Source organism: Magnolia sinica, chromosome 13 (assembly GCF_029962835.1).
Source record: "Magnolia sinica isolate HGM2019 chromosome 13, MsV1, whole genome shotgun sequence".
Lineage (NCBI taxonomy): Eukaryota > Viridiplantae > Streptophyta > Magnoliopsida > Magnoliales > Magnoliaceae > Magnolia > Magnolia sinica.
The window spans coordinates 14,367,170-14,439,258 of NC_080585.1; the positions used below are offsets into that span (position 1 = coordinate 14,367,170).

The following is a 72,089-nucleotide window of genomic DNA, read 5'->3' on the forward strand; positions in this document are numbered from 1 at the left end:
AATTAACCGTACACGTCAAATTTCAGCCATTAGATCCTTGTGGAAGTGGCCCAACGGAGGAGATCAGAGGACAATAACCATTAAGAAAGCATCTTGGACATCCTTGGGAGATCTGGACCCAAACTAATTGATGGAAAGAGCACGAAAAACGGTGGATATTTGTCAAATTTCACTTCTTTTGGATGGTGCAGTAGGGAGAAACTGACGGCAGAAGATATAACAAAAGAGAATGGCAAATCAGTAAATAGATGTGCCATGCATGCATACGTGAATCAAATTCTATTTCTAACTGTGAATGTTGTCCATACATTGGTTAAGCTTGTGGCACACCCTGAAGTCAAATCTGCTTTAAACTAGAGGCCATGGTCCAACACTAAGTACAAGAGATGATGGAGGGAGTGGATTTCTAGACAGGCATCACAGTGGACCCCACCAGTTTTTTGCACAAAATGTCCAAAATGAGACTTTCGCACGTCACTGGAGGGACGTGCTCTCACCGGCTAATCACAGTGGGCCACATCCATCGCCCAAACGGACGATCTGAATCATCTATTTTTTCCATAGGGTGGCCACGACCATGTCCAATGTCTTCTTCTGTTCCCATGCGCGCACACACACGTAACTCATGATCAAATGCAAGACGAACAACTAGAAGATCTGGTACCATGGGCCGCATCAAACTCGAGACAAATCAGCCTGCCCCGAACGGTTTTTCGAGGAGAATGCAATGGACGTGGTGGATTTCTCGTCTGACACTGATTCTGGACCTCACCAACGTCACAGCACGAGTCGCACAGGCTCTGTTTCGCAACAGAGCCTGCGGTCGAATGTTGTGGGCCACACTCTGCATTGATCAGTCCGATCTGGACCGTCCAGTGGACTCCAAAGGGCCCTGTAACCATCGCCTAGGTGGTAGAATCCCAGAAGGCATTGAGAAGACGATTTCCAACCGTCTAAACGCAGGTTGAACGGCGGAGTGAAAAAGTCTATGGACCACACTGTGATCAGTCAAGAACCGTCCTTTCCCGACCAATATTTCGCCACGCTTCCAATGAACGGAGTAGATTTCTCCGTTAAGTTCAATAATAGGCCCCACCAATCAATCAGCGTAAACACCGTAAAGAATTACGCCTGCGTAAGAAAACTTACGCATGAAGTTTTCTTCAGCCGGCCCTCACAACTACAAAAGGAAGGGAGAGTGAGGGAGAGGGGCATTCAACTCGAGGAGGAAGATTGAAGATCGAAGCTTGGCGTGGGCAGCCGTGGAGGCCAGGAGAGCGGAACGTGTGCTCGGTCTTGGGTTTTGAACGTGAGGAAGAAAAGGAAGAAAGGAAGAAAAAGTGAAAGAAGGAGAGCGCTGGAGCAGGGTTGCTGAGCCGTGGGGAGAGTGCAGCCGTGGAAAGAAAAGGGAAAAAGAGAAGTTGGCTGCTGGCAGCGTCACTCGAGCTGGACCTGGACCTGGTTTTTCTTGGCCTTCTTCTTCTCTTCCTTGATATTTCTTTTATTTTATAAGACTTAGCCCAGTCATGTGTGGCTAAACCTCTTAGCTAGGGCTAAGAGGTGAAGCCTGTAGTGAGATGGGAGATTCTACTTTGTGCCTTTAAATTTCATAAACTGAATTTGATTTAGTGATTATTATAAAGAATATTTTTCTTAGTCTTTAATGGTCTGTTGTGACTGAAATTACAATGGGTTTGCAATGGCTTTGAATATTTCTTTCCCCTTTTTATGTTTATGAAGTCAGGAAGCCCTGTTGTTCATCATTGCCCATGGGCATGGTAGGATGACAGTACCCTTCCTGATCCTCATACATTGTTGATTGGTTGGTAATTAGTTTAATCCTGTTGTTTGCTTTGTCTCTTGGGCATGGTTAGATGATGGAATCCATTCTAATTCATACACCTTTCACCTCTTGAAAACTATATCAAAGGAAGTCTAGTTAAATTCCATGATTTCTGAAGCAGGCATAATTTCTCCCTGATCTCTACAAGTGGATCCTCTGAATCCCTAGTTTCTTTCCTTTGAATTCCTTAAAAGTTTTACATTAATCTCTCACTATTATTCATCAAATTCTATTTGGGTTAGATCACATCTTAGTCTAGTTCTATTTCTACCTAGTTTCAGGAAACGTACAGGTATCGGTCCCTGTGGATTCGACCTCGGTCTTACCGAGTTTATTACTACATCACAACCCTATACTTGGGAGTGAACACCTCACACTGGCGTTCAGACAAAAAGACAACTTCATCAATGGACTTCGTGCTTGGTCTCCCACGAACAGAACGCGGCATGGATTCGGTGTTCGTGGTGGTAGATCGTTTCTCCAAGATAGCGCACTTTACCCTATGCAAGAAGACCCTCGATGCAACACACGTGGCGAATCTATTTTTTAAGGAGGTTGTACGCTACACGGGGTCCCCAAGACCATTACTTTCGATCGTGACACGAAGTTTATTAGCCACTTTTGGCAGACTTTATGGAATCGATTCGATACACGACTTCAATTCAGCAGTGCTTACCACCCACAGACTGATGGACAGACCGAAGTTGTGAATCGTACGTTGGGAAACTTCCTTCGCTGTATTTCAGGAGAAAAATTGAAGCAGTGGGATTTGGCCTTGTCTCAAGCAGGGTTTGCATTCAATAATATGGTGAACCGCTCGACAGGGAGATCACCATTCCAGATTATCTACAAACGAGTGCCTCGCCACACACTTGACTTGGTCCCTCTGCCCAAGCACCCAGGCACAAGCATTGCAGCAGAACATATGGCAGACAAGATCATGAGCATCTATGCAGAAGTGCAGACCAAGCTACATGCCTCGAACGAGAAGTACAGGAACAAGCAGACAAGCATCGGCGACAAAAAGTGTTCGAGGTGGGCGACCGCGTTATGGTCCATCTGCGCAAAGAGAGATTTCCGACCGGGACGTACAACAAATTAAAAAATAAGAGGATTGGACCCATCCCAATCATTCGAAAGATCAATGACAACGCTTATGTTGTTGATCTTCCAGATGACATGGCGATCTCACGAACTTTCAACGTCGCGGACCTGACCGAGTATCATGAACCAGAGCAGGATGAGAACTCGAGGACGAGTTCTTTTGAAGTGGAGGGGACTGATGTAGAGCGGGTTGCTGACAGTTTCATGGCCAAGATGGATCAGAAAAGGCCCAGTCAACGACAGAAGTGATCCAGACCGTCGGACCTTAGATCGGGCGTATCTCGCAATTCGAAATGAGTTATCTGACGTAAAATATATGATTTTGGGGTAGAACGAGCTACTTTAGCCAACCAACCTGCCGGGTTGTGCAGCCCGGAATTGTGAAAAACCCTTATATCGACGGTCGTTTCCCTGTTTTAATTTCGTTTTTACTATAAATAGTAAGTTTTAGTTTGATTATAACTCTTTATCCGTCGAGCTTTAGGAGTTGTGCCCAACGTGAAAAGAGCTTAGAATAATTGGGAGAACGGTTTGGTGATGCCAAATAAGACACTTACTATTTTTGGCCGAAAACCTTATGCACTAGTAGACATCACGACCGTCTATAAATAGTAAGCTCACTATTTATAGTAAGTCGCGGATTCTAGGAGTTTGAGTTGTAGTTTGATTCTGATTTCTTTCCCATTGCTTGGTACCCCTATTTAAAGGGTTGTGAACTTATTTTTATTCATCAATTAATCAATTTCGAATTTATTAGAATTTATTTCTATTTTCTGCTTTCTTTCATCGTGGATTCGAGAAGTCTCTATGAGGAGTCCAGAGAAGCTCCATGGATTCGGAGTAGTTATCCTCATCACGTTCATCCCTGTGTCATACTTATACCTGACTGTCGAATGGTATGAGTCAGTTAATCTCGTCACGATTCACTCAATCAGGAGGATTTTTAGATCGTGGGGATATCGCACGTAATTCAAGGATCATGTAGGATATTATGCACATCATGTGTATCGGCGAGCGAAATAACCGGTCACGTCCACTTATGGTAGTTTCTAAGCTTAGCTCATGGAACGTCCACATCAGGTTCTGGCCTTGGCTTGATCCTTCTGACAGATAAGGTCTCAATTAGAGCGATTACAAGCCTTTATCGAACAGTGGCCGCATTTATAGTCCGAGCCGAGCTGATGGCCTTGGCCCCTTGCCAGTCGGATGTTCTAAATGGCTTTTTCATGAGGTCCGAAGTGAAGTGTCGGGCCTATTCTATCAAGTTGAGTTTCCTCTTATTTTGGTCTTACATCGTCTCGAGCCAAATAGGTCATTAGTCTCAGAGCCGAAGCGACTTTGAGACTCATCGGTGAATCCTTCAATTGTGGGCATCACATAGGGTAGGCGTCTGTCCAATCGGGTCAGCATGACGTTGGCCCTTGGAATTGTAAGGGGCTCATATCTTCCCATGACATAAACCACAGCCTGGACCCAGCTCGGTCCATTGATAGCATGTTGATGGACATGATTGCCAATTGAATCCCATTGGTTCAATGTAAGAGCACTTTTCTGCTGTTAAAAATCACTCAGGTGGCTCATTTCCTCTAATAACATTGCTGCTTAGAGATTGAATGAAAACTCAAAATCTTCAATCCGAGCCATAGAAACAGGGTGTTAATAGGCTGGGTTGGCCCAATGAACTTTAGGGCCTTGTTCCTCCTGTACTCAGCTTGGGCCTAATGCTTAGTAAATGGATGATGCTTTGGTTGGTTCCTAATAAACCCGACCCACCCATAGAGGTTATCAATGGACTCAAATGACGCAACCCGACCAACCCATTCCATGACTTGAAACAAAAGAATAGAGAATACAAGTACATGCATACATTTACTAAATAAAGGCATACCTTAGGTCCCATATTTCAGTCTCCTACCTGAGTTGGGTCGGCTGTGCCTGACCCAATTATAGACTTTTTATTTTTTATTTTTTTTACACAGGTGTACGTTGGATCAGGCCACACTAATGTGTTATGGGTAGAGCTGGGCATAAAGTTGAGTAGTACTGAGTTAGGCCTGACCCGACTAGACCTGGTTTTCAAATAGACCTGACCTGAACTTGACCTGACTCAGTACCGAATCCAGCATGCCTAACCCGATCCGAGTCCGGGTCTGGCCTAGACTAACCAGGACTGAGGTCAAGTAAGCACAAAGTCGGCTCGGGTGCAGTAGGTATCCGGGGGCTGAAATCACAGCCCAAAACCGATATGCTCTTGCCAAAATTGCAGCCTCTCCATCAGCTACACTACGTCTCAAATCTGAAACATCAAATCTTTTTTTTTTTTTTTTTATGTATGACTGAGTCACTACCAAGTCCAATTTTGGGTCACGTCGAGTCTAGTTATTGAGTGACCTGAACTAACTCAGTTTGAGTTCAGATTGGACAAAGTCTACTCAGTTCACATCGACTCCCACTAGGCTCGAGTCAAGTCAGGTCTGAACAAGCTGGACAAGTTAAATCATCCCGTGCCCAGCTATAGTTATGGGTCGGTTTAGATGAGAATTCTTGGCCTGTAAATGGGTTGTGCTTGGCCAAACTCCAACTTGACCCATTGCTTTTTATGCCCAACATTTAGACAGGCTTAGATCTGACCTGGGCCTGGGCTTAGAGTCACCTTGTTGGGGCTAAATCTTGACATGCTCTGTTTTTTTTTTTTTTCTTTTCTTTTTTCTATTGCCATCGGCATCACCTATCTAGACAGTCCATTGAGGCTGGTGCAACCTTCACATGCTGCCTAAAGAAAATCACTGCAATCGAATGGTCGCTAGAGCTATCTTATAAAAACTGTACTATTCATCCATTTTTGTGTGCCACTGATTTGACGGTTCTGATCATCTGATCAGAATGATATTTTCAAGCCAGCATATGAAATAGATTGGACAACTGATTAACAAATTAGGAAGCCAATGCCAACAAGTCCAAATACAACTGGGTGGATGGAAAGGGTTCCATACACTTAGTCCAAACCGTTCATAGGGCTATTACCACTCAGATAAACTTTAGGAACAAGTATCATCCTGATACAAAACTTCTGTCACCCCATTCCCCACTGTTTTGGGTAGTATGGCCCACGGAATGGATTTGTCACGAAACATCTCTGTGGGCCCCACACAGCCCCGGCCACAGGAATATCTCTGTGCCCAGGGTCACAGGCAATCCACATCCTTTCCTAACTATTTCTTGTGGTGTGGCCCACCTGACTTTTGGATTGGCCAGATTATTCAGCTCCATAATGAACGTGAAACTGTGCATCTGATGGACACAAAGGATCTGATCCGTGTCCCATCCTTCTAATAAACTAATAACCATTTCTATGCCAATAGCGATATAGCATGGATGTGTAAAAGTAAAAAATAATGAACGATCCGAATTTGAAGGAAAAATAAGATGGTTAGAAGTATATTCTTAATGCATTTTTTGGGTTTTGCCCCATCCACGGTTCGATCAGCAACTTCGACGGTTCTGATTGGTACAAAACCATGCCATGGGTAAGGTTTTAAGAGTCACCACCATATATTAACATGTGACTCAGCTTCTTTTGTATAATGCAAGTCAATTTGAGGCTTGAATTCAATATAATTCCCTGCGGGGTGTAAAAGGATTGGTAATGTATAGAATGGTATCCACACATTTAATAATCGGTTGACGTGAGAAGATACGGTAGAGTCGGAATTACCGGAATATGGTGCAACCATCTCTCCAAAGTACACGTGACAGATTGATATTTTGATCTGGTCCACTCGTATACTGACACCATATGGATGAATCACTTTAGATAATCTTATCGATTACTTCTTCTAGAATTTATACACTAAATCTCTGGCTGTTAATTGTTTTTGGTTTCCACCGGTGCTTTAATGGCCGTAGATCGATGGATAGGATAGCCTTAATAGAGTGAATTTTGGGACATAAGACATCCATGCTAGGGCTCTGGATATGGGCGGACCCGATTCGTAATTTACTCTGCCAATTGTACGGCAGAGGGATATGTACGAGTTCCGGTTCTTCCGACTGCACCGCAGCATCTCCTTCGACTGATTTAGATCGAGAAATTTTCTACTGTACGACCCATTTATGGCCCACCAGCCATTTGAAGCCCACCTCTTTTTAAGCTTCCACGAATACTTCCCTGTGTACGGCCGACTTTTCAAGGGACCAAAATACTTGGCTGGTGTGCGAAGACGAGCGCTGACGCTCCTCGACATGGCCCCACGATGATGTATTTATTATATCCACACCGTTCATCTATATTTCGAGATCATTTCAGAGCATTATTGGAAAAAAAGAATCATATCCAAAGATCAACTGGACCACACCACAAATAGCAGCGGGAAACTTAATTTTCACTGTTAAAAATTTCATAGGGCCCACCATAACACATATTTTCCATACAATCTATTAAGGTCAAAACGACCTGGATGAAGAGGAAAAACAAATTTCATATTGATCTAAAACTTCTGTAACCTGAAAGGATTTCGATGATAGACGTTCAATCCTCCACTGCCTTTTACGGTGTGGTCCACTTGATAGCTAGATCTATCTTATTTTTCGTCTCAAACCTTCATACGAGTTCGGCAAATAGATGGACGGTTTGGATATAACACATACATCATAATGGCACCCATAAAAAATGATAGGATTACAAGTGGGAAAAAAAAAAACCAGCCTGACCCGACTGACCCCGACTTGCTGTCCCACCTGTGTGCTTGTTTTTAATTTTATTTTTTTTTATTTGACATGGAGAACTTTTTCTCTCCAACATTTTTCTCTAAAACATATTTATATAAATATGTATGTATTAGCATATAAAAAAACATTTCTCCCTTTGTATTCATTTCTTTCTTTATTCATTAATAAACATATCTCTTAAACCAGAATGAGTTACTTGACGCACCATAAAGGATTTTGGGGTAGGAGATGACACTTTAGCAAACCAACTTACTTATTTTTCAAGATTCCATCAAGTCGATGGTCAAAAATCCATTTCATTCACTTCACAGTCAATTTCAATTAGTTCGCGATCAATTTCATTTACTTCATTCACTTCAAGGTCAATTTCAATCGGCTAGCAGTGAATTTCATTCATTTCATTTCACGGTCAATTCCATGCATTTCATGGTCAATTCGCTTCACTTCACAGTCAATTCGCTTCACTTCACGGTCAATTTCGACAATTCCCCTTCACTTCACGATCAATTTCATACGTTTCACAGTCAATTTCGGCAATTCCCCTTCACTTCACGATCAATTCCATGCGTTTCATGGTCAATTTCCTTTGCTTCACGGTCAATTCAATGCATTTCACAGTCAATTCCCTTCACTTCACGGTCAATTCCATGCATTTTACGGTTAATTCCCTTCACTTCATGATCATTTCCATTCTTTTCATGGTCAATTCCGGCGATTCCCCTTCACTTCACAGTCAATTCTATGCATTTCACGGCCAATTCCTTTACTTCACAATCAATTCAATGCATTTCACGGTCAATTCCCTTCACTTCAAGGTCATTTCCATTTATTTTACGGTTAATTCCGGCGATTCCCCTCACTTCACGATCAATTCTATGCATTTCACAGTCAATTCTCTTTACTTCACGGCCAATTCAATGCATTTCACGGTCAATTCCCTTTATTTCACGGTCAATTCCATGCATTTCATGGTCAATTCCCTTCACTTCACAGTCATTTTCATTCATTTCATGGTCAATTCCAGCGATTCCCCTTCACTTCACAGTCAATTCTATGCATTTAACGGTGAATTCCCTTTACTTCACGATCAATTCAATGCATTTCATGGTCAATTTTCTTTACTTCACGGTCAATTCAATGCATTTCATGGTCAATTCACTTTTCTTCACGATCAATTCAATGCATTTCATGGTCAATTGCCTTTACTTCACGGTCAATTCTATGCATTTCATGGTCAATTCCCTTCACTACATGGTCATTTCCATTCATTTCATGGTCAATTCCCTTCACTACATGGTCATTTCCATTCAGTTCACGGTCAATTCCATTCAACTTGAACCTTGCATCTTCTTTAGTTTCGGATTGACATTCTAAAATAATACGAAAAATTGGATGGACGGTGTGGATAAGTCCCATACATCACGTTAGCCACTCAAAGCTCCCGCCCGTTCCTAGCTGGAGATGGCGGCGGTAGGTCGCAATCTGCCTCCGTTTTAGGTTCACTTACACCGATGTGTAAGGTATTTCGTCGGATCCTCCCTCGTCGTTTAGGGCCCGTTTGGCCTGGCGGATTGGAAGGGATTGGATGGTATTGGAAGGGATTGGACGTTAAATCCTGAGATTTGCCGGGTGTGCCAAACAGACTGGGTGACCTGATCCCTGGATATAACAATTCCATGAATCTTAATACAGTCCACTGACAACACCATCATTACCTTTAAATCCTATCCAATCCACCCTAATTCGTTCAAATTTGCCTGGGACATGTTTGGTTCGAGGGATTGGAAGGGATGGGAAGGTTTAATCCCAGGATTGGCCGGGCGTGCCAAACAGACTCGATATAGCAATCCCATGGATCTTAAGACAATCCACTAACAACACCATCATTACCTTGAAATCCATGCCATCCACCCTAATACCATTCAACCCTTCCAATCCACCTGGCCAAATGGGGTACGATTTGGATTAGACGGCCGCCCGCTACCACCGCTGTAAATTGGTAGGGAACGGATTAGGAACAGCCCCGGCCCTGGCCCCACCCAAGACGGTGCGGCCCATTTTGATTAATGTATTTTATATCCGCGCTATCCATAGGATCATTTTAGAGCATGAGCCCAAAAATGAACCAAATCCAATTATCAGGTTGACCATACCATAGTAAAGAGTACTAATTGGTTGTTAATGAGCTGCAAAGGTATTAGATCAAGTGATATTTGCTTTTTCTTTTCATTAAGATTTATGTGACCTTCTGACAGATTTGACTGCAAATAAAAAAATAGGGAAATGTTAATGCATTCAAATACTAGAATACATACATTATTGCTGGCTCCACTATAAGGGCCACACGAAAAGGCCTAAGGAGTGCTTCCATAGGTGATGCCAAACTCGATGAGAGATATTGAGACGGAATATTATCCAATGCAGTTGGTTAAGAGTTTTGTACCCCTTAGGGTACTCAGGTGGTACAAGTGAGGTATATGGTTTTGTGATTTAAGTTATCAATTATGATGGTTGTATTGTTGATGTTTTAAATTTGTAAATAACAGGGTATGATGCTATCAAAAAAATATGAAAAATTTAAATTTTATTACTAAAACATTTTTGTTTTTTACTTGATGACGTACTTGATGTCATCAAAGGTGTTCGATGACATCGACAAATCATCAATGCCATCAAAGTCCCATCGAAGGTGTTATTGAGCGTGCGTGCATAATTGTATAAGTACAAGATTTGTTTCCTATTCCAATTATGATACTATATTATACTATGGGCCTGTTTGGTTTTCTGGCTCAAGTGTAATTACGTTGTAAATGAGTAATCATTATTTACGTTGTAAATATAATCATTATTTATATTATACTATGGAATACCTTCATCTACCTTCATCTTCCCCGATGCTGACTTGGTTGTTTACTTTTTAACCACTTAAATCGAGGAATTTGTAAAATAAATATGGGGCCCATCATAATGTGTGTGGCTTATCCACACCGCCCATTCATTATGCCAAATGAAATTAAGGCATGAGTCCAAAAATTAGGAAAATCCAAAGGTCAAGTGGACCACACCACACGAAATTATGAGAATTAAATGCCTACCATTAAAAACTTGTTGAGGCCCTTAGAAATTTTAGATCAGGCTTATATTTATATTTTTCACTTATCTATGTCCATGTGACCCTATGAACGAGTTAGATGGTAAATAAACCTCAACGTGGGCCCAGTAAAAGAATCAACTTTCAACGATGGACAGATTAAGTCCATTGTTTCCTTTCATGTGGGCTAATTGAACATTAGATCTTCCTAATTTTTTCGGATAAAGCCTCAAAATATTCTAATAAAACAGATGGACGACATAGATATATTATATACATTATGGTGGGGCCTACGAACTCAAGTTAACATTTTAAACCGATTTCCCAGGTGAAATTACTCACTCGTTTCCAAACAGGTGAAAGAATGTAATAATTACTTTTTTACAGTGATTTACAGCAATTTACCTATATTATGGAAAACCAAACAGGCCCTATATGTAGTAGGTGTAATCAGGATTTGGAAAGAAGAAGAGTTCTAGGCTTTCTAATTCGTTCATAAAGGTTTAAAATGCATAACTTGGGCTTATGAGTAGGGGTGCACATCGAATTGGTAGAACTGTGGAACCGGACTGGAGTCGACCAAACCTTCCGGTCCAGTTTGGTCCGGTTCTAGAGTGCACCGGTTCCGGTTCCAAAAATTAAAGAACCGTTTAGTTCGGTTCGGTTTTGATTTTTAGGTATGTAGAACCGAATTGAACCGTGATCCGAACCGTTGATCCGAACCGTGCATTCGAACCGTAGAACCGAACCTGGGACTGTGAGTTTACAATATATTTTAGTTGCATATTTGACTCATGATTTATGGTTCACAATAGACCCTTCGCTTGTTTTCATAAATGCATTTTTTCACACCATATACAATATCTAAATTATTCATCAAGTGGATCACAACACGAATGGACATGGTTTAAATTATAAAATAGAACATGCAATTGGGCCGGATTATAAAAAGCTCAGAACCGTGGAACCGATCCGGAACCAAACTGGTTTTCACAGTCCGGTTCCTATTCGATTCTAGGGTGCTAACGGTCCGGCTCCGGTTCCGAAAATCCTGGAACTGTAAGGAACATTTCAGTTCCGGTTTCACCCCAGAACCGGACCGAACCGAACCATATGCACCCCTACTTGTGAGGAGGATTCTAGACTTGTTTGAATCGGCAACTCTTTATCTCTTATCATTTCTATTTTTATAGTGCATTACTTATCACTTTATGACCATGATTTTTTATAGATCGTGTTTGAGACTTAGTTGTACAATTTGCAGTATTTTGCTTGATTTAACTTTGTGTGCTTCTACACTCCCGATTGCATCATACATGATCCATGCACAAGAAAAGGTCGAAAGATAGTTGTTGCTGCCATAGGCGTGACCGACGGCCCTAAATTTGTTGTTCGTGTGGCCCAAAGGAAAACAAGTGATATGTGGCTAGGCAAAGATAATACGAGTGTACGTTTTAAAAGCACAAAGCTGCAAAAGTCTCCTACGGCTACCAATAATACTTCATTAAAACACCCAGTTTGGTGAGGTTGCCTGCCTCAATATATTATTGTATATCCACACTGTCCATCCATTTTGTCCCCTCATTTTATGGTATGAGCCCAAAACTGAAGGATATCCAAATATCACGTGGATCACACTACAAATAATGGTGATTGAACACCCATCATTAAAAGCTTTTTAGGGCTTACCGTAATGTTTATTTTCCAGTCAACCTAGTGGTAAGGCCACAAAGACCTAGATGAAGGGAAAACATAAACATCAACTGGATACAAAATTATTGTGGCCCACAAGAAATTGATAGTGATCAATCATTACTGTTTCTAATAAAGATTTGGGGGTTTATATGGTTCTTTTTCTTTACACATGCACTCACATCCCAGGTACCCACCCACTCACACCACAATGAGATTGAATGGGTACTTGAATCCATGAACTGGTGTTTAGAACTCTGTGAGTATACCACTGAGGCATGAGTAAAACGAAGGCCTAGTGAACCCTACACAAATATGATTTTACACATGTTTTATAGAAGAAACAAGTTTCTAGTTGTCTTGATGAACATCTATTGGACCCCATAAATGTTCTACAGGCAATCCTGCGGCAAATTGAAAAGAAGTTTAGTAAAAGAAGAGGTGAGAGATTTAATAATCTGCAAAGTATACCGCTTGATCCACACCACTTGAAATGTGTAAACACGGAATATATAAAAAATTGTAACTAAATTGACAAAATTGTGAAACATAAGGACAAAAGGTCATCTGATTAGTTGAACAATTCTAACCTTTGATTGAGGGCACTCGTTTGATCAATTAGGACCACAGGATAATTTTCATTTTTAATTGTCTAATATATATCCAGTATGATAATAATAAAAAAATGCCTCATTTATAGTTCATGGTATCTAAATTGAGATCCATCAGAAGTATCAAAGCTTTTTCTAGCAAAGAAGATAAGTTATTGGACTCTGGCAGAGCATGAAGCTCGATACTCTGGCACTTATAAATTGCACACATGGCCCACAATAACTCAAAAGAAACCAACTAAATTGTAAAACTCACTATATTTTAGTCCAAGTCCTTAAGTGATCATAATCTTTGAATCATGGACAGTTGTTAGTCAAAATTAGACCATTCTATCTTTTTAGTTTTAACTAGAGGTGTACACGAGTTGAGCTGAGCCGAGCTTTGCCCAGCTCGTGCTCGACTCGAACTACTCGAGTCTCAGCTCGTGCTCGGCTCGGCTCGGCCTTCAAGCTCGGAACAATAACTTGTGCTCGGCTCGGCCGAGTTCGAGCAGAATTTCAAGTCGTGTTCGTCGTCGCTGGCGAGCTACAATGGCGGGGGTAGCCGTGCAGCGGTGCAGATAAGGGAGGATGAAGGAAAGAGACGAGTAGAGAGGGTCGTGCAGGTAAGGGAGGAGGGAGAGACTAGGGAGATCGGACGGCCGTGGGTTGGTGCGGCCGTGTGGGTAAGGGAGGATGAGGGAGAGAATAAAGAGAGAGAGGGAGGAGCTTTGCCGGACTGAAAGAGAGGGATGAAGAGAGGGTTAGGGTCTAGGGTTCGTGCGGGTGCCGGCGGGATGCTTTTTGAAAACGGGCAGGGTAGGGGTTTTTTTTTTTTTTTGAATGGTATATATACCCTGTACCGAGTTAAACCGAGTCGAGCTGAGTTTGAGCAGTATTCAAGTTGAGTCGAGTCGAGCTGGAGCAAGATCGAACTCTGCTCGAACTCATTTCGAGCTCCAAAAATCAGCTTGACTCGGTTCGAACTCAGTTTTAATCCGAGTAGAGTCGAGTCAAGCGAGTTACCGAGCTAACTCTGCTCGTGTACATCTCTAGTTTTAACTGTCCATAAATGTGCATTAATCCAATGGTAAGAGGAGTAAACAAATATTATTTATAGTCCAAGATGCATCTAATATGTGATCATGGTTTGGACGTTCAGTTTGAAGACTTGTTTACCATGATCACAATTCCTAAGTAATTTCTAAATGCTTTTCTATAATCCATTATACTCTGTCAGAGTATCATGTTTTTCTCTTACATATGAAGGTGAAGAGGGATTGCCTGGATATCCATGATTACCAAAGTATTGGGCCCACTGTGGTGTGTGTATTTTCATCCACACGGTCCATCCATTATGCCATCATATTTTAGCCATGAATCCGAAAATGAAGCAAATGTAAATCTTAAGTAGACCACACCAAATGAAACAATGGGGATTGAACGACCGCCATTAAAAACTTATATTCAGGACCACAAGAGTTTTCAATCAATCTAATATTTATGTTTCCCTTCGTCCAGCTCTTTGGGACCTTATGAACAGATTGGATGACAAATAGACATCACAGTGGGGCTTAGGAAGGTTCAATGGTAGGCATCATTATCCCCGTTGTTTCCTTTGGTGTAGTTCACTAGGATCTATTTCCTTTGTGGGCTCATAAACTAAAGTGAGCTGACAAAATAGATGGACGGTCCGCATGGATGAAACACATACATCACAGTAGGCCCCACAGAGTTAGGTAACAAGGAAATCTGCTTCCATATGAACGGGCTGGATCTCTTTGGTTAGTTTTGCACCATTATGGTGGTGGCCCATTCTACCGACATATTCAGGCAACGCAAATTGTGGATCCCATTATTAATGGAGCATATCTCCGAAATAATCCAGATCAAGCAACCATCCAAATGTGGGTTATCTATTGGATGGTTCAAATAAAATAGCAAGTGGTCCAAATCTGGATTGTTAACAATACCTTTTCTTTGCAATTATTTGGTAATGCTCCACACACCGACAGATGACGGGTGAGTGATTTAGATGGTCCATCCAATTATGGCATGTGTACTTTGAAGTGTCACCTCCATTTTTAAATGCACAATTAATACATGAGTGTGGTCAATAAAATGAGTAGCTTTTACTGTAATTCAAATAGGATGCTAACGGACTTTTTTAGTAATGCACACCGCCATCACCGTGGATGAGAAGCAGCATGAGGTGACAATGTGGTACATTCATGGGACGAACATCATCATGTCGGCACTCTATGTGTGTGTGCGCGTGTTCGCGTGTGTGTGTGGAGGGCCATATATATGTGTGTGTGCGGCGTGTTCGAATTTTTTGAATTTTTCGAGTCCATCTCTATAGTACTTGAATGTTTCCATCTCTAATTTTTTGGTGTTTTTATTTTTTTAGGGCTGAATTTTAATTATATTTTTCAATATGTTTGGGTTGAAAATTGGTCATGTATATGTGTGCATGGTGTCGAGTGTACCCAATCCTTTTACAACACAATCTAAACCCGATGCCTTTGACCTTAAGAGCCAAGATAGACATGGGGATCACCTATTATCGTGAACTGAAGCAATTTAGCACTTTATTCAACCACTTTTAAGTGCAATCAAGCAATTTGCAAATGGGATGATTCATCCTTCTAGTAAGGGTTTTTTTTTTTTTTTTTTTTTAATTTGAATCTTTTGGACAAAAAAGCTTTTTTCTTATAAAAAATATTCCTTTATGTTTCGGTGATGCCTTGGATCTAAATATTCATTGGCCTAACAAACAAAGCTGAAAAGTGAAAAGTAAAGGCCTTCTTTGTAATCTAGTACTAAATGTAGAGGGAAGAAAATTACACTATCCCTGTTCTACATCAATTCAAGGTAGTAGCATAAATAGATGAGATTACACTGCTCTTATTTTAGGTCAACTCAAGGTAGTCTAAAACCGGTCTATCTTAACAGTGTAGACTAATTGTTTTATATTAAGATAAGAAAAAAGATAAAATTGATAGGCAATGTTACATTACACATTTAATTTGATATATATTGAGTTTATGAAGGCTCAAAGTTCTTCAATCTTCCTCATATTTATAGAACCTTGAGAGTGGTTGCGAGGAGAGATATCCGTAGCTGCTTCTCCTATCTGCCGTTGTAAAAATAATTATCTGGACTTGCAGACAGTTATGGCCCATCGAAGGATGTCATATATGTTAGTTGCTTGTCATGAGTTAATCATTGAATGTGCACATGTTTTACTCCCGTTATGTGGATAGGAGTTTTTCTTAAGTTGCCACATGTGGTAATAGCTATCTACTTCTCTACACAAACGTGAATGATGCACCATCATATTAAGTCAACTTAGCGCAATCACTGCTCCATGCTTTAGTTATCTTTAGTCATGGAAGCCACGTAGCACACCATGGTGGATTGTCCAAACCTATTACTAGTTGTGACCATGTTTCGGTCAAAACCTATTTTTGGTTATGAGGCCTTTGTAATGAACAACTAAATTTATCATGTATACTTAATTCAGGGTATGTGTATCGTTATTGTAGTTAATTAGACTTATCATTTTTTTACGTTACTCGTAATTTTTTGAATTCTGATCACACTCTGCCATTGAAGCAATCAAAGAAATATTTGTTCTTTTGTCAAGATCTACCTACCACGTATATCACCTACTCTTTGGATCTAATATGATTGAATCTAGCGTAAACACAATAATTCAACAATTAATACCGAAGCATTTATGGTATGATGTTTTTATCACATACTAAAATACTAACTATGAGCCGAACAGAGTAAAAGATCAAGTGCATTGGATGCTATGACAGCAGATGCATGAAAAAAAAGCACTAGCTATTCTAATTATGCACCTTGGATTGCAGGGTGTGACTTGGCTGGTTTGACTTGGGTTAAGGGACAACCAAGGCTCGACCCAACCTCCAGAGAACCCAACTAGCAATCCGACCATCCCACATTCTAATCAAAACCTATCCCAAATACACGTGATTGCTCTTGATCGAACCTGATCTGAATTTGCTAAACCTGAACCTGAAATCAGGTTGGAGTTTCCCAATTGTAACCCAAGCTGACTACCCTAACAATATTAGTCAGACCTAATTACAGGTGGCAACTGCTCGTTAGGCTGGCTACCCTCGTCTAGCTTTGGACCAAGTTAGAACCATTAGCTTGGCCTGCAGGCTAGACTAGGCCGGTTTGTATGGTTTGATCAGGCTGAACTTGGGCTTAAGTCATTGTAACCGAACCCGGATGGCTCAGCTTCGGGCTTAACTTAGTCTGTGGAGACCATGTAATGGAAGGATCAATTTTTAATGGGAGATGGAAAATTTTTCAATTTCACAACAATGCGAATCCCAATTTTTTTAGGTTCGGTCCGTGCCGGGCAAACCGGTTCCATTGCCACCCCTAAGTCTCGTGAAATATGGGAGCGGATTGCCTGTCAGCCCGGGCACAGATATGTACACATGTGCCAGGGGCTATGTGGGGTCACGGAGATGTTGGTGACAAATCCACTTCTTCCATCTGTTTTGAAAGACCACAATAGCGCAGGATTATAAAAATCAGTTAGATCGAAAATTCAGGTGGATCACATCAATGAAACAGTGGGAACAAAAACGTCAACTGTTGAAACCTTCCTGTATCTGACCATGATATTTACATTACATCCAAACCGTTCATAAGGTTATTACCAATCAGATAAACTATAGGAACAAATATCATCCTGATACAAAACTTTTGTCACCCCTAAGCATTCAATCCCTACTGTTTCGTGTGATATGGCCCACATGAGTTTTGGATCTTCCTGATTTTCATAATCCTTAACTATAGTTGTCTTTCAAAACAGAGGGACGGAGTGGATTTGTTAATGAAATCTATGTGGGCCCCACACAGCCATTTCTGTGCCCCGGGTTACAGGCAATCGGCTCCTGTGAAATATGTAAGATATGTCTTGTCTCGCAAAACAGGCCACATGGTATACGGTTAGATGAGATGAGAATGGTGGAATCCACGTTTCGGTGATCCCACCGCAGATAAATCATTGTCCAAAGCTCTATCCAGATTCCGATGAGACAATCGTACGTCGACCTCAGCGCAGTGGCTAACGAACCTTTCCATTTTTGTTACCCACATGTGGCCCACTCCATGGGCCTGCACGTACCTAACAAATGGCCGGGCCTCGCGCCTGCGTGCCATGGGTCGTCTCCTCAAAATCTTTCGTCGTACGGATCGCTCTCCTTCCTCTTTTTAAGAAGAAGAAGATCAGATCACCAAAAGCAATTTCAAGAAAGAAAGGAAAATCAAAATTTTTTCTTTTTTCTTTTTTTGTAAAGGGACTCTCTACCTCTCGAGGCGTTCTAGGGTTACAGAGATCATTGAAAACACGGTAACGAATCAAAGAAGGAGAAGCTGCAGGATCAGGATCTTGGAGGATCCGTACAAGTTCAGGCATTCTTCTTGTTTTCAGGATGGGGAAGGTGACGGTAGGAGTGGCCGTGGTATGCGCTGCGACCGTGGTGGCAGTGGGCACGCTCGTCGTGCGGCGCAGGATGCAGAGCACCAGGCGGTGGGCCCGGGTGATGGAGATAGTGAGGGAACTCGAGGAGGAGTGTGCTGCCCCGATCGGGAAGCTGCGGGAGGTGGCGGATGCAATGACGGTCGAGATGCATGCTGGCCTCGCATCTGAAGACGGGAGCAAGATCAAGATGCTCATCAGCTATGTCGACAATCTACCGACTGGGTATGCTGAAATTGTTCCTGCCCTTGTTTGCTCTTTTCTTCTTCTCCCCCTTCTTCTTCTTCTTCTTCTTCTTCTTTTTTAAAAATCGAGAATAATTTTAGGTCTTGATTTGTAACTCTGTATCTTTTCTTTTCTCTTCTTTTTAAATATAAGAAAATGGTAATATTGATAATCTTAATTTATTTTATCAATCAAAAGATTAGTAATTGCTATTGATTTTATTATTGAAAATGATATGTGCACCCTAATTTTTATACATTCGCCCAATTTATTTCCTTTTGGCATTAGGATGGTACCCATGTATATTCTAATACCAAACATAGGAAGAAAGAATTTATTTGTCAAAAAAAAAAAAAAAGAACAAAAAAAAAGAAAGAAAGAAAGAAAAAAAAGGGAGGGTGTAGATATCAGTGGCCTCTATTTACCTAAATCAGAACAATTTCCTTCTTGGAGTATAGAATTTCCGGTTCTTTCTATCTTGAATTGAGTTGCTGGTGCTTTCTGGGTTCAACCAGAGGAGAAACTTTGATACTTGAGATATCAGTGGCCTCTATTTACCTAAATCAGAACAATTCAAATATAGGAAGAAAGAATGTATTGTCAAAAAAGAAAAAGAAAAAAGGGAGGGTGTAGATATCAGCGGCCTCTATTTACCTAAATCAGAACAATTTCCTTCTTGGAGTATAGAATTTCCAGTTCTTTCTATCCTGAATTGAGTTGCTGGTGCTTTCTGGGTGCAAACTAAGGAGGAACTTTGATTCTTGAGTGTGATGATCCATATGCATGCATGCTGCCTTGTACATGTGGTGTATGCGTAGCCCAAGTTAGTCCGTTCCAATTGTGGGCCCCACTATAGATGGGCCATCTGTCCCAAAATCACACTTGATGTATGATCCTAATTGTCTGATGGACGGGACATCTAATGGATGGTTACAACGCAAGGTAGTCAATGGACCACACTCAACAAGCAAATGTCCATTAATTTCTCTCTCTCTCTCTCTCTCTCTCTCTCTCTCTCTCTCTGTTTTGATTGTTTCTTTTTTTCTTTGTGGGTTAAAGTACATCATTCCTTTCTTGGGTTCTGTTTCCTTCTTTCGTCTATTATTTTCTCACTTTAAAAAGCTTTCTCTTCTTCTTTTTTACTTTCTTTCTTTGCTTTTATTTTCCTTGGTGGGTTTAGTTTTACATGTCCTCTTTGGATTTTCTTTAATCCTTTATTATTTCCTCCCTTTAAAAGCCTGTTTCCTTCTTTGTTGTGTTTCTTTCTATCTTCTCTTTACTATTTAAAAGATCATCATTTCTATTTTAAAAAATAATTACGTATTATTGTTTTACAATGATTACTTTGGCATGCTGACAAGTTTGCCAAATGGGTTTCTCTGGGGACAAGATCCTCAACGTCAAGGCTGGTTGGAATTGGAATGCTCCTCCCACCAAGTTTTCGAATATTAACTTTGATGTTTGCTATATTAGTAATTAGGTGGTGGTGTTTGGAATTTGAACAAACTTGCAAGGATAGACATATGGACCAACTTTTGATAATTAATCATTCCTTCAATTCATTTCCATTTTCTTTTCTTTTTTAATTAGACATGCAATGTTACTTAGTCATTTCAATTGGTAACTTAATGGACTAGTGGGTTGTTCTTTGGTCTTGGGTCATTTAAGTAAACTTCCTTTTTGCCGTTGATAACAAGAAAAAATTATCACTGCCCTTGGATTTGCTTTATGAAGAAACTAAATTAGAAGGGCATCTGTATGGAATATGAACTAGAATCTGGATGGAGGTAGGGATTTGTTGATGGTCTTTTACACAGAAATCTCTAGTAATTTTAAGTTGTATGTCTCAATTATTAGTAAGGTCAAGAATTACATGGATGCTATTCCAGCAACATAAGAAATCATGAATAATACTTGCAATATCTTGGAAAAATATTCAACTCATGTAATATGACATTTTCATGATATTTGGTCATCAGAATTGATCTTTTGAAGGATTTTGGTTCTTGTGCAACTCCTGTAGAATCTTAGACTAGCATTTATCTAGCATGGAAATTATTAAGTTGTGACTGGATTGCTTCTTCATGTTCATGACTATTTTGCTGTGGCGTGAATTGTTGTAGTTCACCACATAATAAAAAACCAGAATCCACAATGGAGCTATAAACCTATACTTTCTGACGCATGAACTGAGTTTACTTCTGCCATATATCTATCACTTGGCGTTTGCCAAGTTTCTTAATTCATTTGAGCTCTTTGAGGATCGATAGAAGCGTTGATGTAGGTTTTGGAATTTCTTATGCTCTTATGAGTGATATAGTGTGCAAAAGTTTTTTTTTTTCCCTCTGGATATATATTAAAGAGTCTAACTCAAGCATTCAGCACTGGGTTGCTCTTTGACCTGTAAGAAAAACACTTTGGCATTGTAAGCAGTGGATCAAGAATACTATGAGCCAACATTTGTAACTTTGTATGTGCTAAAAAGGCTTTAAATGTCATTTCAAGAATCTAGAAGATTCACAGGAGACATATTTTTTCTCCTCCTTTTCTCTTTTTGCTTTAGGGATGAGAAAGGGTTATTTTATGCATTGGACCTCGGTGGTACAAACTTCCGTGTGCTACGTGTGCAGCTGGGTGGGAAGGAAGGACGTGTTCTTAAACAGGAATTCAAAGAAGTGTCCATTCCCCCTCATTTGATGGTTCAAACTTCAGATGTAAGAGCCAAGAGAATGCCAATATAAGCAACTGTCACTTCTGCTCTAAAAATTTCTTATAATATGTTTTCTTAACCTTGAAAATTTGATTATGATTTCAGGAACTATTTAATTACATTGCTGCAAAACTTGCAGAATTTGTCTCGACAGAAGGTGAAGGTTTTCAGCTCTCTGTCGGTAGGCAGAGGGAACTTGGTTTTACGTTTTCTTTTCCAGTGAAGCAAGCATCAAGTGCTTCTGGCACTTTGATTAGGTGGACGAAAGGCTTCTCAATTGAAGATGCGGTTAATTCCAATTACCCTGAACCTATTTACACTCTTTAATATTGATTACTCTCTTGGATATGAGTGATAATATCTGAGATTACTTGAAGGTCAAATAATCAGCTATCCTCATGTTTTTCTTTTTTATTTAATGTTTTCTGCATGGAATGCACATGGCAGAGATGAGTTTGTTGTCTATTGTAAAGTCTCTGGTTAGGAATAGGATGGTTGGGGGGAGAATGGCCAGATGCATTACCAAATCAAAGTAGGATCATTCCCAAATGATCCCCCGAGGATGCAAACAAAATGCTTGCCTGAGGGAGGTGAGAAGCTTCTAAGACCTGACTCGAAGGATAGGGTTATCTGCCTTGAAACTTTACTGTGACGGGGCCCATCTTCTAATAGCTGAATTTTAAGGGTGTAGAAGCTTAATCAGAAGATTTATGAACTGATGTTGTTACTGGTTAGCAAAATGCATAGAGAATTGAGAAAATCAGCAACCAAATTCACTTCAAACTAAAGCAACGACAAGTAGTAGGATCTAGAATAGGCTCCGCCCAATTCTAGACCCTTAATGGGCTCTTCACCACTAGCAAAAAGAGTATCATGTCACAAAGAACACCAACTCAGGTTTAAAAGCAGAAAATAAACTGAATTTTCAATGTAATATTCCACACATATGGCTCTGTATATATAGTGTTTTGTTTCCATTTTCCTACTCCACTTCTAACTACAAGTCAATACTAAGTAGGTAACTTGCTAGATTAGTCAAACAGGCTTGAAGTAGAAAAATGATGCAGGACAATTAACCACTTGCTCTAAAAGCTCAAACTATTAGAGTATGATGAATTAATCCTTTTATCTAATGGGTTTAGGATCTCGGCCGAACCCTCTTCGTGGGCCCCAAATTACATGAGCCGCCTACCCTGAGTGTGTCCCCGCATCCCACAGGCTACTCCGATCAAGCCCGGTGTGAAATGCGCATTAATCACCCCTGGTGAGGAGTCTCGAACACGAGACCTCCCCCGTGGGCCCCAAATCACAAGGGTCACCCATCCCGAGTTTGCCCCTGCATCGCACAGGCCACCCCACTCAAGCCTAGTGTGAAAATGCTCCTACATTAATCACTCCCAGTGAGGAGTCTCAAACACGAGACCTCCCTCTCTGATACCAATTTGATGCAGGATAATTAACCACTTGCTCTAAAAGCTCGAACTGTTAGAGTATGGTAAATTAATCCCTTTATCTCACGAGTTTAGGAGCTTGGCCGAACCCCCTTTCGTGGGCTCCAAATCACATGGGCCGCCCGCCCCGAGTGTGTCCCCGCATCCCACGAGCTACTCCACTCGAGCGCGGTGTGAAATGCGCATTAATCACCCCTTGTGAGGAGTCTCGAACACGAGACCTCCCCTGTGAGCGCCAAATCACATGAGTCACCCACCCCGAGTGTGCTCCTGCATCCCATAGGCGACCCCACTCGAGCCCAGTGTGAAAATGCTCTTGCATTAAAAAAGGACACTACAACTTGAATATGGAAACTGCTAATTTACTGCTACCATTCAATAGGAACTGCCTTCTGTTAAATGGTCCAATCATGTGACTTGAGGATCGATTTGGGCCTCACAGTTGGTCCCTCAAACCTTGTGGCCCCGTAGGGTCCACTAGGCAACCTGCCATCATGCGGGCCCATCAGTTGCCCATGTGGGATCTATAAGTGATTGGCATTGGGCACCTCTAATTTATCGATCATATGCACGAAGCCCACCCCTGGACCTTTGGTGACAAGTCTTGATGAAAAGACTTCAGTCAGTGGAAGGTCAGGGTTTTCCTTGCCATTTTGAACTTCTAGCTTTTAACCTTGGCGTTAACTCTTCACCCCTCAAAAAAAAAAAGCGCACACACACTGTAATCCTAGCCAAACAAAAAATTCATTGAATGGAGATGTGTGACCTTACCTTTTATGCATTGAAGAAGAGGACTAAATTGCAGTTCTTTTCATATTTGGTTCCAACACTCTTAGCCTTTAGTTCCTCACAATCTGCAAAAAAAAAAAAAAAAGGTTATGAAGACAATGTTAGAAAACTCTCAAATACAGACAGTAACTCCAAACCTTTTGGGCAGCCTAACACAGCTGATTCAATGTGAAAGGATCCACCCAATATAAGCACTTCCAAGCTAAGCTTAACAACAAAACCATAATTAAAGTAGAGAATAAATCCAAAATTTTATTGAAATAAGAAGTGTCTTGAGAATACTCATGTGAGGCCTTTAAATAGACTACTTGGATGTACAGTGAAGGAAAGTTTCTCAGTGTCATTAACAATTGAGGATTTATTATAAAAATAGAAGACTAATCAATGGTTTGTATCCTTTTCTCTTCTTCTTCTTCTTCTTCTTCTTTTAATTAAATCTTTGTTGCCTTTCCAAAAACAGAAATAGAAGACTAATCAATGAAAGATGCTAAATAGATAAGAAAGATTTAGTGGGGGTTCTATTGCATGGCTGGCTGATTTGTTTTGCATAGCAGGCTGATTAGATTGTGTTGCCAAATTAGGAGGCTTGGGTCTCCTTGCTGATAGCTCAATTGTGTGATCTGGGCTTGGGCTTAATGGATCTGGGCCTGGCCGTTGAGTCTTGGGCCCAGTTGATGCGGCTCGGCCTGCGTCACCTTTCTTTGATCTGACAACTGCTCCCATGCAACTAGATTAACCTTTTCCCTATCCTCGTTCTTGCTCTGTAAAACATATGTTTAAGGATTTGAACCTTTGATCTTGTGCTAACCACCGTTAGGGAGTTCAATGATGATTAAATAATGCATCATTATATGAATGTGAAGTTAAGAACCATGAAGTCATACCATTATGTATGGAAAGTCATTGTTTCCCATCAAGAAAATTCTTGATTGAATCGTGTCTAATTCAGAAGTTCATGTTTCACAGTCTATTTGGAGTTGTGGTGATTGGAATACAGGTAAAGAGAACTGACTAATACCACATTCTTTGGGTCACATATGACTAACTTCTATATATATGAAGATAACTTAGAATTAAGAAATCTATTTTGAGAAACCTGGCATTCAGAGTCTATTATATTGAGGAGATAGTGGAAAATCATGCAATATACCGCATGCTTAGATGGTTTACTGCTATTTATTGCTGGGTAAATTCGGGTCCATTTTATATTACTGAATAGGCACCTTTGCTGTTAAGCTTGATTTGGGAGGATATGGTGATTGATTTGACCTCTCTTTTTTTTTCCTTCTTCTTCCTCTTCTTCCTCCTCTTCCTCTTTCTTTTCTTTTCCTTTTTTTGAGCTAGATTGGGAAAGATGTGGTGGTTGAATTGACAAAGGCCATGGAAAGACAGGGTCTTGACATGCGTGTGGCTGCACTTGTAAGTTTGTTCTTGATGAATCCTGGCTTGAGCCCTGCCAGGGATCTTACATTAATTTATGTGCCAAATAAATGTCCTGTGCTAGTATTTGCCATATCCATGTATCAATGTCGCATGTAACTTTTAATGTTTCATGTGTTAGTGGTACCCCTGCAACTCAATTTAATGGTACTTACTGGTTGCCTTGAATATAGGTCAATGATACAGTTGGAACACTGGCTGGAGGTAGATACTGCAATAATGATGTTGTCATTGCTGTAATCTTGGGTACCGGAACAAATGCTGCATACGTAGAGCGTGCACATGCAATTCCTAAGTGGCATGGTCTTCTACCTAGATCAGGAGAGATGGTGAGCTTGCTTCTTGTGGCTATTGTTTTCTTTCTTTTGGATTGCTTATTATTCTTGTTTTGAGGAATAAAAGAGAGAACTCAATAATAATAAAAATGCCCATAGGCCTGAAAATACAGGGAAAAAAAAAAGAAAAAGAAGAGGAATTCCAGACATAAATGCATCATGACATGTTAGTGGAAAACGGAATACAACTTCTAATAGCATAACTGCATTTGAAATATAGGTCCTTGCCATTTTTTAGGTTATAAACATGGAGTGGGGAAACTTCCGGTCATCCCATCTTCCAGTGACAGCATATGATCAGGCATTAGATGTGGAGAGTTTGAACCCGGGTGAACAGGTAATTGTTAGCAATTTGTTTTTTAATATAAATTCTATCTTCTCGGCGATTTTTCCAGAATAAGATGGATGTTGTGCATCAACTAACTTTTTATAATGTGCACAGATTTTTGAGAAGATAATTTCAGGTATGTATCTGGGGGAGATTGTACGCAGGGTCCTATATAGGATGGCTAAAGAAGCTGCATTTTTTGGTGATGATATTCCACCAAAGCTCAAAATTCCATTCATATTGCGGTATGCTACTATATATATCCATTGCCTTCTTTGATAAACCTATTCTTTATGATCCATTATCCTTTTCTAGGTTGTCTATTTCATCCTTTACTCTATATGACTTCTTCATTAAGTGTAACATATTCTTGTGCTATTCTTTTTCTATGGGATTCTTTGGAAACCTTTCTTTACAATTCTGTCACTTTTAAACAGGAGCTCAATTTCATTCTTTACTCCCATGTTTCATTAGCAAAACCTACTTGAAAAGCTGATACAGAACAAGATGCCTCGTTACTTGCATATAGCGTCGGCAATAGTTCCAGGCAACATTGTCAAAATCATTATTGTATCGCAAATCGTAGTAGGGTCTGAATCATTTCAAATCGCAAAATGTATCATATATCGTAAGATTTTTTACAATTTTCTTTTTTTAAAAAATAAAAATATGAAAAATATAAATAAATCAGAAAAATTTTAAAAACTCATTAATCTTCCTTCTGCCATCATTGTGCACCGAGTAATACCATGTCAAGATAGTGTTCTTGAATGTAGAATCACGGTGGAAAAACTGCCTTGGATATTGTAGACCGACAAAAAAAAAGATATTTTGATTTCTAAACATCATTCCATAATACATTTAAGTCAATGTGATCATAACCATCCATAAAAACATTATAGGTAAGTCATACATCAATTTGGTGTTTCAATCAGTTAAGAAGTAAGAAATCACAAAAAAAAAAAAAAGAAAAAAAAAAAAGCTACTTGATTTAATGTTAAAGGGAATATATATCATTTTAATCTCTTATAAAGAACAAATAAAATAATTTACCTATTTCAAATGATTCTTAAAGTCCCCACCGATTTAAAAACATAAAATGAAAGCCAAGTGAAGCTTAAAATAGAAGAGAACAAGAATAATTTGAATCATAAATCGGGATTTGAATCATAAATCGTAGGATTCATATAAAAAGGGATTCAAGGTTGGGATTCAAATCGTTGTGCTTAAGATTCGACTAAAATCGTAATTCGTAGGATTTTGACAACAGTGGTGCCAAGTTCTTGCAGTCCATTCATACAAGGATTGATTTAATCACCCCCGATGATGAGTTTCGAACATGTGACCTCCTGCTCTGATACCAATTTGATGCAGGATAATTAACCACTTGCTCTAAAAGCTCGAACTAATAGAGTATAGCGAATTAATCCTTTTTTCTCATAACCCAGGCCCCAAATCCATGGGTTCCGCCTCACATGGCCCTCAAATCCATGGGTTCTGCGGGCTGCCCACCCCGAGTGTGCCTTTGCATCTCACAGGCCACCCCACTCGTGCCTGGTGTGAAAATGCCCCCGCATTATAGTTGGCTCGCAATTTATTCCTAGTAAGTTGTTCAACAATCATGAGCTCTGCACACTGCACATAAATGAATGTTGGTACTTGGTTAGGCCTAAGTACCCATGTAATAGGATGTAATATTCTATTCGATGGATGAAGGATCCACACAGACATTTATGAGTCATCTTATATATTTTGAAGGTTGTGGCAAAATATCCCTTTGGTTTCAAGGATATCCATCTGCTACGTAGACATATGTTCCTTTTCAATAAATACCGAAGCTTATCTTGATTTTCATGTCTGTATATACGTGCCTTAGATGGAGACTCTTTGCTAGCCTTACTATTAAAGGCATCATCTTTTCATGTGCTTGTGTCATCTTTCAGGAATCCTACCATGCCATACATGCACCATGGAGTTCCATGAAATGTGTGCCAAACTTCTCCATAGTAGACATGGCACTAGTTAGTAGTTGCTGCAATTTTAACCATGGTACATCACATATGATGGTCTCATCCCAAAATCAAGAGGATTGGACTTTGGTAGCCGTTTGTTCAGTGATGAAAAATGGAGCAGTGTACCACATTTAACAAGCAAAATGCACGACTGTCCTATTGCCCATCCACGCAGCAGCTACCAGTTCGACAGTCCATCTTTTGCCATGTATGCTGTGAGGACAGAACTGCACAGAATTTCCATGATCCATGCATTACACTAGCATTGCTCAACATCTTCTATATATAGATTGACCATCAGCTAGTTCCTATTTGAAATCCTTACATCCACCACTGCTCTCAAATTGAATATTATAAATCATTGATTGGCTACTAAATGATGCCCGTTCTCAACTGAGCATTGATTAGGAAACTTAAGAAAAGACTAGACGACCTATAATCTAACTGAAGTTATGGCCCTCGATAGAGTGGGCTGGCGGAACAGGGTTCATGTAGCCAACCCAGTCTAGATAAGGCTTAAGTGGTGGTGATGATGATGATTATGATGATCTTAGATTTTCTTTGAAATATGAGAACTTGCCTATTAAGAAGCTGCTAGCGATCTCTGTTATCAAAACCAATGCCACTTTTCCACCTCACATCCATGTAAACCTTTAGTGATAGTAGGGATATGTTACACTTTCATGAGGTTCAACATCGTTGCATCTTATGATAGATAAATAAAGATTTAAGAATAACAATGTGTTGGGTTGTGAAATTTATATGCAGGACGCCTGACATTTCTGCCATGCATCATGACACGTCACCTGATCTCAGAGTAGTTGGGGAGAAATTGAACGATATTTTGGGGGTATGATTTCCCTTCCGAACCTGTGTATAGTTTCAGCATTCCTTCATAACATTCGCAGCTATTGCATCTCCTGCCTGCATGAGGAACACACCTCAGCAGTAATTTCTCATCCTACAGTAGAAAACCATCTAAATTCCATTTTGCTGAAGTAATGATCCTATTTCCTTTCTTCCATTTGGTTTCCCTTCTTGCCTTACTTCAGATTGCCAGTTCCTCCCTGAAAAAACGAATAGTTGTTGTCGAGCTTTGCAACATTGTCGCCATGCGTGGGGCCCGCCTGGCTGCGGCTGGGATCTTGGGCATTCTGAAGAAACTGGGAAGGGACACCGTAAGGGATGGCAAGAAGCAGAAGACGGTGATAGCCATGGACGGTGGGCTGTTTGAGCACTATACCAAGTTCAGTGAGTGTTTGGAGAGCACCCTGAAGGAGTTGCTCGGAGATGAGGTATTGGACAGCATAGTCATTGAACACGCCAATGACGGCTCAGGCATTGGTGCAGCCCTCCTTGCAGCTTCTCACTCCCAGTACCTTGAGGTCGAGGAGCCCTGAGAAATGCTCATATGGAACTCCCATGAAGTACGTCCTCAACCATCTTAAAAGAAAGGGGAAAATAAAAAATCTTTCTTTAAGCAGTTTTGAGTCCCTTATTTTTATTTTTATTTTTTATAAGTACGGAGATCCCTTAACTTATGTGCATGCTACGTGCATTGACAAGAATCGGCTGTCGTGAGTTGTATAATTGCAGGACTTGGAAGTGGGCCATGTTCTTCCAGCTCTGGTCTGCTTGCCGTCCATTTTTTTTTTCCTTCTTTACTGGCATCTTCCTCCTAAGTGGATTTGCAAGGTAATGTAGGTTTATAGTCATTATACTTATTTCTGTTATCCCCTGAATTTGAGTAGAAAAGGAATAAGCAGCTGTTCAATGGAGTTACTCGGTAACAATAAAAAGGTTTTTTGCGAGAAGGCTTTATCTAATTCTGGGGTTGTTCTGTACATGATCTTTCTGCTTCGTCGCATTTTATCGCTGTCTGCAATATATGATATGCACGCTGTGCCTATGCATAGTATAAGTTGTTTTTCATGATTTGTTAGTCCACACCATTGGTTTGTTGAGTCCCACCATACAACAGAGACCACCGACGGGGTATGGAGGGGAGCATTGATTAGGGTTGAAGGGCTTGAAAAGATTTTGAGATCATTTGGGAAGGTGGGATAGCCCATTCATAGTGGGTTGCGCTAAGCAATGGTCTAGATAACTGAACCATGGGCTACTAAATTAGTCAAGAAATGAAAATCAAGGCTAATGCAGAATGTAAGTCTAGATCACTGAACTTGAGTGGCTGGCTGCACCATGCGTTTGATGTTCCCAAGCTGTCAAGAGTATCAAATAATGCTAGGAATTCAAAAATGTACTTGATATGGACGACGGTTCACACCTCACACAGCTTGCGCAAGATCTGGGCCATTCATTAGGGAATCGGCACCTCGGCGTCATGCATGTAACTAAAAGTTAGGCCAGTCTCATCAAGTAGGCACATGTGGACATTTGAACATGTGTGGTCTGTTCTCTTGATGATGACGGTCACATGGGCATGTTGAATATGAATGTGTGGTGTCATAAATCTCATCTGGTTGTGGTAGTCAATGGCGTCTAATCTCTGGTACACGTGATAACGTTCATGTATTGCAATACAATCTATTGTTTTTGTTGTATAATTCAGAGCAGATGGACCCACCGTGTGTGTTTATGGCATACAAAGTCTGTCAGGATCTGCCCACAATGAAAATGGGAAGCCCCAGAGATCAGGATGATCTCACCATGAAGAGGGCTCGCACATATGGAGATTTTTTGGGTGGTTTTTCATTTATTTATTTTTTAACGGTGCAGTGAACCTGATGATTGCATCTCTGCCCCCTTTTTTTTTTTTTTACACCCACCCTATTGGACCCACACCCAAGACCCAACTAGCTGCACGATTTTCCCATGTACAAGCGTGACACGTAGCCATGTAATGGTCGGCCATCCATATTCAAGGAGCAGATGAGTGATTGACTACTAATCAGTGCTGCTCTCCATTTGTACGTGCGGATTCAGTGGATCCATGACTGTGGGGCTCGCCGTGATGTATTTCTTATATCCACTCCGTACATCGGTTTTGCCAGCTCATTTTAGTGCATGGGACAAAAAATGAATCAGGTCCAAATATCAGGTGGACCACACCACAAGAAACATTGGTGATTGAACGCTCACCATTAAAAACTTATTAGGGGCCACAACAAGGCGATATTTGTGTTTTCCCTTCATCCAGGTCTATGAGACCTTATCAACAGGGTGGATGGCAAATAAGCATGACGGTGGGCCATAATAAGTTGTTAAAGGTGGGTGTTCAATCTCCGCCGCTCCTTGGGGTGTGGCCACCTTAGTTTTACATCTACTTCATTTTTTGGGCTCGTACCTTAAAATGAGCTGGCAAAACGGATGGACAGTCGTTGATATGTAAAAAAAAAAAAACACATACGTAACAGTGGGCCCTACAGTCATGGATGCACCAACCGGCATTGCTAGAATCACAGGAAGGAAGCGGATTGCCTGTGACCCCGAGCACAGAGAGATTCCTGTGCTCGGGGCTGTGTGGGGCCACAGAGATTTCGGTGAAAAATCCACTCGGTCCATCTTTTTTCAAGACCACGATAAGTTAGGAACCTAAAAATCAGCTAGATCCAACCCTCATGTGAGCCATACAACATGAAAAAGTGGGGATTTAACGCCTGGGAGTGACAGAAGTTTTGCACTGGATGATATTTGCGCCTACAGTTTATCTGAGTGGAAGTAACCCTATGAACTGTTTGGATTCCATATAAACGTCCTGATCAGCTCCAGTAAGGTTTTAACAGTGGAAGTTTCCGTTCCTACTCTTTCATTTAGTGTGGCCAAGCTGAGTATTGAATCCGCCTGATTTTTTCAATTATATACTATTGTGATTTTTTAAAACAGACGGACGGAGTGGATTTATCACTGACATCCCTGTGAACCCCCACACAGCGGGCACAGGTATATCTCTGTACCCGGCGTCACAGGGAATCGGCTTCCTGAGCTCCGGTTTTGTAAACCCGATAGAATAAGGACTATGGTTCGTAGCATGGCTGCACATGTGGCAGAGTGAACTAGAGTTTAACTTTTAAACCGGTTAAGGCTGCTCGCGACGGACCTAGACCCGATCGACCTTCTCCACCGCCTTTGCGACAAGCACTGATCTTCGGATATACGAAATGTATAGCAGGGGCAAGCGGATGGACAGTCACTCCTCTCTGGTTTTGAATGGACTGCGGGGAGGCGGATTGCCGGCACCCCTGAGACAGGACATTTTCCAATCTCTGTGAGGCCCACCATGATGTATGTGTTTTATCGACGCTGTCCATCTGTTTTACCACCTCATTGTACGGCATGAACCAATAAATGATGCCGATCTAAAGCTCAAGCAAAGCAGACCACAGGAAATTGTTAGGATTGAATGCCTATCATTGAAAACTTCTAATGGGCCACGGAAGTTTTTGCATCAATCTTGTATTTGTGTTTTCCCTTCATCCAGATCTGTATGACCTTACGAACAGATTGGATAGCAAATGAAATATCACGATGGGCCCAAAGAAGTTTTTGGCAGCGGGCGTTCAATCCTCATTGTTTGGTGTTTTCCACTTGAGCTTTGGATGTGAATGCTCATCCAATCTAAGTAAAACGGATGAACAAAGTGAATTAACAAAAATACATCACTGTGGGCCCTACAGAGCTTGGAACATGTCGTGCCACAGTGATATCCCTGGGGCGGCTGCTCGAGGCAATCCGCTACCCAACTGCAGGCCGCATGAGCAAGGACAGCATATTATTGGCTGGTAGTACGCCTGTCAGACAAGGGTCGGTTACATACTTGACCAGTGTAAGTAATTTGGCCCTATCGGATTCCGGTCCTAGCCGGAGTGGTAGACTCTGAGGAGTTTCAACACGTGGTCTTGGTCTTGGGTTTGAAATCCATAGTGGTGAAATCTTCCTATGACAGGTGTGGGTGTGTGGTGTGCGTGTGTTAAAAAAACTAACAAATAAATAAAACAAAAAAAATTGGCCCTCTCTGACATCTTCTGCACCGCAATCATAAGGAACCAGGTCAAGGGTACACCTCGATTCAATTTGTGTTACATGCACGACGACATAGACATTATCGCCGAGACGTAGATGGTCAGATGATCAAAACCGTCTTGGCTGCCACTCATAATAATAATAATAATAAGAGTCAGGATCCTCTGTTAGCTGGTCATCAGGGATTTCCTGTTACCCTAATGGTTTGGCGTCTGAAGCATTTTTTTATTTTTTTAGTGAGTGGTGACGTGGACCAATAAGGAATAGGGTATCAGGAAATCTCTGTTGGCCAAATAACAGAGGATCTGGACTCAATAATAATAATAATAAAACTTAGGGCTTGTTTGGTTTTCAAATTATAACAATAAATGATTATAAATGAGTAATGATTATTTACTCTTAAAATGATTAGTGACGTCATTTATATTTCAATGATGATTTTGCTATATTGGTGGTGACGATATCATTTTTTACTGACAGCAGTCATTTTGTTTCATCCAAAAAGTACTATAGAAATGATATTTTTATAATGTGAAAATGTAATAATTACAATTTATTTTACTTCTTTTACCCGTGTAAACCATTGCAAGTGTGATTTAATAAAGGAGTGCCATCAGGCTAGACTAGGGTGGGGACAATGTTGATTGTAGCGATCCATAGGTCAAGTGGTAGACTTGGTGAAGATTGAGGTCTTAGTATCAATTCCCTAGTGGGGGCTAACAGTGATGTGTGAACTGACGGTGGTGTGTTCTATCAAGCTGACAAAATAAAAATAAAAATAAAAATGGTAGACTTAGTGAAGATACCTCGTTTCAACACCGAGGTCTTGGTATGGATTCCCTAGTGGGGGTGGCTAAAAGTGGAGTGTGTACTAACAGTGGTTTGTGTGCTAACAATAGGGGTGCACATTTAACTGGTAGAACCGTGGAACCGGACCGGAACCGACCAAACGGTCCGGTTCTAGAGTGAAGTACATAGTTTAATAATTCTTTTGAGGATATCCTCTAACGACAAGGCCCATAACTTGTATGGATCATTTAGGAATCGTGGAATTCCATTCCTAAATTTGGAATGTTAAATTTTTTAAAGTTTATGTACTAACATGGATTTTTAAAATCCTAGACTTCAAAATTTGTGTTTGTGTCAGAAAAAGATGCACCGGGTTTCAATTTGATTTCAGACTTGCTGGTTTTGATGCAAAAAAGACAAAATGAGATTGGATTTCAAACCTTTTCTCGCTTCTTCTCGATCAACCAGCGCATCGAAATGTAGGAAGTGTTGTCTATGTTTCAATCTGCCTTTGTTGAATTTGAAAGCCTGCTCCTTGCTTTAGTACCGTAGGAAGAAAGAGAGTTAAATTATCAAGTGTTTTGAAGTACATAATTTAATAATTCTTTTGAGGATATCCTCTAACGACAAGGCCCATAACTTGTACGGATCATTTAGGAATCGTGGAATTGCATTCCTAAATTTGGAATGATAATTTTTTTAAAGTTTATGTACTAACATGGATTTTTAAAATCCTAGACTTCAAAATTTGTGTTTGTGTCGGAAAAAAATGCACCGGGTTTCAATTTGATTTCTGACTTGCTGGTTTTGATGCAAAAAAGACAAAATGAGATTGGATTTCAAACCTTTTCTCACTTCTTCTTCTCGATCAACCAAGATCAAAATGTAGGAAGTGTTGTACATGTTTCAATCTGCCTTTGTTGAATTTGAAAGCCCCCCTCCCTTATGGTCGTGTGGGGTGGGGTGCTTATGTGAAGCTGCCTTGAAAATTAGGAAATCCTCAAACAAAAAAAAAAAGAGGCAAAGTCCGGTATTCAACGAAGATCTTTCTATAAATAAATGGGAATGAGTGTTTGATCTCTCGCATGACTTATCCCGACGTGATAACCTGGCCTATCAAACCTTTCATTCCTAATCCTTTTTGGTTTAACCACCCTCTGATCCTTTCCTACTTTCTTCCCTCATCTCTTTCAGGTCAAAACTTCCGGTATGGGACAAGTGAAGCGATCGGCCAGTCAGTTGGTGAGTCTGTTCATTTTGTGAAGTGTTGATTCCATTCTTGAGGTTCTTTCTTCACACCGATCTCAGTATGTGTTTTTTTATGGATCACTATTTCCAGTATTGCTCCTATTGGACTTCTTATGGCAGGATATGAGCTTAAATTACTCTTAGATTGCTGAACTTGTTTTGTAATGTATTTACAAGATAATGGATGTGATTAATTAAATACTCTCAAATATTCCAAACATGACATATATGTGCACCATAAGATTATCATTACACTAAGCCTACTGCAAGACAACCTTGACTTAAAAATAAGTCAATTCCAAGCTTTTGATTGTCTATAAAAATGGGCCCACTAATTTATATTTGAAACTAAATCATATATTTCTTGTTGGATAATTGTTACTTTTTTTTATCACATAATTTATATAATGATATCATAGGCTTGATTTTTTAAATATTTTATTATTATTGTGTGAATGCAAATAAACCTGGATGTAATGGCATAGTGTCAAATGAACCTTAAAACAGAGCCCAGGTAAAAGGAGTATCTTTAAACTTGCAAACACGTGTTGGAAAACCACCTATTAGTATTTTAAAGCGGTCCATTTTTTGTATAGAATTGATTGCCACTTGATGATTGAAGTAGGCTAGGCATAACCATTCATCATTGGCCTAGCCATGTTTAAAGCTAGGCCAGCTGCCCAGCCCATTACCATCCCTAATTCTAAGCATAGTTGGAAAACTCAAAAACTTAACTCAACTGGACTCACTATTTATTAAATATATATTTAGTATAGGTTAGTAATTGATGTTTTGGATATTATAAATGTGAACCAAGTTTTAGAACAACAATCTGAGGCTGCACCATAAAGAATGAGTTCATCGTGCCTTTGTCACGACTCAGGGCCAATCAACATATGTCAGCACATGGGTCCCACATGCGTTGAGAAAAAAATGGATTTAAAAAATGAAAAGATTTTTTTTTTTTCCCCTTTCTGGTAGTTTTCCTCGGATGGAACAGGAAAATGGATATGAAAGCCTTTATATCAAATAACTTCCCTTAGTAATTTGTATTAGAAACTAAGAAAAGGCTGTAGGGAGCATCCTTGCATGTATGTGGGCCCGGTTGGGCTAAGGTGCCTTTGTTTTGAATATGTTTTTATTCTCTCTTTTATATGATTCAATCATGCCCGTGCTGACATTTTAGTGTCTTCCACGCACCCTGAGCTTGAGCGGTCTCTTTTATTACTTGTTAAAGAAAGATTTTCATTTTCATTTAAAACTTGCAGCGACAAACATTTCTCTACCTTCTTTCTATACTATCCTTAATTCTTCCTTGTACAGGCAAATCAGCAAATAAATCTTCAAGTGCTTCAACTCTCCTAGTTTTCGTTTCTATTTTAATGTATCTCTGAATTTTCATTTTCTACCGTATCTTTATTATTTTCAACCAACAACATGCAGTATTGTTGGATGGTCCAAAATGTTTGTAAGCTGGGTGCTTTTTCGAGTGAACTGTTCTGATCATCAGACTCTCTAAATCCAGGATTTAACAGGACAGACACGAGCTACTGATAAGAAAGGATAAGGAGAATTTATTTTTCTGATGCATGCATGCATAAAATCAACTTCAACGCCGGTTGAGTACATTCATCTCACCTTATATATACGGAGGGCTAAGATGTGCCAAAAAGTTGCCAGGTTGGCACGTGTGCCTCGTGTGGCTCAAACCATATGTACAAAATCAGCAGCTACATGGAAGTCGCGGATTGCCTAGCCAGAGGGCTACTGAAGTGATGTGATGTATGTATTTTATCCATTCTGTCCATCTATTTTCAGATATGATTAAAAAAAAAAAAAAAACTGAGGTATATCTAAATCTCATGTGGACCACACAGCTGTGATTAAACGGCCACCGATAAAAACTTCTTGGGAGCACAAAAGTTTTGGATGAAGCTGACATTCTGCTTTCCCTTCATCCAGGTCTGAGTGACCTAATCAAGAGGTTGGATGGCAAATAAACATTATAGTGGCCCTAGAAAGTTTATAATGATTGGCGTTCCATCACCATTGTTTTCTTGTGGTGTGGTCCACTTGAGATTTGTATCTGCCTCATTTTTTAGTTCATAAACTAAAATGATTTTGGAAAAAAAATGGAGAGAGTGGATAAAAAACATATCATGGTGGGCCCATATAGCACTGTCAGCAGCCACTCGCTACTGGCAACGTCAGTAGGCGATCGACGTCCGTCAATGCAAGGCGCTCTTAGACCGGGGTCTAGTTTACACACCACTAGATGTGATCATCTCCTTGCTACAAACAGAAAACTCTTGCAACAGAAACTCTTGTTTGTTGCAATTTGATTGGGCCCATATGCATCTAGTGGTCCACCCATCATACATTGCTCGCCATAGTTTCATCGTCGTCTTCAGACCTCTCACTACCCTCCTTGAGAGGATCAAGGGTGAGGAGGGGAGACACGTCTTTCTCACTCTCGGGCTTCTTAGCAACCCGCAATTGCGGGCTTTGAAGTGGGCCACACTGGAGTAGGATTTCCAGCACGTCTTTCATGGAAGGCCTACTAGAAGGCAACGTGCTAGTGCAAATGAGACCCAGCTTGAGTACCACACTCATCTCATCCATGAAACGAGCCTCCCAGATCTTCTCATCAAGGGCGTCAATCATGGCATGGCCATCTTGGAAGTGCCGCCACGCCCACTCAGCAAGGCAGCCATGGCCGTCACTGCTGTCATAGTTCGCTTGCCGTCCGGTCACCAGCTCAAGCAGTACCACACCAAAGCTGTAGACATCACACTTCTCATTCACTCTACTTGTGTAGGCAAACTCCGGAGCGATATACCCAAAAGAGCCAGCGACAACGGACACAGATTCCAGCTCTCCGGGCTTTGCCAGCATCCTCGCCAGCCCGAAATCAGCGATCCTCACCTTGAACTCAGAATCCAACAAGATGTTGCTCGACTTCACGTCGCGATGAATGATCGGTGGAGAAGAGGAATGATGCATATAGCAGAGCCCCTGAGCAGCTCCAATAGCAATCTGGAACCTCATCGGCCAATCCAACCGATCGATACGGTTGGAGCCTGAGATATCCAACGCTCCAATCCTCTTTCCATGGAGCCAACGGTCCAAGCTCCCATTTTCCATGTACTCATAAACCAGGAGCTTGGAATCGTCGCTCGAGATGCAGCAGAGCAGCTTCACGATATTAGAATGGCGAATTCTCCCCAAAATCTCAACCTCCGCTTGGAATTCCTTCTCGAGCCTGTCGTCTAACCTTCTCGTGTTCCATATCTTTTTAACGGCAACCACGTCTCCCGCTCGGTTGCTGAGGGCAATTCGGTAAACTTTCCCCGACCCTCCGCTTCCTATCAGATTTATTTCAGTCAAACCACGTAATATTGTAGACTCAGAGAAAGACAGCCGCTGGAATGAGATTAGCTTCCACGTGGCGCGATCTTGGAGGTTGCTCTTTCTCCTGAAATCTCTTATCACGAACCACGCGAACACGGCGGCCACGACGGTGATTAACGCGGCGAGGGCTACGATTACGGCGAGAAATCGGGACGATAATTTGTTGGAATCTCGTCCTGGCTCGTTAGCGCATGATCGGAGGTGGAGGGAGGGGTTATCTGCACACAGGCTGGGGTTGTCCAGAAAGCTGCTACTGTACGCCGGGTTGTCTAACTCGTCTGGGATCGACCCAGTGAGTTGGTTTGCCGTGAGGTTCAGGTCGCTGAGCTTCATGGAAGCTAACTCCGGCGGGATTTCGCCTGAAAGTCGGTTTTCCGACAAGTCGAGGGAGTTTATGGGCAACCTCCCTAAAGCCGGCGGGATTTTCCCGGTGAGCTGATTTCTGCTGAGATCGAGAATGTTCAGCGACTTCCACGAGATGATATCCGACGGAATCTCGCCGGAGATGGTGTTTCCATCGAGATATAGGGTTTGGAGCTCAGAAAGCTCTGTCAAACCAGCCGGAATCTTGCCGGAGAAGCGGTTGTTGCTGGCTGTGAATACCGTCAGATCCTTCGATTCGGATATCCTCGACGGAATCTCTCCCGAGAAGTTGTTGTTGCTGATCTCGAGTCGCCCCAAATTCAACGCCAGTTTCTCCGGAAGATCGCCGGAAAATGAATTATCAGCGATCATCAGTGTCATCAGATTCTCCGCCGACCAGAGACCCACCGGAACCTCGCCGGAGAATCGATTCCCAGAGAGCCGCACGAACTCCAAGCTCCCGCAATCCCCAAGCGACGCTGGCAAGTTTCCAGTCAGATTGTTGGAGAAAACGACTAGTCCGTACATTGCTCCGGCACGGCAGAGATTCTCTGGCAACTCGCCCGACAGTCTATTATCTGACACTTCGAGATTCTCCAGCTTGGAATACAACCCTAATTCCGGAGGCAACAACCCTGATAAGCTGTTGTTGAACAGCCGGATGTCGAGCAGCTCAGGAATCCGGCCAATACTCACCGGAATCTGGCCGTATAGTCGATTGGCGTACATTTGCAGATGCGTCAGATTCTCTAATTTTCCAAAATCTTCCGGTATTGTTCCGTTTAGACGATTTATGGAGAGATCGATTTCTCTCAAATCCAAAGCTTCGATCGGTCGAGGGATCTCTCCCGACAACTGGTTCTTGAAAAGAAACAGATACTTCAGTTTCTTCAACCGCAATAAACCGCTGGGAATTTTCCCGGCCAGATTATTCTCAGAAAGATCCAACCATTCGAGATCCGTCAGATTGTCGAAAGATTCCGGAATCTCTCCCATCAGATTCGATCTCGCCATCCAGAGGTACTTCAGCTTCCGCAGCTTACCAAATTCCAGCGGGATCGGCGCAGGGTAAAAATACGTGTAAGCTAGCCTGAGCTGCTCGAGATTCGAGAGATTGCCTATTTCCCGCGCAATCGAGCCGTTGAAGAGGTTCTGGTGGAGGCTGAGGATACGCAGATCCGGAATTCGCCCGATCCCAGGTGGGATGTCGCCAGTGAAGTTGTTGCCGGAGAGATCAAGTTGCTGGAGGGTGGAGATCCGGTCGATGTCGGGCGGAATGACTCCAACGAAGTAGTTCTGGGAGAGATTTAGGTTCCGAAGCTTGGTGCAGTTAAAGAGAGAAGTAGGAAAGGATCCAGCGATAGAGTTGTTGAAGAGATTGAGATCGGTAAGGCTTTTGAGGTCACAGACGACGGAGGGGGTTTCTCCGACGATGTTCTGATCAGGAAGTACGATTCCGGTGACGGAGCTATTGGAGCATGTGATTCCCCACCAGGAACAGTGGGAGGTGGTGGAGTTCCAGGAGGAGAGGGAAGGAGGGTTTTGCCACTCCTGCTTGATTTTGAGCAGGATTTGGAGTTCTTCTGATGGGAATGGGGATTGGGATTTTACATGGAAAGGTGTTGAGAGGAAGAGGAGAAGTAAGAAAGAGATGGGAATTTGGGGAGGGTTTGCAGGTGTTTTCGTCATTTCTTCTGCTTCGTCTTCTCGGTACGCAGAAAAGAAAACGTAACAGACAACCGGGCTTGAGCAGCAGCTTCTCCCCGGTGTTCTTATATAAGGGGGATATAAAAATAGTACTGTTACTTTGGATATTTACAATACAGCCATTGCAAGCAAATGCTGCCAATGCTATTTGATGCTCTAGTAGGGTATGACACTTGATACGCAGGCACTCGCAAATTGCAACTTTTTTTAAAAAAAAATAAATTTATTTTTAAAAGTTAACTTGTTAGTACACCCCACTGTCAATTCACACTTTACTGTTTAGCCACCCCTACTACGGGTCTATACCAAGACCTCAGTGTTCAAGCTAAGTATCTTTCACTTAGTCTACCAGTTAGAGATATAGATTAGGGTGGAGAAATTTACGACTGTGGACCTCACCTTTTATCCAGTGGTTTTTTGGAAGCAATACAAACTTAGAATACGCAGTTGGACCTCCTCGTACGGAGTGGGAATTTCAGGACGAAAATACCCCCACCTTCCTTTCGAAGACGAGCGCTGACGCTCCGCCAACCGAGAGTTGTATGAACGGCTCAAAACAGATCAAAGTTACATGGCCCACAGCCATGTATTTATTATATCCACAACGTTCATCCATATTTCGAGATCATTTCGTAGCATTATCCCAAAAAAAAGAAATCATATCCAAAGATCAACTGGACCACGCCACAGAGAGCAGCGGGAAAATTGATTTTCACCGTTAAAAATTTTGTAGGGCCCACCATGACATTTATTTTCCATCCAATCTATTCATAAGGCCACAAGGGTCTTTATGAAGAGGAAAAACAAATTCCATAATGATCCAAAATTCTGTAACCCCTAAAAGGGTTTCAATGGTAGACGTTCAATTCCCCACTGCTTTTTACAGTGTGGTCCACTTGATGGTTAGATCTATCTTATTTTTCGTCTCAAGCTTTAATATGAGCTCCCCAAATAGATGGACGGTTTGGATATAACACAGATCTCATGATGGGACCTACAAAAGTAACATTGTAAAAAAAAAAAAAAAAACATCACAGATGGCCGCGGCTCTACAGCCGGTCTGGCGGCAACTCGGCGGCAGCTGCCGCCGAACCGAGGGAAGTGCCGCGGCAATTTGAACCTTTTTTTTTTTTTTTTAACATGAAGAACTTTTTCTCCCTTACATTTTTCTCTAATACATAATTAAGTAAATATGTATATATAAGTGTATAAAAATATTTTTCTGTCTTTTAATTCATTTCTTTGTCTATTTATTTAACAAGCATATCTCCTAAACTAGAATGATTTACTTAATGTACCACATATGATTTTGGGGTAGGAGAAGCTAATTAAGCCAACCAACCTAATTATTTTCCAAGATTCCATCGGGTCGATGGTCGAAAATCCATTTCATTCAGTTCGCGGTCAATTTCAATCACTTCGCGGTCAAACTGGAAATTCAGCGGGGCAAACATGAAATTAAGCGAAGCAAACATGAAATTGGGTGGGGAAAACTAGAAATTTAGCGGGTAAAACATGAAATTGAGCAGGGCAAACATGAAATTAGGGCTGAAAGTCGGGCCGGTTGGTTCGGGTTGGTGCTCAACCCTAACCCAACCCAAGGTTCCTATACCTAAACCTTGACCTAACCCAACCCAATCTTGGCTTGAGAATTCTCAACCCAAGCCCAACCCAAGAGAGCTCGACGGGTTGATTAGGTTGGTCGAGTGTATACATGTCTATTTAGGAGAGAGAAATCCGATATATCTTATTAGCTTAAGTCCTTGGAAATGACATGGACAAATGAGACCCAACATCACTAGTGTATCTTCTACACATACAATCCACACTCAATTATAATTTATAACTAATATATTGATTGGGTTCGGGTTGGGTCAGGCAACCTGAGACCTCAACCCAAACCCAACCTAAGTTTTATCGGGTTGGTGTTTGTATAGCCCAAGCTTGAGATCGGACCTGATATATCTTGCCCGAGCCTAACCCAATGTCGGGCCACAGGTCGGTCGAGTTGAACCCGCTCAACTTTCACCCGTACATGAAATTGAGGGGGCAAACTAGAAATTCGAGGGGCAAACATGAAATCGAGCGGAGCAAGTATGAAATTCAACTGGGCAAACTAGAAAATCAATGGGCAAACTATGAAATCAGAAATTAGCGGGGCAAACTAGAAAATCAGCGGGACAAACTAGAAAATCAGCGAGGCAAACATAAAAATCAACGGGACAAACTAGAAAATCAGTGGGGCAAACTATGAAATCAGCGAGGCAAACTAGAAAATCAGCGGGCCAAACATGAAAATCAGCGGGGTAAACTAGAAAATCAGCGGGGCAAACTATGAAATCAACGAGGTAAACTAGAAAATCAACAGGGCAAACTAGAAAATCAGTGGGGCAAACTAGAAAATCAGCGGGATAAACTACAAAATCAGCGAGGCAAACTAGGAAATCAGCAGGACAAACATGAAATTAAGCAGGGCAAATATGAAATTCAACGGGGCAAACTAGACAATCAGCGGGGCGAACTTAACAGATATTTTCATTGCTTAAGCCGATAAATCTAAACTTATTCAATGTTTAAATGGACCACACCAAATGAAATTTTTAATTGAACTTCTATTGTTGATCATTTCTTAGGGGCTATAGAAGTTTTGGATCAAGCTTATAATTGTTTTTTCTATTAATCCATGTCTGTATGATCTTATGAATAGGTTTGATAACAAACAAACATCACTATTGGGCCCATTATGGTTTCAACGGTGGAAATCATTATGCCCATTGTTTCCCGTGGTGTGATCCCTTGGAAATGACGTGGACAAATGAGACCCGACATCACTAGTGTACCTTCTACACAAACAATCCACACTCAATTATAATTTATAAGTAACTAATATATTGATCGAGTTCGGGTTAGGTCGGATAACCTGAGACCTCAACCCAAGCCCAACCTAAGTTTTATCGGGTTGGTGTTTGTATAGCCTAAGCTTGAGATCAGACTCGATATATCCTACCCAAGCCCAACCCAATGCAGTGGGGAATTGAACGTCTACCATTGAAACCCTTTTAGGGGTTACAGAAGTTTTGTATCATTATGAAATTTGTTTTTCCTTCCTCAACCCAAGCCCAACTTAAGTTTTATCGGGTTTCTCACAAACATCACAGTTGGCCCCACCTGAGTTTCTAATGGTTAACGCTCATTCAACACTGTTTCCTGTAATGTGGTATAGTTAAGATTTGGATATACCTCATTTTTGGTATCATACCATAAAATGATCTGGAAAAATATATGGACGGCATGGATGAAAATCATACATCAAGCTCCGCCATTGGCGGGTGGCAAGAGGAGTACCCAATCCGTTTCGTGAAAGGAGGGGTATTTCCGTGAAAAACAATGGGCAAACTAGAATGCTAGTGGAGCAAATTGAAATATGAGTGGGGCAAGCTAAAAAAATAGTGGCAAACTGAAGTATGAGTGGGGCAAACTAGAAAATATTTGGGCAAACTAGAAAGTAGCTGGGAAACATGAAAAACAATGGGGGAAACATGAAAAGGCTAAGGAGGAGGAAAATAGAGGAAAACTAGAACCCGGGACAAACTAGAAAACAACGGGAAAACATGAAAAACAGGGGGGCAAACTGAAATAACGGGGAAAACATGAAAAACAATGGGAAAAATATGAGGGAAACATGAAAAACAATGGAGGAAACATGAAAACATGAAAGAAATAAACTAATCTTAAACTAGAAAAACAATGAAAAAAAAAAACAACGGAGGAAACATGAAAAACAATGGGCAAACTAGAATGCTTGACTAATGAAAAACAATGAGAGAAACATGAAAAACAATGGCCAAACTAGAAAAACAATGAGGTAAACTAGAAAAACTCCATCCCTGAAAAAAATGGGAAACATGAAGCTCGGAAAAAATATGAAAAACATGAAAATAAGAAAAACAACGGGAAAATATGAAAAATAGCAAAAACTAGAAAAAGAAGGGAAACATGAAAAACAGCGGGGGAAACATGAAAAACTCTATGGGCCCATCATGATAGATGTGTTTTATCCATGCTAGGTGGCTGTCCATTTTACCAGCTCATTTTAGAGTATGAGCACGAAAGTGATGCAGGTCTAAACAAGTGCAGCTCAACATTTTTGGGGGCCTTAGGCAAGTCATAAAAATAAGGCTTAGAATTTAATTTTTTGAGAACTTAATTAGCAATAAAGTAGGTAGTTGTGGTCCTAGGTTTTAGGAAAAGAATTTATTGAAAATGATGTTATTATTTTGAAAAGAGACGATAGAGTTGGACTATTATTATTGATAGTGCTAGTTTCTAGGATTTATTTTTATTAGGAGTTGGAAACATGAGCTCCGCTGTTTTTCATGTTTCCCCCGTTGTTTTTCATGTTTCCCCCACTGTTTTTCATATTTTTCCCGCTGTTTTTCATGTTTCCCTCGCTATTTTTCTAGTTTGCCCCGCTGTTTTTCATGTTTTCCTCGTTACTTTTCTAGTTTGCCCCACTGTTTTTCTAGTTTGCCCCGCTCATACTTCAGTTTGCCCTGCTGTTTTTCTAGCTTGCCCCACTCATATTTCATGCTTACCTTGCTCATTTTCATGTTTGCCCCGCTCTTTTTCATGCTTGCCCCGCTCTTAGGATCGATACCAAGACCTCAAGCGTTGAAACGAGGTATTTCCACTCAGTCTGCCAGTTGAGCTATGGATCTAGGTGATAGCTAGATCTGTCTTATTTTTTGTCTCAAGCCTTAATACGAGCTCGTCAAATAGATGGACGGTTTGGATATAACACGTACCTTATAATGGGACCCACAAAATGCCGTAGGAATTATAACGAAAAAAGAAAAAGAAAAAGAAGCTAGTGAATTAGGGTCAGTGGGACCCTATAGCTAATGGTGAAAATAAGTGTTTTGACCTGATAGAGGGAGGTGGTTTCACACATACTGCATAGTGGGCTATATAGAGCATGAGTGTAGGCCTATTTTAGTTTGCCCCTTGTTTTCTAGTTTGCCCCACTCATATTTGATTTACCTGTTGTTTTTCTTGTTTGCTCACTCGTATTTTAGTTTGTCATTGTTTTCTACTTTGCCTGCTCATATTTGATTTACCATTGTTTTCTTATTTGCACTGTTTTTCTACTTTGCCGCTTAGATTTTCAACCATCGACCCGAGGAAATCTTAGAAAATAACTAGGTTGGTTGGATAAATTAGCTTCTCCTACCCCAAAATCATATGTGGTACGTTAAGTAAATCATTCTAATTTGGATCCTTACTCTTGCTCGAGTGGTAGACTCTTACGAGTTTCAACACCCGGTCAAGCGTTTGAGTATCCATAGGTGGTGAAATTCCACTAGTGTGAGTGTGTGGGGTGTGTGTGCGTGTGTAAAAAGAAAAAATCATTCTAATTTAGGAGATATGCTTGTTAAATACATAGATAAAGAAGTAAATTAAAAGATAGAAAAATATTTTTATATACTTATATATACATATTTACATAATTATGTATTAGAGAAAATGTAAGAGAGAAAAAGTTCTCTCTGTAAAAAATAATAATAATAATAATAATTCTGCCAGACAGCCGCGGCACTGCTGCGGTAGTGCCACGGCTGTCTGTGCCTTTTTTCTTTTTTTTTGCTAAGTTGCTTTCATGGGTCCCATCATGAGGTGGTGATTGCATAGCTGTACACGAGTCGAGTGGACCACACTCTAAAAGGCAGTGGGGAATTGAATGTTTACCATTAAAACCCTTTTAGGGGTTACAAAAGTTTTGGATAATTATGAAATTTATTTTTCTTCTTCATCCAAGTCTTTGTGACCCTATGAATGAACTTAGACGGGGAGGATTTCTCACAAACATCACAGTGGGCCCCAACTTAGACGGGGGAGGATTTCTAATGTTTGACGCTCATTCAACACTGTTTCCAGTAATGTGGTACACTAAGATTTGGATATACTCATTTTTTGTCTCATACCATAAAATGATCCGTAAAAATATATGGACGGCATGGATGAAAAGCATACATCATGGTGGGGCCCATAGACCACCGAAGATCTGCCATTGGCGGGTGGCAAGCGGAGTAGCGAATCTATTTCTGTGAAAAGGAGGGGTATTTTCGTCCTGAAATTTTTCGTCCGTACGGGGGAAACATAAAAATGAGCGAAGCAAACTAGAAAATGAGCGGGGGAAACATGAAAATGAGCGGGGCAAGCATGAAAAATGAGCGGGGCAATCATGAAAATGAGCGGGGCAAACTGAAATATGAGTGGGGCAAACTGAAATATGAACGGGGCAAACTAGAAAATCAACGGGGCAAACTTGAAAATGAGAGAAAATTCACCCCAGAGAGAGAGAGAGAGAGAGAAGGGTTTCATCAACCGAAAATCGGAGATGGTGAAGAAAAATCCCTCAATTTCAAGAGAAAATGAAAACTAATCAAAGCTCATGTAAAGAAAATACCTGGAAAACGCCAACAGAGAAAGGGAGAGAAGATGTATTTTCTTTACATGAACTTTTTCTCCCTTACATTTTTCTCTAATACATAATTAAGTAAATATGTATATATAAGTATATAAAAATATTTTTCTATCTTTCAATTCATTTCTTTGTCTATTTATTTAACAAGCATATCTCCTAAAGTAGAATGATTTACTTAACATACCACATATGATTTTAGGGTAGGAGAAGCTAATTTAGCCAACCAACCTAGTTATTTTCCAAGATTCCATCGGGTCGATGGTGAAAAATTCATTTCATTCAGTTTGTGGTCAATTTCAATCACTTCGGGGTCAAACTAAAAATTCAACGGGGCAAACATGAAATTAAGTGAGGCAAACATGGAATTGAGTGGGGAAAACTAGAAATTTAGCGGGTAAAATATGAAATTGAGTAGGGCAAACATGAAATTGAGTGAAGGTTGGGTTGGTTCCGGTTGGTGCTCAACCCTAACCCAACCCAAGGTTCCTATACCTAAACCTTGACCTAACCCAACCCAATCTTGGGTTGGGAATTCTCAACCCAAGCCCAACACAAGAGGGCTCGACGGGTTGATTGGGTTGGTCGGGTGTATGCATGCTAATATTTTCATTATTATATTAGTTTATTATATTTCAATATAGGACTTATTTTTTGTATCTATGATTTTATTAATTATATACGTGATTATTCATTATAAAGAATTTCATTTTTTTTCTTTAAAAAACCAAGCTAAAATATAGGACTACCCCTTTAAAAAGTCATGTAACATAGCACGCAATCTATTTGGGAGAGAGAAATCCGACATATCTTGTTAGCTTGAGTCCTTGGAAATGACGTGGACAAATGAGACCCAACGTCACTAGTGTACGTTCTACACAAACAATCCACACTCAATCTATTTGCCCATTGCTTTTCATGTTTCTCATTGATTTTCTAGTTTGCCCAGTTGAGTTTTTTCCATTGATTTTCTAGTTTGCCCTACTTATATTTTTCCCATTGATTTTCATGTTTCTCCTGATTTTCTAGTTTGCCCATTGCTTTTCATGTTTTCCCTGCTTTCATGTTTTTCCCATTGATTTTCTAGTTTGCCCGCTCATATTTGATTTGCCCATTTTTTTCAGTTTGCGCCATTGATTTTCTAGTTTGCCACGATTCCCATGTTTTCTATTGCTTTTCACCATTGCTGATTTTCATGTTTTCCCTGATTTTCTAGTTTGCCCGCTCATATTTCATTTCCCCCATGATTTTCTAGTTTGCCATTACTTTTCATGTTTTCCCATTGCTTTTCATGTTTGCCCGCTTATTTTCATGTTTCCCTCTGATTTTCTAGTTTACCCGCTCATAATTCAGTTTGCCTTGCTCATATTTGCTTCATTGATTTTCTAGTTTGCCCTTCTGTTTATTTTTCCCATTGATTTTCTAGTTTGCCACGCTTTTTTTTCCATTGATTTTCTAGTTTACATTGCTCTTCTTCATGTTTGCCTTGCTCATTTTCATGCTTGCCTCGCTCATTTTTATGTTTGGCCCTCTCATTTTCATGTTTGCCCCGCTAATTTTCATGCTTGCCCTCTCATTTTCATGTTTGCCCCGTTGAATTTCATGTTTGCCTTGTTGAATTTCATGCTTGCCCCGCTAAATTAACTTGTCCTACCCTAAAATCATATATAGTACGTTAAGCATATCATTCTAGTTTGGATCCTTACTCTCCCTCGGGTGGTAGACTCTTAGGAGTTTCAACACTTAAGTATCCATAGGTGGTAAAATTCCACTAGTGTGAGTGTGTGGGGGTGTGTGTGCGTATGTAAAAAAAAAAATCATTTTAATTTAGGAGATATGTTTGTTGAATACATGAACAAAGAAATGAATTAAAAGATAAAAAATATTTTTATATACTTATATATACATATTTATATAATTATGTATTAGATTAAAATGTAAGGGAGAAAAAGTTCTCTCAATAAAAAAAATAAAATCTGCCGGTTCCGCGGAACTACCGCGGCAGTCTGTTGGTTTTTTTTTTTTAACTGTGTTGCATGTGTGGGTCCAACCATGAGGTTTGTGTTATATCCAAACCGTTCATCTATTTGGCGAGCTCATATTAAGGCTTGAGACGAAAAATAAGATAGATCTAGCTATCAAGTGGACCACACTGTAAAAGGCAGTGGGGAATTGAACGTCTACCATTGAAACCCTTTCAGGGGTTACAAAAGTTTTTGATCATTCTGAAATTTGTTTTTCCTCTTCATCCAGGTCTTTGTGACCCTATGAATGAACTTAGATGGGGAGGATTTCTCGCAAACATCACAGTGGGCTCCACCTGAGTTTCCAATGGTTGACACTCATTCAACACTGTTTCCTGTAATGTGGTACACCTGAGACTTGGATATACCTCATTTTTGGTCTCATACCATAAAATGATCTGAAAAAATATATGGACGGCATGGATGAAAAGCAAACATCGTGGTGAGGCCCACATACCACTGACTATCCGCCATGGGCGGGTGGCAGGAGGCGTACCCAATCCGTTTCCGTCAAAAGGAGGGGTATTTTCGTCCTGGAATTTGTCGTCCGTACGAGGAGGTCCAACTGCGTATTCTAAGTTTGTATTGTTTCAAGAATATCCAATGGATAAAAGGTGAGGTCCACAGTCGTAAATTTCTCATCAGGGTGTGTCCAACATAACCTACCAAATTGTGGAAGACAGTGGTTAAGGGTGCCCAGATCCACCAAAGGAGGTGAGACCCCTGACTGTGGGGCTCACAGTGATGTACCTGGCTTAAATGGATGCCATTCAACCGTTTTAACAGCTCATGTTAAGGCTTGATACCAAAATTAAAGCTGGCCCAAATCTTATTTGGACCATACCACAAGAAACAGTCGCAATTAAATCCATCCCATTAAAAACTTAATGCATTTCATTGAAATGCTTATTTACCACCCAACCTATTGATAACGTCATAATGGCCTGGATGAAAAGACCACACAAATATTATCAAATATTATTACATTGATCCAAAGCTTTTGTAGCCCACGATAAAAAAATTTACTGTTTCCTGTACCATAGTCCATTTGGAATTTGGATCTGCTACAATTTTCTGATCATGGCTTAAAGGGAGCTTTAAATACAGTGTGGATGTAATCACATACATCACGATGGGCCCCAAAGTCAGGGGTCCCACCCACCTGGTTAGATCCGGGGATCCACCGAAGCCGTGCCGGTGGTTGAGTGGTTGAGAATCCTAACCTCTTATTGGTGGAAACTTAGTTAATTCTTAACTGTCCAAAATGTCCACCAATGCGGATGGTGAGATAATAATCAAATAGGTGTAATTTTTGGTCTCCGATGGTTACTTTGAATTATTTGTATTCCACGCATGCGATTTCCAAGTTATTTCCAACTGCCTGTGTATCATCCATTACAGTCTGCCAGAGTATGAAGGTCTTTCTCATCGTCAAGTACTCCCCACAAGAATTTGTGAAGTATGCATGGGTTTCTCGTTGTGCTAATGGGTCTTAGTGCTTAGTGATTCAAGGCGTTGAAATTGTTGGCCATACTGTGGAATGGACTATGCGCAGAAAATTCTGTAGACCGGAAGAAACTAGAGCCATTGAATTTCTGGCCTTTATTGGTTGAATGTGAATTTTCACTGTGTTTTATTTCTTAACCATATACAACTCGCAACTAATTGAAGGGCTTAGATTTTCCATATGAAATCTTTTCGGTCCATGGGCCATCCGCGCTGGGACCTACAATGGCTACCGTTTGGATCATTGAGACGTGGACCCAATTGTACAAACAGTATAATAAATATAAGAGCGGCAGTTTAGTTTCGAGGAATGCGCATGCAGAGGGATTGGTATCTTTGTGTGTCTAGCTTAGCAGGGCGGGGATTGGGTACTATCCCCATCCCGACCAGGACTAGCTAGAGACGGACGGTCCTGTCAGGGCTCTGTGGGGCTCATTATGTATTTTATCCTTCCCGTACATCCATTTTGACGAATTATTTTAGATGATGAGCTCAAAAATAAAGGAGATTGGATGCTAAAGTGGATTACACTTCAGGAAACAGTCAGGACTGAATGCTTGCGGGTGAAAACCTCTTCGCGGCAACAGAAGTTTTGGATCAAACCCATATTTATGTTTTCCCTTCATCCAGGTCTATGTGACCTTATGACCAGGTTGGATGGAAAACTAACATCACAGTGGGCCCTAGGAAGGTTTCAACCGTGGTGATCATTGTCACCACTACTTCATGTGGTGTGGTCCATTTAATCCTTTGAGCTGCTCCTTTTTGGGCTTATGATTTAAAATGATCTTAAAAAATGGACGGACGTTGAGATAAAACTTATATATCACCGTATAGTCCCACAAAGCCCCTCATAGTATCGTCCGTCTCTAGCTAGGACCTGGTGGGGGTAGCATACCCTATCCGCGCCCAAACAGTAGACCTGGCTTTAACACCCTATAAAAGAGTGGAATAACGTGATATGAAATCTAGGCCATTAATCAGTCTTGAATCTCTGTGGACACGCCCTGCTCCTAAAATTTTATAATTTTTAAATTCTCAGTGGGCCATATGTGTACGTTGAATATAAAGTGTCCGCTTCTTTCAGTTTTTTTTTTTTTTTTGGTTAAATCTAACTGTCCATTTTCTCATGCACGTTCTGCACAACTGATAAGTGGGCCGGGGCATGTTCACTGGTAGACATATCTAATGAATGAGCTGGGTCCCACACATGTATGCCACGTGGGCACGTGTGCCGCGAATAGCCTTTTCAGTATCTAGATTTGCTAGCTCACCATACCGTTGCAATCAGCAAAAAAACATCTTGAATGCGTGGAACATGCGAGCGGTCCTAAGAAGCCCCATGGATTATTGGTGGGACCAGAATTTCAGTTGTAGGGAGCCCGAGCAACAAATGCTCGGCGGCCCTACCTTGATGTGTGCATGACATACACTCCTTTTATAATCTGCAGCAGCCTTTTTTAGGATGTGAGCCCAAGAATAAGGCCAACTCAAAACTAAAGTGGGCCACGCCAAAGGGAACAGTGAGGAATGGATGTCCACAATTGTATCCTTTACTTGGTCCACCTTGATGTTCAAAACTAAGTTGAATGTAAAAACCAAATATCATCCTTATTCAAAACTTCAGTGGACCCAAGAAGGTTTCCATGATCATTGACATCCCCATCTCTAGTTTTCCCTGTGTCATAGCCTAGTTGATGTCAGACACATCACTCTAGGACCCATGGAGCTTTCTCTTACACAGGCTCCCTAGAACAATCTCCCTAGTTAAATTTCGGTAGCACTTGGTGTTCCTGAAGAAAATGCGATGAACCGTTCGATGCAGACAGGCACATTACCCGTGACTCGGTGCAGCTGAGGTCTGGATCCTTGATTGAATGAACTTTACTTTGTTGAATTCGAACCTTTGACTACTTTTTGGCAGAGTTTTGAAGGGAAATGGTACTGCACATGAAGTCGACTTCAAGGAAACTTCCCGTGAGGTTGAGCTATGTGTGCCCCACAGTGACGTTTGTAAAACATCTACCACATCAGTCAGATGCAAAATTCCATGATACGCCCTGGCCTTAAAAATCAAGTCAATCCATGAGTTGGGTGGGCCTCACCACATACAACAGTTGAGAGAGGTTACCTTCCCATTAAAACATTCATAATCATTTATTAGACCCATTGATATGTAGTTCATAAATCAAGAACATCCATTGTGTTTTTACCACTTGGATGAGCTGTAGGACCAAGTTTCAACCGAATCCAAAACTTATGTGGGCCCCACCAAGTGGTTTTATGTGTTTTATGCATGTCTTCACATGGTTTTAGATGTTACGGACCATCTGAGTTCCATATACGGTTGATTTCTGGGATATCCTATAACCTAAAATGGATCCATCAAATTCACGATGTTGATGTTTAACACACATCACAGTGTGGCCCACACGGGTAGACCTCATGAGAAGTTCCCATGAGGTTGACCTTATCATCCCATTTCCCAGTTTTGAATCGTGTAAAGTGATAATTTATTTTAACGGAAATGTTTGCCCCTGAACACTTGGCCGGGTCCAAATTGTTCAGCTTTCTTTAAACAAAAGAAAAGTATGATAAGATACAATAGTAGGATGATCCATAAACATGCACACAATCAGTATACAAGTGGCATGCATAATTAATCAAAACCGTCCGAATTTTGTGTTTCTCTATGGATGGGTTACGGCCAATAAATCAGTTTGATCAAACAAAAATATCATCTTGTTTATAGACATTTGTTTGTGAAGTTTAGAGCAATGAATTTCTCGTATTAATGACCCAGTTGATGACTGCCAGTCTGATGTTCACGTTAGTACGTTCACTTTGATTTTCATCTTATAACCCATATAAAGTGGGTCCCACTATTTGGACGGTTTGGATTGAGCACAAATAGACTGAGCGTAGAATGGCTGTGCATGTGTATGGAACATTTTACTCTGCCAGAATATCCATGCATGTTTTGAGATGGTATGAATCTGTGAGCCAAAAGCACTTGCGTCACGCATACGAAATATGCAATATTTCCTGTATTGAACATGTGGGTCCCACCTCTTGGCAATTTAGAACATTGGCCCACTGGAAATCCCTTTCAATGGACAATGCCACAAAAAGCTCGTACATAGAAGCTGACCGACACATATATTAGGCCTTTTCTCAGTTGAAATGTGGACCGTCGCTATCCTTCTTTTGTTGACTTTTAATTTGAGGCCAAGGATTGGAAGGACAGGATTGCTTTATCATGGAGACGACTGGGCAATGATCCACCAGCACTGGCCCAACACGGCAATGGTTTTGATCAGCAAACCAGGACCTGAAAGATCAGGTATGCGTACCTTTCCCTCGGGTCAAAGATTTACCGTTCTTCCATGACGAAAAGTCCATACGCTCCAGAGTCGGGCCTCGTGGAAAACCCACGTTGTTGACTGAAGCTCCCAACATGTGTTAAATGGTGGTGACTCTACGTCCACCGTACATGTAACATGCACATGCTTCAATCTAGACTGTCTATATTGTGATAGCAGCAGTGATGATTGTAGCCCCAAAGCGAAACCCAGTTGGTGGCTATGAAATGGGAGGTTAAAATAAATGGTCAGTGGTCCAAATCAAACCGGTGACATTAGAAGTTTGGCATTGTGTATTTCCAGGCTATCTCCATACGCGATGAGGCCCATGATTTGGATGGTCCGGATGTGGCTCTCACATTTGCCACCTTTATGGTGGATGAGTCACATCTGTTAGAAAATAAATGGTGGTGAATCATCACAGTAGTCTCTTGGTGGTCATTGTTGAATATTCATTGCGAGCTTTTGTTGACGAGCAAATCACGGGGAAGTCGTTTTGGTAGATTATAAAAAAGCAAGTGAGACGACTTTGGTGTGCGTCTGCCACCGAATTTAAGGCCTCAACAAGTGACAATTGATATGCCGTACACATGGATCAAATCATGGGCCATGTATGATGAGGCATAGTCTGAAAATATATTGATGAAACCATTCTAGCCGTTTGATTTCAAGAAATCATATAGGTGAATTGTTAATAGAAGATGTGGCGCATGAACTAGGCGTCACTGAATTAGAATACAACCCGAGTGAAATGTGACTATTCATATTTGAAGATGAATTGGTAGTATTGGATTATTTCTAAATATCTGATTTATTTATTAGAATAGTTTGATTTACGTGTAATACATATTGATATTGATTATTAGATTTTAAGCAATTGTTTAAATTTATTTGATGGAGACATTGTGAGCTTAAAATAAATATATTTATATTAAGATGTTATAACAAACGAATGATGTTTGAAATTTATGTTATTTAAATGGTCGTGAAGATTTATATATTTATGGTTGATTAGTGTTAAGTGTTATGTATGCATTATTGTAATTCAATGAATTTAGGTAAAACTTAGAATGAACGTAATTCTGACCTCTTGTTAAATATTAACCAATTAAGCTAGTACACTTTGTATACAAGTTATAAATTGAAACTCGAGTTTGAGGGTGCACACTTTTTACCTGAATTTTGAGGCGTAACACACCATGATGTTTATTTGTCATCAAACCTATTCATAAGGTCATGTAGACATGGATGAAGAGTAAAAATAAATAGTAGCTTGATCGAAAACTTCTATGGTGCCCAAGAAGTTTTAGTGGTACACATTCAATCCCCATTGTTTCCTATAACATTGTTTACCTTAGCCTTTGATTTGCTTCCTGTTTTAGCCCATGATTTAAAATAACTTGCTAAAATAGATGGACAAGGGATAAAACACATGCATTGAGGTGAGCCTTTGTGAGGCCTTGTTACGATGCATACGCATGTGTTTTACCCAAGTCATCAAATTTGAAAGATCATTTTAAGGCATCATCATGGAGGCAGATCTAAGATTCAAGTGGACCACAGCAAAGGAAATAATAGAGATGGAACACTTATCATTGACAATTTCTTGGGTGCCATGAAAGTTTTAGATCAAGTTTATATTTATGTTTCCCTTTCATAAAATCTTTATGACCTTGGTCTTGGTATCAATTCTCAAAATGGGGTAGCGCTAACAATGGGGTATATACTAAGGTGCTACTCGATTTTATTTTATTTAAAAAAAAAAAAAAAGAAAAGAAGTTTAGATGACCTTATTAATAAGTTGGATGGCAAATAAACAACATAGTGAGCCTTAGGAAGGTTTCATCAATGGGTGCCATTGTCATCATTACTTCCTATGGTGTGGTCCACTCAGACCCACACACCCATTCACATCACAATGGGTACTTGAACTCATGACTTTAGTGTTAAAACACTTACAAGTCTAGCATTTAGGCATGAGTAAGGGCCCACACTTAGCACTTACTTTTTTTTTTTTTTTTTTTCACGCATACATTGGTACCCCACACACACAACAACTAATGGATGAGTAAGGACCCACTCTTAGGGTTTAATATTTTTTTTTTTTGTATTTTTATTTTTATTTTTTTAACACCCACTCATACCCCTGCACACAATCACTCTTGGTGTCTACTCACCATCCGTTAGTTACTTTGTGTAAGCCTAAATGAAGGGAAATAACAAATATCAGTTTGATCCAAAACTTTTGTGGCCCATTAATGATGGATCACCAATGTTTCCTATGGTATAGTCTACCTAATAATTGGATCTACTTCCTTTTTTGGGATAATGCCTTGAAATGAGTGGAAATATTGGAGGATAATGCCCATTAATGATAGGAAAAAATGGATGGCATGGATATAAAATACATACATCAAGGTGGGCTCCATGGTGAGGGTTGCAGGGTCTTGGCTGAGTCCAGGTTCTCCCCTAATACAGTGGAAGCGGATTGGCTGGTGTACCATACACCATTGACCTGACTAGTGTGTTGACATTACCAAGTTATGTAGGTCCCATCATGCAGTATGTGTTATATCCAAATCATTCATCCATTTAGCGAGATCATCATAAGCTTGAGTCGAAAATTAAGACAGATCCAAAGAACAAGGAACAAGAGGATCAAGAGGGGCACACTGCAAAAAACAGTGGCGAATTGAATGTCTACCAATGAAACCCTTTTACGGGTCACAAAAGTTTTAAATCAATATGATATTTGTTTTTCCCCTTCATTCACATCTGTGTGACCTTATGAACAGATTGGATGGAAAACAAACATTATGGTGGCCCTACAAATATTTTAACAATAATAATCATTGTCCCATTGCAATTTGTGGTGTGGTTTACTTGAGCTTTGGACATGACTCATTTTTGGGCTCATGCTCTAAAATGATCTCACCAAATGGATGATCGGCATGGATATAATAAATACATCATTGTGGGGCTCATGTAACTTTGATCCCCTTTGAACCGTTCCTACAACTCGAGCTCGAGGAGTGTCACCGCTCGTCTTCGCACGACATGTACGCATACCAACCAGGTCGGTGGTGTGAGTAGAGCTGGGCATCGGTCCAAGTCGGATCGGATTGGGACCAACCCGATCTGATCCGAAATTTGAATACCCTGACCCGAATCCGATCCGATCCGGGACCGAGTCCGAGTCACCTGACCCGAACCAATCTGAACTTTGCATTGTATGATCCGATCCGAGTCGACTCGATCAGGAAAACCGAGTCGGATTGGATTTGACCCGGTTCAGATCGGTCCAGATTTAGCTGTGATGGCACTGATTTGGGCCTCAAGCGGGGTTTTGAAATCTTCCACCAGATGGGCGTCGACGATATACCCCCAACGAGGCTACATTTACCTATGTGGCCCGGCTGGCCGCGGCTATGGAAGATCCAAAATTGGCTTTTGATTTGGTGAAGAAGATGGCTGGGCCATGCTTCCGAAATGACCGCGGCTGGACCATGCTTCTGAAAACTTCTGCTAGTAAAAATCGCTTTAAAGACAGGGTCCACATTCAACTGAAAAATTCTCTAGATTGATAGACAAATGTATCTAATCTTGGGAAATTTTTTGGCGTGTGGTCCATCTATGGTAGGAAGAAACTAACCAATGGCTAGGATCATGGAACCATTGGCCAGAAATGAGGTGGATTCTGTGATGTCTGTGTACTCTGTAAATATAATTCTTCTACCACAATACGCGAAAACTGATTGATTTGATTTCATTTACAACGCCTCGCTGCAGTATGCTAACTGGTGCGCCTGTAAGCTTTTCTTCAGACCAGCTCCCAATTGCATGGCTTAGATTAAAAGTGTTCTCTGGTAGCTCCACGTGTCATTACTTGAAAAGCAACCTACGTGGAAGAAGGTCGGTGCGTCCATGCAAAATTACTCAAATACCACTAATGAATATTGAGGTTATACCTCTAAGGTCAGTGTAGCAACAAATAGCTAGAAACCATTCATCTGTGGGCCCATATGTGAGTGGGCCATGCAACGAAAATGTCACAAGCCCAATAATGATAGCCATCTTTAGTAGCATTCAGTAGATGAATAGTTAGAAAAAAACCTACTAATATTCCATCATTCCATGGCCAAGGAGGAGTACAGATTAGGGTGGTTGTGCTACCCCGCGCTATTGTAAACATCTCATCACTGCGGGTTATTTCAACATCCCGCCGCGACTGCCGTTGTATGGGCATGCGCTTTTTGGGTTCTGTAGTAAGGGGATGGCGGAAGAGGCTTATGAGGTTGATACCCATATGGTGGCTCCTGGGGTGTCAGCGGAAGAGTCGGAGCTTGCTACACTGCAGTAGTTGAGTGCGGATGCGACGAGGGGGGATAGGGTGTACCAGCTGCTACATCAGTTGCAGGCCACAGTGAGGCGGGTGTCGGAGTCGACGACTGAGATTGCTGAAGAGTGGTTTGGGTCGGATGTGGCAGCGAAGGTTGGGGTGGATGGGATGTGGAGAAGGTGAAGGAAGGGGTGGTGAAGGGCGGGGGGTGGATGGCATGGGCAAGGGTGGTTGGGGAAAGGGAAATGGAAGGTTGCGAGGAGCCGGATGGATGAGAGCGGTGTATGTGGGTGTTGTGGTGAGAGGGGCGACGGACAAGAGGGAGAGGGAGAGGGTTTTGAGGGACTTAAGGTTCGAGTGAGGACAGAGAGGAGCGGGTGGGTAGGGCTAAAAAAAAGGGGGGGAAAAGATATATATATATATATATATATATAGTTACTACACCCGGTCCGGTCTGGATCGGATCCAAATGGGTTGGATTTTGGTTCGGTCCGGTCGAATTTACTACTTACCCGAATCCGATTTAAATACCGTTCGGATCTACTTGCTCCTACCTGATCCTAACTGATTCAGGCCATCAGTTCTGTTCAAATCGGGGTGGATCGGGTCGGATCCGGCATCTTGCACACATCTAGGTGTGAGGTACACAAGCCGATCCGTTTCCTAAACAGTTCCCCTGATCCGTGGACCGTCGACCGAACTATTTCCAACATGCTGGTTTTTCTAAACGCAGGACATGACCCAATCACATGTGACCACGTCAGGGCCGTACGGTGCTCTCCCAGCATAGCAGCCCATGCTCTAAAAAATGTGGACGGCCAACAACAGAAAAAAAAAAAAATTTAATTTCATAATAATAAATAAATAAATAAACAGCGACGCCAACACTTTCATGCAGTTCAATGTTCACACGTGCATCGCCATCTGATGAAAATGACACGTGGATATGATACGTTCATTTGACAGTTGTGGTATCCGTTGCGTGTGGCTTTCTGTGGGAGATTATTTAAGCATGAAAGGGACCGATATTGTCTACATCACCTGTTTACCGCAGCTGCATAAAATATCTAAGATATGAGTCCTGCCATATTGTATTTGTAAATCTGCGCAGTTCAACAGGTGAGAAAACTTATTTGAACCACACATACAAAAGATCAGACTTATAAAAATCTGATGGGCCACCCCAGTTAGAACAATGTAAAACCACTATTAAAACTTCTGAGTTCATATGGTGTGGCCCGCCTAAGTTTTGGATCAGACTAATTTCAGTACCTTCACTTCTCTCTGGTGAATTACATCTGACTAACCGGTTTGATGAAAGATATATATACCATGGTGACCCCACACACAATCCTACCGTTGGTTTTCCACTCCCATTACTCGGTATCACGTGCCCTACTTGTCACGGATCTGGCTGATTTTTCTCCCCTGAGAGTTGAATGGACGCGGATTACCGGTGCTGCCGAGCACAGATACCACCGGGCCTCCTGTTGTTGGAAGCTGTGTGGGGCCACACATATCTCCGTGATAAATCCAATCCGTCCATCAGTTGTTAAAGACCACAATAGGAAAAGGAAACGAAAATCAGGAAGATCCAAAACTCAGGTAGGCCACACCAAACGAGACTGTGGGAATGGAAATGTCCACCGTTGAAACTTTTTTAGAGCTGACCATAATGCTTATATGGCATCAAAACTGTTCATAGGGTTATTACCACTCACTACTCAGATAACCTATAGGCACAAATATCATCCTGATACAAAGATTCTGTGGACCCCACAACGTTTCCAATGGTGGGCGTTCAATCCCCACGTTTCATGTGGTATGGCCCACATGAGTTTTAAATCTGCCTGTTTTTTATATTCCCGTCCAATTGTGCTCTTGCAAAACATGAAAGATTTTTTTATCCCCACACAACTTCTGAAAACTGAGGCACATGAATATATGTGCCCGAGGCCACAGGCAACCCGCTTCGAGAATAGGAGACTGTGAGGTTCGGTCCGCAGCAGATTTCCAACCTTTCATGTTTGACACGTTTACTCTGTTGAATAGGTTGACCCATCACGAAGACCACCTTGTTAAAAATCAGTCACATTCACTCATTGAGTACCACATTTGTATTTTTCTATTTATGAATGGCTAGACATAGTTCTCTATGGCGTGCCCCACTTGATGAATAGATGGGGCTGATTTCCTTACCAGATAAACCTCATGGTGGGCCAACCCATTGGAAGGATTGGATGTCACATTTATTTAATAAGAGAGAAGTCATCAGCAGATTGGTCTATAACTTATGATCTAACCAGTTGGACCAGGGACTTCCTCTTTGCCGAAATACATTATCTTTTTATTTTTATTTATTTATTTATTTACTTTTTTCTATACTTCATTTCCCTGCTCCGGTAACTTGTCATCTAACCAGTTGGATCAGGGACCTCGCCTTTGAAAAAATACACTTTTTCCTATACTTCATTACCCGACTTTAGTAACTTTTATTTGTGTTTAAACGTCATGACTTGTCATCAATTCTCCAAGGAGAAATCTTAGATTAATTTTCTCAGCAATACGTGGCCCTTCAAGAGAAACATAACTCAGATCCATATGCATATCTGCACTCGATAAAAGAGAGAGATTGCATAAAGGACACATGACCATTACACAAGTGGCATACATGTGTGACCAAACAATATACACAATAAGCTACATAAAGCATATCTGACGATACAGGATGTGTATAGTAACACTGTCTCACACGATCATGTCGAAAAAGGAAATTTTTTAATGATGAACGATACATTCTCATAAGCATATAAAAACAACACTTGGCGAAGAGCTTTCAGCCCTTGTCACACACAATCAAACAATCTTTATAGCATAATACTAATTATCCTAATTTTAGCTTAGATATCTTACTTTTGTTCAACTACACTGCAGTCCAGAATTCTTAATTTAGCTTAAATTCACTACTGTTTAACTCCATCGTTGCAGTAGCCTTAGGAGTAAAGTAAATATATATATAACCTCCGTCATTGGATTTCACTTATCACCAAGTCCTTAGTAGATCACACACCTTGGTTATTCTGTCAATACAGACAGTTGTAAGTAATTCTTTCTTATTTTTCTCTGCTTATTTTGGTTTAGTTTAATTTTGCTAATTGTACTGTTCTTACATGCAAATCAATAAAATTGATAATCAACCTTAATTTTTAGATCTTATTCCTTCAATATTGCATCACTGAGAAACCTGAGACCACGACCACCATTGAAAGAAAAGTACTCAGTGCAAGGCAAAAAGATCATATTAAATGACTAAACCTCCCACTCCAAATTACCTGATCACGGTAACATTAGCACTTAAACAGTTAGATTAACCTTCACATGTCTGATTCTAATTTGGCTAGTTTGACATTTGGGGTCACAAGCACTCATTCAATTAGAGTCGAGTATGGGAGGTTCGTTACATATGTGGCCTCATGTCTGATTGGACAACAACATTGTGTTATAATGATTTAGCTCCTTCTAATGCTTTGACAAAAACACCTTCAACTCTCTACCCCTCTATGGATGATAATTTCTTGCAGCAAGTGTTGTATGAAATCTGTGGGCCACCCCGTCGTTATCCATGATACATCCATTTCCCTGGCTCATGTTAGGAGGAATCCCAAACATCATGCATATTTGAAATTCAAGCGTGCCACACCAGATCAGGGGAAAGTGGGGATGGGATGGCCACCATTGAAACCATCTTGGGACCCATCATGTGAATTTTATGCCATCCAACCCATTTGTAAGGGGAGTCCCACAAGGGCAAAGGAAAAAAACAAGTATTAGACCGATCCATATCAACGGTTGGTCCCATGAAAGTTGTGAAGGTACATGTTCCATCTTCTTCTTTTTTCTTTTTTTTAGTGTGGTACACTATAGTTTCAAATCAGTCTTATTTTTGAGCTCACATCTTAACATGATCTATTTCATATGACAGACAAAGTGGATGTGTGAAACACATCCAATGTTTCTGTTATTGGTGATATTATTGATATTATTATATTGTCAAGTTGGTATCATTGATATATTGCAAATTTATCAATATTTTTCATGTATTTCTATAATATAAATGATATAATCTATGATAGTGAGTTGAGAATGATATAATCTATGATATTGACTTGAGGGAGTGTGTAAATAGTAAAAAAAGATGAAAATTTTTAAAAATAAAAAGTGATTTTTAGAAAAAGAAATTTGTGAGGATCTTTTTTTAGACTTAATTTAGATCATTCCTTATGAAGTCTTATGTGACCGATTATTGGGAGAGAAGTCAAAGATCTAAAGCTCTGTGAGTCGTAACCCCCAAGTATAAAAACTTGTAGAAATTTGTGTTTTTTTTTTTTTCTTTCTTTCTTTTTGCATGGAATTCATCCCAAATTAAGATGGATATTTTAGTGAAAAAACAAGAGATAAGAAGATCAAAATATAATTTTTTAAAAGAAAATTGAATTATTTTTTTATTTTTATTTTTCCCATTTTCTTACCTAAAGTAATTTGAGGCCCAATTTTAAAATATGTTGATAGTTAGTCTATCGATTTATGTTAATCTCTTAAATTTTCAAAAAAAATAATTATTTATATTTAAAATTTTAAAAATCTATTTAAGTTGGAAAGAAAATTATTTCAACATTTTTTAGTTTTCTATTTTGTTTTTGTTTTTTCTCTTATTTATGGTTCCATGCTTATGATCAATGGATTGTATTTGTTAATGAAAATTAGTTATTAAAAAAAATATTGTTTATTTAATAGTATTTTTCATTTGAAAAATGATTGATTGTATCATGAATGCATGCAGGGGGTGTCAATAGGCCGAGCTAAGCTCTATTCAAGCCTGGCCCAAACTCAAACCGGGCCCATGACAGGCTAAAATAGTACAGCCTTGACTGAACACACTTTATGCATGAGCCACTTCGCAGGGGAGGTTGCCTTGATGACGACGGATTGCCTACTTTATTGATGTCGCGTTCGAGGCAGAGCCGCTTCCAAAACTCCTTTCCTGCCTAGTTACCACATTGCCCCCACCTGTAATGTTATGATCTCTCGAGGCATTGAATCAGAGAAAGAGAGCAGAAGGGGTGTTTTGGGAGACACGGATAGACATATAGAGAGAGAGATGGCTGCCATGATGCTGCAATGGTAACTTGGGTGGATCATAGAGAGAAAGAGGGAGAGATGGAGATGTGAATTGAAAGTTTAAGAGAGATGGGTGGAGTGGGTTGGATGGGAGAGTGTGAGAAAGTTTGATAAACTGTGTAGTCTGGACAAAGTTTGTAAAGTTGTTGCAGTCATGGGTGGGACCTATTATGAAGTTTGTGAGAAATCCACCTGGTCTCTTCATTTTCCCAGATCAAATTAGGACATGAGTCAAAAAATAGACAGATCCCAAACTCAAATAGGCTGCACATAGGATGGGGAAGAGCTGGTAAGGAAATGCCTCCTACGGTCCACCATGATGTTTATATGCCATCCATGCTATTCATAATGTCATTCCTATTGTGATGAACTGAACAAAAATATTAGCTTGATCCAACACTCCGGTTACCTTACAAATGTTTCCATGGATGATCAATCCTCACTATTTTTAGTCATGTGGCTCACCTGAGTTTTGGATATGCCTCATTTTTGGGCTCATGTCCTAATATGATCTAGTAAAAGAAATGATCAAGGTGCATTTCTCACAAACAACGTGAGAGGCCCCACCTAGCTTCTAACTGCAAGAACTTCCCATCACTCAAGCAATCCATGTCCCATTGTGACAGCATGCGTCATCAATGAAATTAGCTAGTCGAAGATCAATAATCTATAATCCACATGGGAGATGATAGTGTAGACACCCCACTCAAAATGAGACTAAACCACTCTTCAGATAGACTTCGATTGAACTTCAATAAAGTTATCGATGGGTAATAGAAGGATCATTGAAAATCTAATCAATAAAAAAGATAGACCCTCAGCTTGTCACGAGACAATCGATAGACCTGATCAGTAGATATAAAACTTAACAAATCAAATCATAGCCGATCATCTAAACCCTATTTAAACACCTTAAAAGTTCTCTCTATTCAATCCGTAAAGCATTGCAAATCCAAATGGATCACATATTAATGGATGGTCCCTAACACCTTTCGGAAGCAACCAATGACCAGGTAGACAATAAATCCTCAAGCTCGCAACCAGCCAACAGTGACATCGTCATCCCCATATCCGTTCTTCAAACTAATAGGTGTCAAAGGATCTATTTTGACAAACAAAATGGTGCCAAGTGGACCGTCAGCCCGCTCAAGCCGGGGACCACCTAGATACCTATATTCGGATCCTGTAAACGCTAAAATCTGAGAATGGGACAAGTGTCCACCGTTGACTCACCGCGAGCTGACTATCTCAATTTATGAATACAGCACAATAGCTACCATTCATGGGGAAGCAGATTGCATGGTGTCCATACACCACCAACCTCAGTGGCGTGTTGATGTCACCATGTTCTGTGGGCTCCACTATGACTTATGTGTTATATCCACATAATCCATCCATTTTGCAAGATCCTTTTAGGCCATGGTCTAAAAATTGGGGAGATCCAAAGTTCAAGTCGGCCACAACACAAAAGGCAATGGGGATGATGATTCCCACTGTTGAAACCTTTTTTTGGGGCCCACCATGATGTTTATTTGCCATGCAACCGGTTCATAAGGTTACATGGACCTGGAAGAAGGGATAAAATAAATATCAAATTGATCTAAGTGTACTGCTTTATGTGGTGTTATCCACCCGAGCTTTGGATTTGTCTCATTTTTAGGCTCAAGCGCTAAATTGATCTCGCAAAATGGACAAACGGTTTAGATATAACACATATATACATCATGGTGGGGCCTATAGAACTTGGTGACGTCAACACACTACAGAAGCACACCAAGTAGTCAGCTTCCCATTTTGGGGAACTAGTAACATACAGGGAGCAAATCGGAGTCAAGAGATAGAAAGCGATGGGTTGGGTTGGGTCTTGCTCTCCAGAGACTTTGGAGATTTTGTGATTGACGTCGAGACCCAGCCAAACTCAAGAGACTAGTTCTGAGGAAAAAAGTCTATCTAGAAGCTAGTAAAGTCAAAAGTATGGTTAGAATTGAGGATATCTGACCATTCATTTTGAGCCAAAAAAAATAATATATCACATTTCATTCCATACATTCCCTTTTCTTTCTTATATCTCACGAAGCTCGTATCACATTTCATTCCATACATTCTTAATATATTTATATCAGTAACCCGCACTTTTATTTTCTTTCTTTGTTTAATGGCATTTGTCCATCGAGAGTCATTTGACTCAGTAAAGTGAGCGTAGGAACTTCTTAGTTTTACCTTGCCTCATGGGTAATTATGCGTAGGGCTATGAATGGGTAGGGCTGGGGTTGGTCTTGAACCGTATTTTGAATTGTTTCAAGTCAGGCCTTCGGGCAGCCCTATTCAAAATTCTAATTTTGCACACCCGAGCCCGGTCCATTGACACCCCCAGTCATGTGAAGTACACACACATGTTGAAATTCTACTAAATTTCATGAAAATTACAAAATCTCATGAAATATGGACCACATATTGTGAGGGGAAAAAAAGTGTCTAACTCTTTCCAGTATTGTCACCAGGACCATTAGTCAGGATCTAAAATCATATATATATATTATAAGAGTCACTTGAGTTAGAAAATTTCATGATTTTTTGACCTACAAACCATTCTACAATCTCTAGTTGATCCTATATTCAAGACTTTGTTGACTGGCGACTCTAAAAATCAAATACATTTTTATTCTGTCTCAATCTTACACCCAACTTATACAATTGATAAGCAATTCACGGCATTCACTGATGAGATCTGGGCAATTCATCAGGTGGGACGTCAACATGCCCAGAAAGTCTGGCTGATACACTCATAACATGGGCCAGACTTATACTAGGAAAATGGACGGGCAGAGTTAAAAAGTATTCAATGGTCTTACCCGATTTATCCCTTTGTTCTACCAGATCGAGTGGACGGCTGTGATTTTTGGTACAGGGTATTCTCAAGGTGGGTCACCTCATGAAAGGGTCACGCTTACCTGCTCGTTTTGCCCACGTCGCCACTCATGGCTGCCAGCATGTGTCACCACACTGGAGCCCGCATGCTGAGATGGTAAGATGATCTGAACCGTCCACATTCTCATCACTTACATAAATAAGTCAAAGCCCAATAACCATACTTCAGTGGTGATCCCCGGCCGTTGATTTTTGAAGTTTGTAACGTGAGCCACTGAAAATTTTGTCTCTCTCAATCTTAGATTCATCAGCACATAGTGATTGTCAGAATATCCGTTCACCTTAAGATTCATCAGCAAACGGTGATTGTCAAATTTCTAACCACCACAATCTTCTCCACACGTGTGGCTCGTGGGCAATGATCAAAACCCTTTAACCAGTGGGCCCACTATGCATGGATAGCAGCGCAAAAATCGCATCAAACGTACAACCCTGAATGTTCAAATGGGAGCCTTTGGGCCGGCTTTTGAAATTCAAAGGACGGCCTTTTACAGGTCTCAAGCTCGTTCCATTGACAGCCCCACATGTAAATGGGCCAACAAACCCACAAACCAAATATGGTTAGGCTGTCCAAACATTGCCACTTTGCCATGGTGAAAAATCAGCCCGTCTGGGCAGACCCCAACCGTCCAAGTCCCACCCACGAACTGACTAATGGTCCGGGTAGCCGCCCTAAGCTAACGTGTCCAACCCAGGTTTGCGCTGGGTTGGGACTAGCCCCGCCCATGGGCCAGGCTTGGGCCTTTCATATATGGCCCAATCAATTTTCAGGTTGGGCTTGTCCACCAGTCATTTTGGCCTGACCTAGAATTATATGTATACATGTGTTATGTAGTGGAAATATGGCATTGAATCTGGTCGATTCTTCTTCGCTTCTTGGGAGTCTCTTGAATACCAGCGAAGGAATGGAGAACAATGAGACACAGGGGGTGCCAGTTGTGGCCGGGATCCTCCGATGCCTAGGCGGGATATGCTGTAAGGACCTGTATTATAGTTAGAATTTGTTCTCAAATATTCTTTTCTTGAATTCATTTAACCATAAAACAAGTATGCATGCCGCTGATAATACAACGGGTTTATAATATTCATGCATACACATACACCACAATAGTAATAATTCATGCAAACACCCTTATTTATTCGACGACGACGATGATGGCATCATTTTTCAATCATAATCCACTTAAATGCCTTATTTATACGACGACGATGATGATGGGCGTTATTTTTTTTTTTATCATACTACGGCTTTGATGGCGATTGTTTCTTCTTTGGGATGTAAGGCCTCACCCACACATGTCTTCCTTTAATCACTAGTTTTGCCTTCTCACGGCCTGCAAGAATCATTGGAACCATAGTTGATGAGTACAGTACAAGGCGGGCGAACAATGGTTGAACCCCAGGCGGTGTCTCTTGCATGTACAAGGACTGGATACAATTCCCCCATTGACTGCATTTGATAAAACAACAGGATTAGAAATACTTGTTTCTGACACTTGGATCATTTGTGAACATTACATGGAACCAAAATCAGGCCAAACGGGTCATCAGACGGTGGGGCCTTAATTGTATGATAAAAACAGGAGGTTAAAATAAGTTCGGCAATACTGGTCATCATCCAACGTGCACTTGTGGCCCTCCTAATAAATGCAACAGCTTGATCATCGTGTTATATTATGTTGATGGCGTGGTTTCCCTAATGAGATGTTTGGACCTTTGACATGAGTGTTATGCTACATATAGCTGTTGTATGTGAACTTTCATGTCCATTACTTTCTATCCAACATATCACTTGCATAGAATATCCAATCCTTTATAAAAATTGGCCACACCATTGATGATCACTAGGTATGAAAATCAAGCCCATCCACTCATCAGGTAGGCCACACCAGTAGACCGAGGAATACCATCAAACACGCATTGATTTCATGTTGTGACTCACTCTATGAGTAGACCCTCTACACCATGTGATCATCACGGATGGCTTACCTTTATCATGAATTAGTATCCTATTTATGCAACACATTATCTCAGGAAAAAAAAAAAGGTTGCTGCTATATGTGATTATTTCTCTAATTACCTCTTAAAAAAGTCTTTGATATCTTCTTCGGCTAGCGGGTAACCACGGGAGAAGGTCAAGAACATAGTCCGATCTTCCTGGGAAGCTTCACCTTCAGGGGCCCATGGTTGGGCCAAAGGGTTCAAAGCAAAATGCATTGGTGGCTCACTAATGGTTAGGCCACCCAAAACAAGCCCTGGGATTCCTCCTCTAGGACGATTCATATCAGATAGAAATTGGGGCACCGGGAGATTCGCTTCAATAGGCTTGAAAAGTTGTTCAAATCCACCGCCCATCATAATCTCAGGCCCTCCAAGACCAACACCCTGGCTACTCGAGCTTTCCCCACGTGGCTGAAACCAGCCACCCGGGATCTTCATCTGACCTACATTCGCTCCCTGCATGCTTGTTCCCTCACCAAAAGTCCCGACACCTCCAATCGGCAATGTCTCCTGGCCCACATTCGCTACTAGCCCAAAAGTAGGCCTAATCTCACTAGCCTCTGGTATCGTCGGGCCCACATTCCCAGCTTCTTTCCCTAGGATGTCTTCAAAGATCTTAAAACAAACTTTCTTCAATACAGAAGATATACCAATAATCGCAGCATCCTTATTCTCATGAAAGAAGTTGAGTGAAATGGACTGCTCCATAAGGCCCGTGGTGATGGGGATGTTGTTTTGAGCATTGGAAGGGGCCATGTCGAGGCGGAGACAATTGAGGCATATTTCTGCTTCCTCGATGATCGTCTCAACCACTCGATCTGATAACGTTTTTATCTTCGATATGATGTTTGGGAACCCTATTTCTTCCAACCAAAGCCATAACGCAATGACTTGCATGGACTGCATGGGGTCTTTTCCCATTTCGAAGACCAAGCGGGTGAAGAGTTCACGTTCCATCTTGTGGAAGGCTCGGAGATCTTCGATGGGAATTGAAGACATGGTTGCTGGATGGTGAGTATTTTTCCGAGTGGAGGGTGGATGAGTATTTTCGGTGATTAGTTTTCATTTTTATAAAGGTAGTTTTCAAAGGTGGTGACCTTTAGGAGATGGCTTTTGGGGTGTAGATGCACCCGTTGGGGAAGGGAGGTGAATGACGGAAGACAGAAGAAGAAGGTTTTGTAGGGGGTTTTAAGAAGCAACCGTTCGGAAATTTGAAGAGGAGTAGGGGCTTTTAAGAAGCAATCGGTTGGGAAATTTGAGGTTGTTTGGTACACTGGCAAAGAATGAATGGACATACACGTGCACTCAATCTTCTTATCGGTGGCTTGTATTTATCTAAATCGGAACCGTTCAAATATTGTTACACATTGAAGATAACACATATGGTGCTAAAATCAGATTGATTAGAGGAGCCTGACATTCGATTACTGAAAAGTTAAGTATTTTTGTATTCACCATCCACCGATGTGGACCTATTGGCGAGTTAATTGGGGATAATATTTGGACTGTCCAATGTCTTCCCTCCGTACATAGCCTATGTGATTGTGGTTGAGTGATGGCATCCCACGGTTGAGGCCGGATCCCATGCAAAGTTTGTACAACAAGTTCTACAACGTTGAATGTGAAGTCCACCTGATGGTTAGATCTACTTCATCTTTGGGATAGTGCTCTAAAATGATATAGAAAAACGGATGTATGGCCTATTCAGGATACATACATCAAGGTGGGCCCCACAGTAAAAGCCGCACCCGTCTTGGCTGAGACGTTCACTGCTTTTTTGAGCCGATTAGGTACCACCCTGGCCTTAGGTATTACAGTGCAACCTTTACCATGGGACCCATCCTGACGTATGTATTCTATATCCATGCAGTCCAGCGTTTTTCTAAATCATATCAGGGCACAACCCAAAAAAATGAAGAATATCCAAATCTTAGGCCGACCATTCCACAGGAAACTGTGGTGATTGTATACCCTACCATTAAAAACTTACTAGGGCCTATCGTAATGTTTCCATAATGTTTATTTTCCATCCAATATGTTGATAAGGTCACATAAACTCAGATGTAGGGAAAAAAATCAATATCTCCTAGATCCAAAATTTTTGTGGCCTATTAACGGTCAATCACCACTGTTTTCAAAGGTATGGTCCAGTTGAGAACTAAATATGCTTCATTTTTGGGCTTATGCCATTGAATTATATAGAAAAACTGATTGACGGTGTGAATACAAAATACATATATCAAAGTGGCCCCCACGGCACCGTCTTGGGTGCCTCTGGGCTGCACCTAATCCGCTTCCTACCGATGCACCCATCCATGGCACATTTGATTGCACATGCTGAAGTAGCGGGACCCACCGTAGATGGGAAGTAGCTCCAAATTCAGATCGGTCCAACGACACTGTTTGTTGAATTTGGACTGTTCACGTATTTTGTTTTGACCGTCCATTAGATGCCGGCCAACCTGCCAGCGGCTTTGGGCTTATGATCCATCTACAGCTGGTCCCACCATTTTGGGTCCTTAATATAGGAACATGTGGCCACGTGTGCAAGTGATATGCGCTCGTGTAAGAATCATTGTAACCAGCAAGAGCATCTAAGATTTCTGTTTTTTTTTTTTAAAAAAATAAAATTTATATTTTATTTATTGTGTTTTTCAGGTGATGTACAGGAAGCATAGGAAGGAGAGAATGGAAATGCTGAAGGAATTGCTATCCAGGAATATATATACACACACACACACACGAACAGCGGCACATGTGATGGGAAAAAGAAACAGTTTTCTCTCTTGATTTGTGATTATGCCTTGATTTGTGTAATTTTCGGTTGAGGCCTCGCTGGGCAGTCCTGCCATATACACTGTCGGATTCTCTCTAAATATTTTTATTATGAGATTGAGGTCGGTGCCTGAGGTTGGGGTCAGGGTCAATGTCAGTATCTAAGGTTGAGGGCCGTAGGTCTGTTAACGAGTCTTGTTTAACCATTTTAGCTCAGTCATTGTGTTTCCTAACTTGGCTCATCTTCTCTAGCTATTTTCAGAGAGTATGTTCTAATAGTCCCTTTGCCACACTTCCTCTAAAACATTTATTTCTTTGTGTATGTGTGGCCCACTTGATCAAAAGATAGATTTGGTATATTCAAGTGGGAAATAGGGGTTTTTATCAATTAGTAGCCAGGACAGGCCCAAGCAATTATTTCCGGGCTCAGACTGGAGCTGCACTCAGGACTTGGGTCTTAAGTATTGGAGCAGGCCCAGCCCATTGCTTACTCCTACTAAGGACTGAGTCCAAGATCATCCCAACCAAGGAGCTATGGGATCTGGGTTAGGCTTGCTTGACCTACCTGGCCCTTTAGGCAGATTTAGTCCATGACCATGCCAGACCTAGTCCGGCCCATAGGCCTCAAGGCTCAGCCAAACCAGGTCGGACCCAGCCTATTTGACATGGTTCATCCACTGTGGTCGACTTAACATTACTCGGGAGTTGCATATGACCAATACACGAGCGCTATGATTCGGTTGATATTCTTCCCACCTTGTTATGCTGTGAATTTATAGGCAGAGCCCAACTGGGCCCACCTTGAATCACGTGAACGAGCAGATAGGAGGGTTCGCTTAGGAATGCAGATAACGCTCACAGCCATCCAAACAAGGGATGATAACATCATTTTTACTCTTAACCATTCATTTTACACATGCGTAAATTGTATGGCTGTGATTATCCAATCTTGGTTTCTTGCCTTAATCGTATGGCTGTGATTATCCAATCTTGGTTTCTTCTGGATAATATGAAACCTGCGGTGATTCCACGTAGCCATCGGGTTAGATTGGGCCTGAATTTCATATCCAGTTGATAAATGGGCTAGCCCACAACTTTCCACGTCACAGGCAAACTTAAAACTGGC

General features: G+C 40.9%; 2 protein-coding genes across 2 annotated transcripts; one reads left to right on the forward strand and one right to left on the reverse strand.

Annotated features, from left to right (window-relative positions):
- Positions 1 to 18,155: 18,155 nt before the first annotated feature.
- On the forward strand, positions 18,156 to 29,694 carry LOC131222919 (hexokinase-2-like). Its single transcript, XM_058218161.1, has 9 exons — positions 18,156 to 18,803; positions 21,367 to 21,517; positions 21,619 to 21,801; positions 25,098 to 25,172; positions 25,367 to 25,522; positions 25,767 to 25,865; positions 25,971 to 26,101; positions 28,637 to 28,718; positions 28,921 to 29,694. The coding sequence occupies exons 1-9, from the start codon at positions 18,532 to 18,534 to the stop codon at positions 29,266 to 29,268; spliced, it is 1,497 nt and encodes a 498-aa protein (XP_058074144.1). The 5' UTR covers positions 18,156 to 18,531; the 3' UTR covers positions 29,269 to 29,694.
- A 7,518-nt stretch (positions 29,695 to 37,212) lies between these two features.
- On the reverse strand, positions 37,213 to 40,365 carry LOC131222921 (receptor-like protein kinase HSL1). Its single transcript, XM_058218162.1, has one exon. It carries the CDS (start codon positions 40,349 to 40,351, stop codon positions 37,262 to 37,264), a length of 3,090 nt encoding a protein of 1,029 aa, XP_058074145.1. The 5' UTR covers positions 40,352 to 40,365; the 3' UTR covers positions 37,213 to 37,261.
- Positions 40,366 to 72,089: the final 31,724 nt, after the last annotated feature.

Coding starts and splice junctions, on each gene's coding strand:
- LOC131222919 (XM_058218161.1), top strand. CDS start 18,532: ATGGGGAAGGTGACGGTAGGAGTGGCCGTGGTATGCGCTGCGACCGTG. Junction 21,802..25,097: donor GCTTCTCAATTGAAGATGCG/GTTAATTCCAAT, acceptor TTTTTGAGCTAG/ATTGGGAAAGATGTGGTGGT. Junction 26,102..28,636: donor AAAATTCCATTCATATTGCG/GTATGCTACTAT, acceptor ATTTATATGCAG/GACGCCTGACATTTCTGCCA.
- LOC131222921 (XM_058218162.1), bottom strand. CDS start 40,351: ATGACGAAAACACCTGCAAACCCTCCCCAAATTCCCATCTCTTTCTTA.